We start from the raw sequence: 66242 nt of genomic DNA, 5'->3' as shown, positions 1-66242 counted from the left end.
TGCCACACTGTTACTCAGGCAACCCTGTTTGGGCAGAGTTGCCCTGCCCCTTGTGGAGGGGGAATGGGCTCAGTGAAAACCAGTTTTGGGGGGCTTTTGTTCTCTGGTGGCTTTCCCTGGTGGCTTTCTGCATCTCTTCCGCGAGTCAGAGCAGAAGAGACCATTTCCAACCCTCTGCCTCAGAGCAGAGAGATCGCAGTCTGTTTTTCAGTGAGCTCTCCAGGCCACATTACCTCTGTTTCTGTCTGTGCTGCTATAAATTGCAGCGTTCTGGGTTGTGTGCCCCTCAGCAGAGCTCCCAGTGCTTGCCTCCAGGTGGGGGCACAGGGGCACATCTCTGCCTTTTGTGCTTCTAAAACCGCCAGCCACCCCCAGTTCACACACGCAGCCCCACCGCTCCAGGTTTCAGTCCAGGGGGCTGCCCTAAAGTCCTTTCCCTGCCGCTACTGGTCTGCGAGTTTGTGCCCGGTCCCCAGCGTGGGAGGCTATCAATCATTGGCAGTGTAGGATCCCCATGGCTCCCTCCCCCTTCCGTTTATCTTCCGATATGTGCCCACAGAATCATGGCTCCCCGCTTCATACCTCAAAACCAACCGCCTGTGATAGTCTGTAGAGTTCCAGATCTATCTTCTTACACCTCAGGCTGATGTTGTGGGTGTTCAGAGTGGTCTGTTAGATATCCAGCTCAATTCCAGGGACTGGTTGGAATAGGGTCCTCTACTTCCCCACCATCTTTTTCTCTCGAGTGGAGCTCATATGAATCTTTTAAATGAAGTCCTTAGAGAAGTTTCTTTGATTGACCCTATTGGAAATATCTCAGAGATCTGGCATATCTCCAAGTGGTTTCTCCTAGTATAACATTGGCTTCTTTTCACCTGGCTCTGGAAAGTAATCAAGAGTTCATATGTGGAAGGTAGGCTAAAGCTGTCACCTGCACAAAACCACCCTCTGCAAAACCAAACTCTCAGGGCAGCAAAAACTGCCTCAGACTTGACCCAGAGGCAGGACCGCTCCTGAGATGAATGTTCTTAATGCACAGCTCTGATTTTTTCCCTCCTGTTCAAAAACCTTTATTGTATCTGTATACCCCATATAAGTGAACTAAAACTCCTTCGTGTGCATTCCAAGACATTCACAGTTCATCTCTCTTACATCATCTATTGCCCTCAGCTCCTCGTTCTCATCTGACTTCATATAAGAACTGTCTGGGGAGCTTATAAGACTACTGATACTTGGGGCTCATCCTAAACCAATTCAATCGGAATCTCTGGGTTGGGGTTGGCATATGTATGTGTAAGGGCTCCCCAGGTGATTCTAATGTGCAACTGGGATTGAGAACTTCTCTAAGCCAATTGCACGATTTTTTTGTTTTCTAAATTTGAGCCACATATCTTGTTTCTCCTACTAACCTTTTTAAAAAAGGTATAATTAACACCCAATAAATTAAAGAAATTTTAAGTGCTCAGATTTATGCATTTTTTGAAAATTCTAGACATCCATCTAACTACTACCCAAAATTTATTGCCCTAGAATGTTCTTTTGTGCTCTTTTCTAATTAGTTTTCCTGCCTCCCAGAAACCACTTTTGGATTTCTAACAATATAGTTTTGCTCGTTCTTGGACTTCACATAATTACAACCATATAATGTGTACTATGTTTTATCTGGTTTCTTTCTTTTCAAAATTGTCTATTGGATTTATGTATGTTATTTTATATACAGTAATTGGTTCTTATTTTATTGCTGAGTAGTATTCCACTGTATGAATATACCACAATTTGTTTATTCATTCCTTGATGAGTGGACACTGGATTGTTTTGATATATTCACCATTTGAAGCCCTACCAATCATTCAAGGCCTGGTTCAAATTCTAACTTTGTCATGAAAACTGTCCTCATTCCCTGGTTACAAGTGAAGTGATTTCTATTTTCACTGAACTCCCATAGCATTTTGTGCTGCCTGAAACAGTGCAGAATATATGAGTCAGAGCTGGGTTTAAAACATGTCTTTATCACAAACTAGTTGATCTTAGATAACTCAGCATATTTGTTTTCTATTCCTGCAGTAACAAATTGCCACTAATGTGGTGACTTAAAACAACAGAAATGTATTTATTGTTTTACAGTTCTGGAAGGCAGAAGTGTGGCCTGAGTGTCACTGGGCTGAGATCAAGGTGCTGGTGGGGTTTCATTCTTTTCTGTAGCCTCTGGGAAAGAATCTATTCCCTTGCCTTTCCAGCCTCTAGAGGATGCCCATATTCCTTGGCTTATGGCCACCCCTTCCTCCATCTGCAAAACTAGCAATGGCAAGTTGAGTTCTTCTCACATCATATCACTTTGACTTTTACTCTGACTCTCTCTTCTACTTTTAAGGACCCTCTTGATTACATTGGGCCCACTGAGACAATCCAGGATAATTTCCCCATTTTAAGGCAAACTGATTAGCAACCTTAATTCCTTCTATACCCCTTAATACTTTGCCATGTAACATAATATGTTCATGGGTACATTCTGAGATTATGATGTGGACATCTTGGGGAGGGAAGCATTATTTTGCCTACTACACTTACTTAAGTCCTGTGTTTCAGTTTCTTCACCTTGAAACTGAGAGGTGCGCCTGGGTGGCTCAGTCAGTGAAGAGTCCAACTTCTTTTTTTACGATTTTATTTATTTATTTGACAGAGAGAGACACAGCGAGAGAGGGAACACCAGCAGGGGGAGTGGGCAGAGGGAGAAGCAGGCTTCCCGCTAAGCAGGGAGCCTGATGTGGGGCTCAATCCCAGGCCTCTGGGATCATGACCTGAGCCGAAGGCAGATGCTCCACCGACTGAGCCATCCAGGCATCCCTAAGTGTCCAACTCTTGATTTCAGTTCAGGTCATGACCTCAGGGTCCTGGGATCGAGCCCTGTGTCTGGCTCTGCACTCAGTGTGGAGTCTGTTTGTCTGTCTCCCTCTGCTTCTCCCTGCACTCACTCTTTCAATTAAATAAATAAATTCTTTTTTTAAAAAAAGAAAATGAGAAGAATTCTACCTACTTCATAGGATTGTAGTGAGGTTTAAGCTAAATGAGCTCATATATCTAAATTGCCTAGCACAGTTTCTAGAAAAGCTAGACAGTATCATTCATTCAATAAATACTGATCTCCTGCTTGGTGCTAGGCACCATTGTTGGTGCTGGTGATACAGTAAGAACTGAAACAGACCAAGGATCTACTTGATGTTGTTAGCATTCCAATTGGAGGATACAGGTAATCAACAATTGAGCAAGCAAATGGATAGAATTTCATAAGGTGGTAAGTATTGTGGAGGAAAATGAAGCAGAGTACAGAGATAGTGATGGATGTTATTTTCTGTCACGTGGTTATAGATAGCCTCTCTGGAAGGTGCTAGTTGAGCAAAGTCCTGAAGGAGGTGAGGGAGCGCGCCACAGAGATATCTGAAGGATGGACATGACAGGCAGACGAAACAGCAAGTACAAAGACCCAGGAGTGGAGCATGCCATCCCAGTGGGCTGGAGTGGAGTGAGAAAGGTAGGAAGCGAGATCAAAGAGATAGTATGAACTATTATGATTTTTCAACTTTTTACTCCTTTTCAACTCTTTGTAAGGGGTGTGAGTCTTATACAGTCTTATATGCCTCTCAGCTTTGCACAATGGCCAACCCGTGGTAGCTGCTCAAGGCAACTTTGTTATGTCCACTGATCTTTGTAATACTTACCGTCTATGTGATATTTAAATAAATCGCTTGGTGCCCATATCCCTTTATTAACCTAAATCATCTTTAGTCATCCATTATAGAATGAAAATGTTCTTCCACCCTACTCTACCATCCCTGTCTTCCATTTTGGTGAACGGTTTTATATAGGAAAGACTATCTTGTGTATCCTTCTGTAAATGGCTTAGAGATCGTCTAAGGATGATTGGGTACACTTAAGTTTCTTGCCAAAGAGCGGCTTTGGGCAATGTTATTTGCTTAACCTTTCCACAGGGGGCCTGGTGAGAAGAGAATATTAATCAGCTTTTTTCTGTCCTCAGAGTTAGACGTGCTGGACCGTGACATTACCTCACTAGTTACCTTGTTCTCTGAAGTGGCCCAGGAAGCCAGGAGCATTTCAGAGATCCAGACAGGTTTGGAAGTGCTGAAAATTTTAAATTCACATCAATCCTGCTAGAGGTATCTGTACATAGAGTTGTTAGATAGAATACAAGATTCCCAGTTAAATTTGAATTTTATATAAACAAAGAATAATTTTTAGTGTAATATATACCAAAGATTGCATCAAACATACTTATACGAACAGTCTATCTCAAATTTTATCTGAGATTTATCTGAAATGACCTGTTTGTCAGAAATTCTAACTTAACTGGGTGTTCTGCATTTTTATGTGCTAAATCTTGCAACCCTGTCTGTAACCTGAAGTCCTGAGAAGCCTCCTTAATCTGTCACTACTTCAGTTCCAATCTTGAAAGAGTTGCCAATATTCACTGTTTCTATTTCTTCCAGTCCCATCCTCTTTTAAACCAGTTCTCCTCAGGCTTTTGTTGTCACCATGAACTGAAATTCTTCTTGTCAATATTCCTAGTAAACTCCACATTCTAAATCCAATGATCATTTCTCAGCCTTCATCTAACTTGACCATCAGCAGGATTTGCTCAGTTGATTACTCCCTCCTCTTTGGAACACTATATTACCTTGGCTTCTAGGACACTCTTTTCTCCTACTTCATTGTCTTTATTGGTCTTTCCTCATCTACCCTACCTCTCAACACTGAAGGGACATGATACCTCTCAATGGCTCAGTCCTCCTTTTCTATCTCCTCTGTTCTCTCTCTCCTGATGATCTCCTCTCATGTTATAGCTTGAAATCTCGTTTATCTGTCAACAGCTCCTGAATTTATCTCTATCCCAGACTTCTCTACGTAACTCCAAACTCAAATGTCCAATGGCCAACTCCAGGCCTCCAACTTTTTCTAAAAAAAATTTTTATTTATTTGTCAGAGAGAGAGAGAAAGAACAAGCAGAGGGAGAAGCAGACTCCCCACTGCATCCGACTCCTTGCTCAGCAGGGAGACTGCTTCTCCCTCTGCTTGTGCTCACTCTCTCTGTTTCTCTTTCTCTCTCTGACAAATAAATAAATAAAATCTTAAAAAAATAATGTTTCTTTGAGGAAGTGGCTACACAGATGCATTCTATTTTAACGAGTTTTGACAAGCGTTGAGATTGTTGTGTTGCATTCAGGCCTTATTTAAATGGAAGCCTGTTGTTACAATGTGCAGAACTGTTGCTCTTGGTTATTTACAAATTTCCTGTCTGTTTCTAGAAAGCAAATATTTGATGTTTACTTTCTGCCTAAGGCAATATACTAAAGGTGAAAATATGCAAATAGGGATATCTAGTGATTCCAAAGAAGGAATCTTGAGAAGCCAACTCTGTTTGGGGCTACAGTGTGCCCGTTTCTTCCTTCGTACGGGATGCAGCATAAGACCTCAGTGCAATTTGAGGTATTCTGTGAGAAAAATGTAGAGAGGCTTGTGTATCAGCCAGGATTTCAGCAAGAGATGCGACATACACGCAACTTGGATTCTAAGTAAAATGTAATGAAGGAACTCTTCATAGGGGTGTGAGCAAGTTCAAGGGAACCAAGAAGAAATGGTGAGATCCTTAGAGACGAGCAACAGGGGGACACTCTCATCCTTAGGCCAAGGAGAGCTGGGATCTGTGGAAGGGGACGGGGAGTAACATGCAGGGGCCAGGGTCACAAAGGAACATGGCCACCGCTGGTGCAACCCCAATGGGCAGAGAAGGGGTTTTCATGGATTTGGGAAGGTGGGACAGAAGGAGAATAACCAATACATTTATAAATTGTTTCTTCTTTGGGGCGGTGGTTTTTCACAGTCCGGGCAGCCTTGCAATGAGAAGTATGTATGAGTTAACATTGTAGTCAGTCTTAACTGGTGATTTGAAAGTTCACTAACTGTCTTTCCTACAGTTCTGAACACAGGAGTCTTTCAGTCCAAGCTACTTTGCTGCTGAGTGTGGTAAATATGGTCTCTTTGGTCAGGTTTCCCAGGAAGCATGTCCACTGTATACTTGTCACCCAAAGCCGGGCTGTCCGAGTCAAGTCAGGTGTGTGTGTGTGTGTGTGCGTGTGTGTGTGTTTGCTGAGATATAAAACCCTCAGATTTTTATAGATCTCACAACAGCTCTTCTTTTCCCTTCAACAGAAAGTAGTTCAGCCTCACACCTGTCAGAATGGCTAAAATCCACAACGTAAGGGGCAGGAGGCGGCAGGTGTTGGCGAGGATGTGGAGAGGGGGGAGCTCTCTTGCACTGTTGGTGGGAGTGCAGACCAGTGCAGCTACTCTGGAGAACCGTATGGAGCTTCCTCAGAAAGTTAAAAATGGAGCTGCCCTACGGTCCAGCGGTTGCACTGCTGGCTATTTACCCAAAGAGTACAAAAATACCAATTTGGGGGGATCCATGCACCCCGAAGTTTATGGCAGCAGTGTCTACAGTGGCCGGATTGTGGAGGCAGCTCAGGTGTCCAGCGACTGATGAATGGATGGAGAAGATGTGGTGTACACACATCTTGGAATATCACTCGGCCGTGGAAAGGAATGAGATCTTGCCATTCATTGCGACATGTATGGAGCCTGGGAGTATTGTGCTGGGTGAAGTGGGTCAGCCAGAGGGAAACAGGAGCCATGTGATTTCACTCATGTGTGGAATTTAAGAAACAAAACAGGTGAGCAAGGGGAAAGAAAAGAGAGAGGCAGGCCAAGAAACAGACTCTTGACTATAGAGAGCGGGCTCAGGGTTGCAGGAGGAAGGGTGGGTGGGGGGATAGGTGGGATAGGTGATGGGAGTAGAAGGCACTTGCTGTGATGAGCACCAGGTGATGTATGGAAGTGTTGAATCACCCTATTGCACACCTGAAACTCACATGACACTGTATGCTAACTGACCAGAATTTAAATAAAAACTTAAAAAAAGGGGCGCCTGGGTGGCTCAGTCATTAAGCGTCTGCCTTCGGCTCAGGTCATGATCCCAGGGTCCTGGGATCAAGCCCCACATCGGGCTCCCTGCTCAGCGGGAGGCCTGCTTCTCCCTCTCCCACTCCCCTTGCTTGTGTTCCCTCTCTCGCTGTGTCTCTCTCTGTCAAATAAATAAAATCTTAAAAAAAAAAAGAATAAAAATTAAAAAAAAACAACGGTGCGAACAGCAGTAAATTGGTTGAATGACCTTAAAACAAATCATTTCCCCCCTCTGTAACTAGGTTTCCTCATCTGCAAAATAAGAGGGTTGAGCCAGTGATCTAAAAGTTCTCTTAGAGCTCTAATATTTTTGCTTTTGAGAAGAGTCATTTCCAGCATCAAGGCTAGTTCTGCAGTTTTCCTACATCCTGGATGGCTCTTTGCTCTCTAGCAAAAATAAGTAAAAAGGAAGGGGGAAGATATTTATACCATCTCCTTTCCTTTCCTTCAATCATCAATCCAACATTTTGGTAAGTCAGCACTTACTAAGATATTTAAAAATTGTACAGACATTCAAATGTTGATGCCATACAAAAAGATTAGCAAAGGGTTGATTTTACCATGTTATCTATTTATTTATTTAAAGATTTTATTTATTTATCTGAGAGAAAGAGAGAGAGAGAGTGAGAGCAGGGAGGGAGCAGCAGACTCCCCGCTGAGCGGGGAGCCCAACACGACGCTCGATTCCAGGATCCCGTGATCATGACCTGAGACGAAGGCAGATGCTTCACCGACTGAGCCCCCCAGGTGCCCCACCTTTTTAAATTTTTTTTTTTTAACTGGCTGCTTATTTTACAGGAGTATTGATTTGGATTATTTGATAAAGGTGGGAATGGCTTCATCCTATAAGACCAGATATCATGAATTATTACTTGAAAATAGGTTCTACTTGTGCTTGAAGATGATTGTTCTTCTGTAAATTGGATTTACATAATGATCTTGGTTGAGAAGTACACTGAACAGTGAGCACTGACTTTAAAAAGTTGAAAAAGACAGTCACGTAAATAAGATGTGCACTAACTTTTGTAGTGCCAGAGGAAAAAACCAGGACCAGGAATGGAAACACAAAGAGATGAGCACACTAACCATTGTCCTAGAGACTTATGGTTGCTATTAAGGGTAAGGTCTCTCTGGCATAAACGCCAGCAAGTTTAAATAACTATCCAGTGCATCATACCCCAAGTGCTTTCTGCTAATTCTATGCCACCACCCTCAGATCAAAAGGTGTAGACTGAGAGTGTGACTCAATTGTTTCATAACTAAAAAGTACCTACTCTGATCCTAATTAGTCATCTCTAAACTAGGACTCGAGCCTGCCTTTTTCACCTTGCATGACAAGATACACAGTCATATGGAGAAGATATTTACATGGACATTTTGGTGACCATGCAAATAAATGATGTCATTAATAATATAGATCCTTTTTACTCCAGGCAGTGTTCAAGGATGAGAAGTTCTATTTGTTTATGTGTATTAAAATTAAAGGGAAGATCTTGTTGTAGGAAAAGACATTCTTTTTTTCTGAGCCTCCTCCAAGAAAAAGTAGAAAATCCTTTCTCAATTCTTTCTTTTTTCTTTCTTCCTTTCTTTTCTTTCTTTCTCTTCTTTCTTTCTTTTCTTTACTTTCTTTTTTCTTTCTTTTCTTTCTTTCTTTCTTTCTTTCTTTCTTTCTTTCTTTCTTTCTTTCTTTCTTTCTTTCTTTCTTTCTTCTCCTTCTTCTTCAACAGCCTCTTCACTCCAGAGAAACTAAAGGAACTGTCATTCACTGAATGTCAGCTCTATAAAAATGCGGTAGTACGAGCTGCTCATTTTCTCCTCTTAACAATCCTCTAATGTTAATATATTCCTATTTTATTCGTGAAGAAACTCAGGGTTACAGCAAGGACTAATTTGCCTAAGATTACATAGCTGGTAATTGGTATATGAATCTAGTGTTTCTGACTTCATTTGCCTTGCTCTTGTGATGATCAATTTCGGTTTTCCTGAAACCACATTCAATTGTTTAATAAAGTGTTTTCCCAGGTTATCTTTAATTTTAGCACTGTAGTGTTTAGATTTTTCACTTCCTAAACCCTATGTCCTTTGAGTAGATATGTCTTCAGCCAGGGCCAGTAGGGGCAAATTCAAGATAGTATTAAGGAACTTCTGCTACCAGGAAAATCTGGATTCTGATTCTTGGCAGTTGATCCTTACAAAGCTGCTGCTGAATTCAAGTGAAACCAAAAAGACAATGGTACTTAGTACTTTGGGAAACAGATACAAGTTAAATATGCACAAGAGTGTTCAGTGCAATGCTATTTATGATGGCAAAATTTTGAAAACAACTTCCATGAGAGTGCATCGATATATAACACTCTTGTGCATATTTAACTTGTATCTGTTTCCCAAAGTACTATTCCCATGGGCATCATGAGGGCTTATTTTATTTTATTCTATTTATTTATTTTTTAAAATTGTATTTATTTATTTGAGAGAGAGAGAGAGAATGAGCAGGGGAAAGGACAGAAGGAGAAACAGACTCAGGGAGCCCGACGTGGGGCTCGATCCCAGGACCCTGGGATCCTGACCTGAGCCCAAGGCAGATGCTTGACAATGGCTGCCAATAGCACGATATTGGCACCAAATGAGAGAAATAGAGTAATGAGGCAGAGAGTTCAGAAACCAACCTACACATATATAATTATTTGGTTTCCCTGTAGCACAGCAGGGAAAGATGACCTTTTCAATAAGTGGTGCTGGATTCATGGTCTACTGGGTAGCAAAGAGGAATAAAGGAATCTCCCCTCTGTATTACACCATAAACACATCAATTCCAGACGGACTATCGATCTAAATGGGAAAGATAAAATGATAAAGCTTCCAGAAAAAACACACAGGAGAATATTTTACTGACTTTGGGCAAAGATGTCTTAAACAGAACACAAAAACACGATTACTAAAAGACAATGCTATAAAATTGGATATTAAATTAAGAACACGTGTTACTCAAAAAGCATCATTAAGAGGGTGAAAAAACAGGCTGCAGATCGAGAGAAGATATTCACAACACACATAACCAACCAAGTTGGTGTAACCAGAATGTCTAAAGAATTTCTACACATCAATAAAGATAAGCAACCCAGTAGGCAAAAGGGCTAAACAGATTGCAACGTAAATGCACATCCACGTGAGTGGCTAAAATGAAAACGATAGGTAATAACAAGTTTTGGCGAGGATGTAAAGCAGCTGGGATGCCCATGAACTGCTGGTGGGATTGCAAACTGACAAAACCACTTTGGAAAACGGTTTGACATTCTATACTAAAGCTGTATCCAGCAATTCTGCTTTTAATTAGATATGAGAGAAATGTGAACATAAATGTACCAAAGACATGTACAAGAAGATTCTTAGCAGTAGCGTTCATAATAGCCAAGATTTGGAAACATCCCAATGTTCATCAAGGATAGAATGAATAAATACCTTGTTGTATATTCACACAATGGACTTCTGTACAATAATAAGGGAGAGTGATTACTGCCATATGCAACCACTTGGAGGAATCTTATAAATATAACAAGACACAAAGGAAGCTAGATACAAAAACAAGTGCATAGCTACCATTCCACTTATACAAAGATCATATACAAAGAAACATAAAAGTAGTTGGAAGGTGAAAGAAGTCAGGATAGTGTTTTGCTTTTGGCATGGCTAGTGTGGCTGGAAGGAAGCACAAAGCACAGGGAAGCCAGTAATAGTTTATTTCTTGACTGAATGATGATTACATGAGGCATGTTCGCTTCGTGAAATCGTCCAACTATATACTTAAAATTTGTTCATTTCTTTATAAGTATGTTGTACATATATATAGTACTTCTATTATATGTACATATATATGTATATACCTATTCACATGTAAGATAATAGGTAAGGAAAAACACTTGTTAAAAATATATCAAGTGATCCTTTGTTTAAAATACACATCTCTGGTTTTAGGCAGGATGGCGGAAGAGTAGGGACCTCATTTCATCTGGTCTCTTGAATTTAGCTAGATAACTATCAAATCATTCTAAAATACACATCTCCATAGGAAAATGTTTGAAATTATTTATGTACCAAAACACTACATTTTTGGCCAGTGGGATCATTGATGATTTTGATTCTATGCTTTGGACTTGTATTTCTTGGAGGTGGAAGTAATGTAGAAAGAAACATATGGGCATCATGAGGGCTTAGTCCAAATCTGGAGTAAACCAAAAAGATCTATATCACGCCTTGAAGTTGAACAGATTTAAACCAGGCTGGCAAGAAGGGCGAATGCTAGAGAAATATCTCAGATTTTCCTTAGTTGTAATCATTACATCGATCAGCAAGAGCTGCTGGGTTTCAAGGTCTGTGCAGGAGCCCGTTGTTTAAGGCTTACTGTAGATATACTCTGACAGTACGACACTATTCTTTCTTGAAGCACTGAGGTGCTTGGCTGAGTTAATAAAGACGCTGAAACATAAGGGCGATTTAGGGAGGCTGGGACAAAACCGGAACATTTTTCCCATTTTTCTCATGGCCCTCAAGGGATCTTGGACTTGGTGCCTTGAAGAAAGAGAACTTTTTTTTAAAAAAATTTTTATTTATTTGACAGAGAGAGACACAGCGAGAGAGGGAACACAAGCAGGGGGAGGGGGAGAGGGAGAAGTGGACTTCCCGCTGAGCAGGGAGCCGCAAGTGGGGCTCGATCCCAGGACCCCAGGACCATGACCTGAGCCGAAGGCAGACACTTAAGGACAGAGCCACCCAGGTGCCCCGAAGAAAGAGAACTTTTGACGGCTCAATTTCTATGCACATGGAAATCAATGTCCTTCTTTATCTACCTTTCGAGTGCATAACCACCTATTCTGTAATTGAACCTTCAATATTAAATTTGTTGTGATTTCAGGGGGAGGTACCTGAACTTGGACTTCCATGTTTTTGGTTCAGTTGGTGGATTTTTCTTAGTGATACAGAAGAGGTCAAAGTTTTGGCCTCCTAATTGTATGTTTTGTCACAAGCCAATTCAATCACACATGAACCAAACAAGTCTAACATGATTTTTTTGGCCAAAATCCAGCCAACCTGTCTCTTACTTTATAAGTTTTGAATAATCCTTGTAGTGGTTCCAGAGTGGCTGGAGCTGTCTAGTTCCGGGTGCATGCGTGCAGACGAATTCCAGGTCCTGTGGGCAGCTACAGTGGCTCTCACCATTGTCCTAGCTTAGTTTTTGATAACCATGCTTGGATTTAAAATTCAGGGAATCGCTTTCCTGTTACAAATAAGAAAGCTAAATTCCATATAGACTGGAAGATTGGGGCACCTGGGTGGCTCAGTCGTTAAGCGTCTGCCTTCGGCTCAGGTCATGATCCCAGGGTCCTGGGATCGAGCCCCGCATCAGGCTCCCTGCTCGGCGGGAAGCCTGCTTCTCCCTCTCCCACTCCCCCTGCTTGTGTTCCCTCTCTCGCTGTGTCTCTCTCTCTCAAATAAATAAATAAAATCTTTAAAAAAAAAATCTAGACTGGAAGATTATTAGAAAGACTGTTCAGGAAAGTTTTTATGGATTAGCTCAGACAAATAGATATAGTACCACTTTACTTTTTGTATTTCCAAAATCAAAACATCAAGGTGGAAAAAAACTAGCCAAACAACTTTCCAACTTTCCAACTTTCCACAAAGGGAGTTACCTTTTTGAGGTGCTTTTCTTTTTGTCCCCTGATGCACACTTTATTTACATTCTATTATTGAATCATCACAACAACCCAGTGAAACAAGTGCTCTAGTATTGTCTCCATTTTACAAATGAGGAAACTGAGAGACAAAACATTTAAGAAACTTGTCCAAACTCACTCAGCCAGGAAGTGGCAGGGCTGGAATTCACAGAAAGATCCATTTTATTCTCCACACTAAATTCTTAACCATTCCAGTCTATTTCCCATAAATAGGTGCTATCTCATCGTGCAAATAATACCTTCCTTGATTCTTCTTTAAAACGATCCAGTAGGGGTGAGGTTAACATTGTATCTATTTATATATCCCTTACCCTCTTAACTGCTTCTGCCAACCTCAAAGATATTCCTCTCAAAAGCCACTTCTGTCTTCTTTACACTAACCTCAAACTTCGAGTGGAAGCAAGAAGCCCAGCATCAACCTCAGTGCAAAGAAATTATGAACACTTCACTGAGAGCAGTAGTTCTCAGGTGTGGGAGATTCTGTCCACGGCTCTTCTTCCCCAGGCACATTTGACAGGGTCTAAAGACATTTTTGATGGTCACAACATGGGTGGGGGCTTGCTTCTGGCATCTACCAGATAGAGGCCAGGGATGCTGCTGAACACGTTCCGATGAGCAGGAATGCCTCCCAACAAAGGAGAATCATCTGGCCCCAAATGTCAACAGTGTTGCGGTTGAGAAACTCTGACTTGGAGAGTGATAATCACAAAGCGCCTTATAAGGCTTGTTGCATGAGCTTATCTGGGACAATACTGGTTCTGTGACTAGGCTGCTATCTTGTAAATTCCAACAGCTTGAATGTACTCAACATGGCTCCAGTGGATACAAAGAATTGTCTCGACGACTGTTTCCCAAACGTTTATAGGATTCTCATGCAAGTGGTTAATCATTTACTCAAAGAAACAAGAAATGGACCTTTGTAAAGCAAGCCACTCCTTTTAAGGGAAGAGGAGGGAGGGAGATGCTCTGAATGGAGTTGATTCATACATTAGATTAGTTCTGATCTCTTATTTAGTAACTCAATCCTTGACATAAAGAGAGTCAAATTCTATCCCCAGATATTTGTGTGGGACTCTTAGACGTCAGCAAGAGTTACAATAAGGGTGTCTGAGGATACATGTCCTCTCCCAGTAGTGTAAAATAAGAAAGTGAACATCTACAGATAGACTAATAGATAACATTAAAATTGGAGCCACTGAGTTTGTCATTTCATTGTACAGTGGCTTTAACGTCATGTACTTGACATAGCTGTGTTGTGCTGTCGGGTGGTTGTATTTAGACTGCTAATGTGCTCTGCAATCGCTTATCGACTCATCTTCAGAATACTCCTGTGGTCGTAATAGTTCATGGTAGAAGGTTCTGGCTGGAAATGGAACCAAATGTCGTATGAGATATTTGGGGAGGATGAAGATTATTGATCATAAGAGGTGATACCTCTGTTTCAACTTAACCTCTCCGAACTTCGTGTGGTGAAGTGGAGAGAGCTCCAGCCATGGTGTCAGACAGACCTGGGTCTCATCTGTCACTCTGCCATTTCCTAGTGGTTGGAGGAGAGTTAATGAGCTTCTCGAAGCCTCAGTTTCCTCATCAGTAAAACAGCCTACCGCGAACGTCACCTGAGAGCCTTGTGATGATTAAAAGAGACTGTGCATGGGAGATGAGAAGCACACACTCCCTGGCAAATGTTACCCCTCAAAGAAATGTTAGTCTTCTCCCATGTAACTTTTACAGGGACTGACCAAAGTGAATGGACCTTAATACACAAAATATTAGGGAATTGCATTTTAAGTTTATGTGGTGGACTCTTTGGCCATCTGAGATCACACTGGCAGCTGGTAAAGATTTTCACATGGATGTTGTTCCTGTAGTTTTTACTACATTCTGGTGAGATTTCAGAGGTAAGTGGAATTTGCAGAAAAATGTAACTAAGAGATATCAGATAATGAAACCACTAATTGGACTTCACGGCCATATCAGAAAGTCATTATCTATAAAGATCTATGGAGATCCATAGAGAATCTTGTTTCTAGGTAGTAAGTTGCAGTAAACGTGGATGCAAATAAATAAGACCCTTGTGTATCTGGGACTGGGTCAGGGTTCCCAAAGTATACTGAAAATACCAGCCCAAGGTTTTCATGTACCAAGAAGTACCAAAGTTCTCTGATATACTTCTGGGGGTAATGTGAATCGGCACAATTTTGGATGATAATTTGGAAATACGTCTTCAAGCTTAAAGCAATCATTCTTTCTGATTTCTCATGACACTTCTAGGAATCTAGAAGTCTAAAAAAAATCTATCTTGAGGAAATAATCCTTAACAACTTATAGACACGGATGCTTATCTAAACATCATTTATAGCAATGAAAACTTGAAAAATTATAAATCACCAAGAACAGGTCAAATAAATTGCCAAACCCAGATGATAGGAGGCTATGGAGCCATTTTAAGAGATGTTCACATAAAACATGCTCAAAATATAATGCTAGGTGCAGCAAATGGGATCCAAAACTTTTTTTTTTACAATATCAAACTGATTTGATTTTATGTGCACATACATATATACACATATATATGTAAAGCAAATGATGAAGTAATAGTGGTTATACCTGGATGGAGGTATTACGGATAATTTTTGCTTTACTTTATACTTTTCTTATTCCATGATTTTTTAAACAAAAATATTACTTTTATAATCAGCAGGTAAAATAAATACTATATGCTATCCCATTTTGGAGCACTTAAGATGCAGTTTTACCTCAGCCCTGAGCAGTCGGCCTGCTGGTCTGTCAGGGAAGAAGACGGCCAAATGTGTGAGCTGTCCAGCCTTGGAGAAAAATCTAGAACAACAGCCTCTTTAAGGGCCTAATTAACAAGTAAGCCGTGTCACGCTAATTTAAATAATAAGACTGTGTACCTGCAATTTACCTAATCTATGTATAGTTTATATCCTGAAATTGCCACGCTCTGTAAGTAGTTCTGCACTTCAACTGGCTGACTGAGCCTGTGTGAACAGTAGACATGGGGCAGAGGATGAAGCCAAGGGAGAAGGAAAGAGGAAAGACTGGGGGCCATAGGGCATGGAGTTCAGAGAAGAACCACCCTCCCTGCTGCTAACCAGGCATTACCTTGGATGATGTCAGCAGAAATAGCCAGGAGGGACCTGTCTATTTTGGGTTCGTAGCCCTATTTCCTAATACTCATAATTACTGCAAAGTTGGGAGGAAGTATAGAAAACATTGTCAAGACTTCTATTTCTTTTCTTTTTAAAAACTCGTAGACCAACTTTAAGGACAGGAAGCAGAAGGATGGAGGTTTAGACTAGAATTCAAAGAGATTCCCAGGCTCAGAGTGACATATAACACTCTCTCTCCATCCTGGGACATCAGAAAGCAGAGGACCATCTGAATTGACTGTGTTTTTTTGTTTTGTTTTGTTTTTGTTTTTGTTCTTCTTTAGAAAAAAAATTCCTGTAGTTTGCTTGGACGGCCATCCTGGGCCAAGAACATGAGGGGAAGGGAGGAATCTGCAGGATTACTCTGGGAATGTGCTTTGGGTACTCAGGCATAGTCCCTAAATACCGACTGGTATGTTCCTAAGTTGCCTTGAATTTATTGTTGCTTCCATTTCTCTGTCCCTTTTCGTTTTTTTGCCTCTGCATTAGGTAGGAGAAGATAAAAAGCAAAGATGGATTATGAAATAAACTCAGAGAGTGTAGTTTTCCTCTGATTATAAAAAATACACATGATAATTTGGAATATAAATTATTAATACTCTCACTGCCTCGAGAAATCTCCCTCTAATATTTTAGCATAATTTTTCCAATCTTTTTCCAATCTCTCTAGGTATATGTTCACATTTTTAAATGTCATTATTCTACAACAGATATTTTCTTGCTTGAATAACATAAAATTTACTTAAACATTCACGAATGCTTAGTTACTCAGTGTGTTATTAGTTGTTCTCAATTATGCTAAATTTTTGTTTACATCTTCTTTTCCTTAGGCTCCATTGCTAGAATTAAGAAATACCAGGTCAAAGGATATGAACATTCTTCAAATTTTTGACACATGTTGCCACATTGCTTTTCCAGAAGTTAATACAAATGTACAGTCCTATCAACTATGCAGATGGATGTGAATCTGGATTTTCAAACCACAAGAAATAACATAAATATTATCATAAATTCTATGCTGAATGAGAGCCAAAGAAATAAAGATGAACACGATTTCGGTCATTCTTCAGCCTTATTTCATGGGCGGAGACTGCTGGTTTGCTCGAATTTACTTTGAGATTTCCTTGGGTTGAATAAGGGTGCGAGATGATGAAGACTGGATACAAAATAAACCTTGAAATAATTCTAAAGGCACTTTGGAAAACACTCAAGTGGTTCTGTTCTTGATGCTAACTCTGCAGGCTCCCCTCCATAGAATCCAGATTCGAGATCTCTATGCTCAGGCTCAGCAAGCAGTAACTATTGATTGAGCCCATTGTGCTCCAAGCCTCCTTCAAAGCACTGGGGATCCCCTGGTGAACAAGACAAGGTCTCTCTGTGAACTTTGCAGCCTGGTAATTCTACTGAATGGAGTCGACCGTTTCTTCTACTCTCCCTCCCCAACGCAAAATCTTTTGCTCTAGTCAGACTTGTATTTGAGTTGCTTTATGCTCATTCTTGCCCGATTACAGTTAATCTTGTCCCATAGGCACTAATCCTTACAGTCAAGGCTAATCCTAAATCCCCTCTGAAACTCTCCCCAGTGACTCCTTTCATCCAAGCACTCACATCTGTATTCACAATTGATTCTTCATTGTCTTTTTCGACTCCTCTGAGAAGGACTGCAAGCTCATTATGCATAGCTTCCCCACAGCACCTAGTGTAGTGTATGTACCAAGTACCCCCTTCTTTTCCAGAACTTGGCTTTCATCAGTGGGATGAGATTCTGAATAAGGCTGCTCTGTCTTGGACCAACCCTGCCCAAGGAGATTTCATAACAGAGGTCCTCAGGGTCTCCAAGTCAGTCTAACTGCAAATATAGGGCCGAGCCCCTGAGGTCGGTGTTAGAGTGGGACTCAACCCGTAGCATGGGCCTGGGAATCAGGAAACCAGAGTTTGTTTCTGGATCTGCCACTCACACAGGGGACCTTTGAAAACACATCTTGAGGGAATCATATGCTTCTTGTGTTTTAGATTCTTTTGTAAGATGGACACAATGATATATTTGCTACCTATTTTATAGTATTGTTAGGAGAATCGTATGAGGCGTTAGATGTAAAAAGCTCTATGTGTGAAGTGTTATCGTTCTCCTCTTTTTCTTTAGATTTCTTTTTCATTGGGGCACCTGGATGGCTCAGTCGGTGAAGTGTCTGCCTTCAGCTTAGGTCATGATCCCAGGGTCCTGGTATCGAGCCCTGCATCGGGCTCCTTGCTCAGCGGGAAGCCTCCTTCTCCCTCTGCCCCTCACCCCTCATTCTCTCTCTCTCTCTCTCTGTCTGTCAAATAAATAAAATCTTTAAAAAGTAGATTTCTCTTTCATTGAGATATCATCGACATATAACGCTATGTTTCACACATGCAACATAATGATTTCATATTTGTAGAGATTGTGAAATGGTTCCCGCCATAGGTCCTCTTTCTTCTTAAAGAGGAAGAGGAGGAGTGTTCCAATGACAAGTTAAGAGTAGAGAGGACTCCAAGATAACTACTGGCCAGAAATTGCAGGTTTGGTAAAAAGAGGACCCCGACCTGTTGTTTTTTTCTTTCCACCTCTGCTTATCTAGTGGACCATCTGATCTGTCCCTCACGTTGCTTCGAGCAACAGGAGAAAATAATTGAAGAGAGATGGCAGGGCAGAGACAAGGAGCTGCGGAACTGCCTGAACTCTCAGTTTGGCATGTGAAGTACGTATCTGTTTCCCACTGGTCAAGCCGATGCCACCGAAAGCAGCCGGGCTGGAGTCATCTTGCCAGGATGCTCCCCAAGAGGGCCGCCAGCGGGTGAAGGTTTTCCCTGGAGTCAGAGGCTCCAAAGTGCACTACAGACGTCAGCTTGGAAGAGGTTGCAACTGGAGGTCAGAGGAGAGTGCAAGGAGGAGCCACACGTCCAGAAGACGGTTCCAGAAGACGTCAGACGCACCTGGGATTTGGATACCTGCCTGGCAGAGCACACGGATGGCCAGGCTTTCATCGTCAAAGAAGCAGTGACAGCTGAATGCAGATTATACCAGGAGCTCGCCCCATCTGCAGAGCTGCAGAGGAGAAAGGGACTCTGTAAAGAGAGGGGAGGATTAAGAGCCAGTTGGATTTCCTTACCGCTCCAAGTCCCTGAAGCTGAAGTCTGGTTGTTACTGAGGGGGACAAAAAAGGTAAGAGGAAATGGGCAGTGAATTGGAGTTTTAAAATGAGGTGGACTAGGTTGGACTTTTTCATACCTAAAGGTGATCAGAAAACAGTGTTATATGCCTGAGGTGTTGGAGATCTTTTCCTCATGTGTCCTTCACTTGTTTTCTTTGAGGCATAATTAGCATATAACCTATTAGTTTCAGGCTTACAGTATAACACCTCGATATTTGTATATGTTCCCAAGTGATGACCGCATAAGGCTGGTTAATATCTGTCAACATACATAGTTTAAAAGGTTTTTTTCTTGTGACAAGAACTTTGAAGATTTATTCCCTTAGCAGCTTTCAAATATGCAATGCAGTATGATTAACTATAGTCACCATGCTACATATTACATCCCCATGAATTCTCAATTTTATAACTGGACATTTGTATCTTTTGATCCCCTTCACCATTTTTGCCTCTCCTCTCCATGCCCCCCTTCTAGCAGCCACCAATCTGTTCTCTGTATCTATGAGCTTTCAAGATGCCATATATAAGTGAGTTCATGATGTTTTATACAGGATTTGTTTTTCTCTACCTGACTTATTTCACTTAGCATAATGTCTTCATGACCCATCCATGTCCATTTGTAGCAAATGGCATGATTTTATTCTTTTCGTGGCTGAATAATATTCCATTGCACATATATACACCACATTTTCTTTTTTTAAGATTTATTTATTTATTTGAGAGAGAGGGGGAGAGCGCGTGCATGCAGGGGAAGGGGTAGAAGGAGAGGGAGAAAGAATCTCAAACAGACTCCTTGCTGAGTATGGAGCCTGACATGGGGCTCGATCTCACAACCCTGAGATCATGACCTGAGCAGAAACCAGGAGTCAGAAGCTTAACTGACTGGGCCACCCAGGCGCCCCAATACTACATTTTCTTTATCCATCTATCCATCAATGAACACTTACATTGATTCCAAATCTTGGCTATTGTAAATAATGCCACAATGAACATGGGGGTACAGATATCTTTTTGAGCTAGTGTTTTCAATGTCTTTGGATAAATACCCAGGAGTGAAATTGCTGGATCATATGGCAGTTCCATTTTTATTTTTATTTTTTGAGGAAACTCCATACTGTTTTCCAAAGTAGCACCAATTTACATTTCCACCAAGAGTGTACAGAGTTCCCTTTCTCCACATCCTTACCAACACTTATTTCTTGTCTTTTTGAGGATTGCCATTCTAACAGGTGTGAGGTGATATCTTGTTGTGGTTTCGATTTGCACTTCCCTGAGTAGTGATGCTGAGCATCTAATCATGTGTCTGTTGGCCATCTGTAGGTCTTCTGTGGAAAGATGTCTATTTAGATATTCTGCCCATTTTTAAATTGGATTGTTTGTCTGTGGTTGGTTGGTTGGTTATTGAGTTGTATCAGTTCTTTATATATTTTGGATATTAACCCCTTAACAGTTGTATGGTTTGCAAATATCTTCTCCCAGTTGGTAGGTTGCCTTTTCGTTTTGTTGATGGTTTCCTTTGCTGTGCATGAGCTTTTTATTTTTTTATTCTATTTTATTTTTAAAGATTTTATTTATTTATTTGACAGAGGGAGACACAGTGAGAGAGGGAACACAAGCAGGGGGAGTGGGCGAGGAAGAAGCAGGCTCCTGCTGAGCAGGGAGCCTGACGTGGGACTCGATCCTAGGACCCTGGGATCATGACCTGAGCTGAAGGCAGATGCTTAACTGACTGAGCCACTGAGGTGCCCCTGTGCATGAGCTTTTTAGTCTCATGTGGTCCCACCTGTTTATTTTTACTTTTGTTTCTTTTGCTTTTTGATGTCATTGGATATTTAAAATATCATTACCAAGACCGACATCAAGGAGCTTACCACTTATATTTTCTTCTCAGGTTTTCTGGTTGCAGGTCTTACATCCAAGCCTTCAATCTATTTTGAGTTAATTTTTGTATATGGTATAAGAGTTTAATTCTTTTGCACGTCGTTGTCCAGTTTTCTCAACACCATTTACTGAAAGGACTGTCCTTTCCCCATTGTATATTCTTGCCTCCTTTGTCATAAATCAATTGACCATTTATGCATGGGTTTATTTCTGGACTCTTTATTCTGTTCTATTGATCTTTGCATCTATTTTGATACCAATACCACACTATTTCGATTACTATAGCTTGGTAATATGGTTTGAAATCAGGGATTATGGTGCCTCCAGCTTTGTTTTTCATTCTCAAGATTACTTTGGCAATTCAGGGTCTTCTGTGGTTCCCTGTGAATTTTAGGATTGTTTGTTCTATTTCTGTGAAAATATGCCATGGGAATTTTGACAGGGTTTGCATCGAATCTGTAGATTGCTTTGGGTAGCATGGACATTTTAACAATGTCCATTCTTCCAATCCATAAACACGAAATATCTTTCCATTTATTTGTATCTTCTTCAATTTCTTTTATCAATGTCTTATAGCCGTCAGTGTACAGAATTTTTATGTCCCTGATTAAATTTATCCCTAGGTATTTTATTCTTTTTGATGTAATTGTAGCTGGGAATTTTTTTCTTAATTTCTTTTTCTGATAGTTTGTCATGAGTATATAGAAATGTAACAGATTTTTGTATATTGATTTTTTTATCCTGCAACTTTACTGAATTATTTTTTTAGTTCTAACAATTCTGGGGGCTGGGGAGTCTTTGGGTTTTTTCTTAATATATAATATTGTGTCATCTGTAAATAGTGTCAGTGTTACTCCTGAGGTGTTTTTAAGGTTCAGGAAATGGAGGTTCAACACGTCATGGTTAAAGGTAGTAATCAGAAAAAAAGTTACATGTGTACACAACACTGTTCAATAAACTGGATATCAATATGATTATTTTTTCCTTTCTAAAGGACATGCTCGTCAGAATAGGTAATAGGATTTAGTATCTATATCATCAGGAAATGTTGCCATTTCTCTAGCCCCACGTGTATATATATATATATATATATATATATATATATATATTTTGCATCACGAAGTTATGCAACAGCAACCTGAGTGTTTTTCTGTTAACTATTTAGAAAAATAAGACTAATACCCATTGCACCTATTTTGCTTGGTATGCCTCATTGAAATGAGCAATTCTAATTGGTAGAATGATTTAACAGAAAGATATTATGTAAGAGGTAGTGTTTACATTTTTCCTGCACTTTTCAATAATATTTCTCAGTAAGTCTTAATCATATAGCTCCCTTCATTTCTAGACACAAAAGATCTAAACAAATGAGTCAATCTGTAACTGAGGCATTAGCTGGGGTTGTGTAATTACAAAACAAGTGCATCACCACTCCTAAGCCTGAAAACAACAGTATCCCAATAACCCTGGGTCTTGGGAAGCCTGAAATTCTGACCCCCTGTGACTGGTTGCTGCACCCCATTGCTGTTAATAACCATTAGAAAACAAGTTATAGTGCTGGACTCCATTGTATTCATAAGCCCTTCCTCCCATGGTATTGACAGAGGTCTTGGTCCTGGTCTCATAAACTGATCTCAGATTGTAGGAAGCCTGTGGAACTGATCCAATTGGCTTATACACTGAGTCACCCCTCTTCTCTTCAGTGGTCTCCCGAAAGAGATCCCCAGCTTGGAGAAGTGAGATACCTGGAAGGTGTTAAGGTGTTGTCTGCTCAGGCTGGTGATGAATACTGATTAACCTGTGTTTGTGTTTTAGAGAGAGACTGATTGAGAAAGGAGGAAAAAAAGAGGGAGAAAGTCAAGAATGGGAATATAATTTGTATGAAGGATTGGGTTAGGCATGATAAGGGGTAAAGGAAAGTGTCATAGAAGTAAACAGCAGGGGGCGCCTGGGTGGCTCAGTTGGTTGAGCGACTGCCTTCGGCTCAGGTCATGATCCTGGAGTCCCAGGATCGAGTCCCGCATCGGGCTCCCTGCTCAGCAGGGGGTCTGCTTCTCCCTCTGACCCTCTTCCCGCTCGTGCTCTCTGTCTCTCATTCTCTCTCTCTCAAATAAATAAATAAAATCTTTAAAAAAAAAAAAAAGAAGAAGAAGTAAACAGCAGGAGGGTGGAATGTTGGGAAGAGGGAAAGAAATTTTAGAATAATCCAGAAAGGCTGAGGTGAGGCGGAGAAACCCCACAGTACGATCACTGGGAAAAGCTCAGATTTTGTTAACAGAACTGGGTTTGGATGTCTGCCCCTGAATTTTCCAGACCTATGACCTCTGGACAAGTTATTTTGCCCCTCTGTGCCTGTTTATTAATCTATAAAAATGGGGATAATAATAGTACCTATTTGGTAGAGTTGTTGTAAGGATTGAAAAGAACGTACATAAAGTACATGGCATATGGCAGCTACTCAAAGGGTAGCTGATACTATTACTGTCGTGGTGGTTATTGCTATTATTCTTAGAGGCAGTAACATTATTGTTGTTAGTGATGGTATTGTTTGATGGTAATAAAACACAAATCAATTGCCATGACATTCATCAATAAAAGAAAGTGCATAGATGAAGAAGGTCTCAGCTAGCCCTCCAGATGTCAGGTTTTAGCCAAAAAAGCTAGAACATCGCTGTGTTGGTGAAGGAGGAAAAGAATTGCATTACATGGCTCACATATTAGGCATTCTACCGCACTTCACTTTTACATTAAAGGACCTCAGCCAAGCAAGAAAAGAATGAATGCTGTATTTTATACACATGATCCGTGTTGTTCATCGTACTTCCTTTTCCAGTTCTTGAGAAGATGTAGCAACTCCCAATTTGATCTTTCTTAATTAGAATAAGATATTGAAAATTTTTGCACATGAACACAGTATTAACATAACTATTTTAAATTGATTTTATCTTCTCAAAGGATTTTAGGATGTAGATTTCAGTTAGGTCCCATAATGAAATGATTTTTTTTTAAATGCTTGCTTTTATTTAAGAAGTTAACAAAAGCAATGATTCTGTGTCTCATACGAAGTGAATGATTTCCTTAGGTGGGAAAGCAAAAATTGGGCACCTGGATCTCTAAAGGGCCTGAATGTCTAAAAGTTAGTTCTGATATAGTTCTGATACAGTTTATTATTATAAAAGCAAACTGAGAATAAGCATGACTTACGGCAATGCTTTCCAAAGGAGAAATACCAGTGTATCAAGAGTGAAGCCTAAATATTTCTCTCCTTTAATGCACCATTACAATAGTATCAGATAAGTAGGTCAAATTCAAATGTTTATTCATTGTTGCTGACAATTTAAAGAGTACCTGTAGTGGCAACAGAGCCAGTGTTCCAGGGTGATGGAAAGAATGAATATTGATGTAGTGAAGAAAGGCCACATATGTCCTAGGAGAGAAAATTCTTGATTTGTTTATTCACACACACAGAATAAATAAAGAAATAAAGATTTAAAAAATTCACATTAGCTCTATTGCCTGGTTTGATTCAGGTATCTCTTATATTAAGGATTGGTTTGGTTAGGGGCGTCTGGGTGACTCATTCAGTTAAGCATCTGCCTTCAGCTCTGGTCCTGATCCCAGGGTCCTGGGATCGAGCCCCGTGTCTGGCTCCCTGCTCAGCGGGTGGTCTGCTTCTCCCTCTCCCTCTGCCCCTCCCCCTGCTCATGCACTCTCTCTCTCTTTCTCTGTTGGGTGCTGGCTTGCTCTCTCTCAAATAAATAAATAAATAAATAAATAAATAAATATCTTTTTTTAAAAAAAGGGTTGGTTTGGTTAAAGATATTTAAAAAAAAAAAAGCTGCATTGTGTGGGATTTGGTCCCACAGGCTCCAAGTCCTATATGTATGTTACAGAAAGAGCATTGCATGTCTTTCTTTGCTTCTAAGATCTAGCTACTGAAATCCACCCTCACCCTGAACACTACTGATTAGCCTCACTATGAATCAACTGAATCCGAATCTCTTGATGGTGACCCTTGCAAACTGATAGTGTGAGACTCAGCTGGGAAGGCATCATGAATGTCTAAGTCGTGACGTCTTCAAGGAGGCAATGCAGAAAAGCTTATTCAATCTTCCCAAAGATGAGATTAAAAGGTTTCGTTTCTGTGGACTGTTCTACTGGATACAGAGGATCAAATGATGCCTAATTATTCCATGTCATCATTCCTGCTGATGGAGTGCCAAGTCCTCTGAGGCAGGAATTCCACAGATAACGCATTTTCTAATGCCTTGTGCTCATGTTCTTATTATACTAAGGTGGTTTGGGAGCACAGACTGGAGAGTCAGATAGTCTGGGTTCAAATATTAGACCTGTCACTTACTAGTTGTGTAACTTCGGGCAAGTCACTTAGCTTCTCGGGGCCTCTGTTTCTTTGTTTGTAAAATGGGTGTTCCTACCTCAAAGTGGTTCTATGAGAATCAAATGCGATCAGAAATGCGGCTCACTTAACACAGTACCTGGCCCAGTATTTCTCTTCTTTTCCTATTACTCGCCCGCTTCCTTCCATCTCCCTTCTCTTCTTTCCACAAACCTATTCTATTCCACGTGGCCTTTAAAATCGGTATGGTAGTGCTAGACAGAATGCAGATTGGAAAATCACTTTGGAATAGTGTTTGGCAACATCTGTTAAAGCTAAATAGGGTATACCCTGTGATCCAGAGCATCCATACTAGGTCTATGCCTAACAGAAATACACACAGAAGACCTTGTTACAGGAAAGTTTGGAGCCACGTTCTTCAAGATAGCCCCAATCTGGAAACAGCCCAAATGTCCATCAGTAAAACAGATCAATAAATTGTGGTATAGTCATACATTGGAATACCATGTAGAATGACAGCAGATGAACCATAGGTCTATGCTACAGTATGGGTGGATCTCCAGAACATAATGTTGAACCCAAAGAAGTGAGACATAGAAATGTACATGCAATAATATCCATTTATATGAAGTTCAAAAACTGCCCCAACGAATTTATGGTGTTAAAAATTCAAGATTGTGGTTAACCTTGAAGACAGTAAGGAGGGGTCTTCTGAGGTTCTGGCACTATTGTTTCTTGAACTTAAAACTAGATGCATGGGAGTGCTATATTTGTGCAAATTCATCAAGCTGTACACCTATGATTTGTACACTTAATACTTAAGAAAAGCTGTATGGTATGCCACAGTGAATGTAAAAATTATGGAATTTGGGGCACCTGGGTGGCTCAGTCGGTTGGGCGACCAACTCTTGACTTCAGCTCAGGTCTTAATCTCAGGATTTTGAGTTGGAGCCCTGAGTCAGGCTCCATGCTGGGTGTGGAGTCTACTTAAAAAAAAAAAATTACGAAATTTGACAGATTAACTTTTTCTGTTAGAAAGCACCCACATGAAATTAATCACCAAGAGCTATCGTTTTCTTTCCAGTTTCTCTGGCATGGTACCCTCGAGTATTCTGTAAGAAAGGAGTGTGTATTTTCTCTGTCTCTTCACTAGTTGCTCCAGCTAGACAATCATTACCTCTTCTGCTGGCAGCAAGGACATCTATGCAATCTGTCTTTCCTAAGTCTTGCTTCCTAGAACTGAAAGACACTTTTTTAAAGAAATAATTTATTAATTACTTATTAATTTGTTTTGACTACAGACAGAGTCTAATTTTTTAATCAAGTGTTTAATGTCTGAAGCTATAGACTTTAAATGGTGTTTTTAAGATTTATTTATTTATTTTAGAGAGAGAGAGAGAGTGAGAGCATGGTGGGGAGGGCCAAAGGGAGAGGGAGAGAGAGTCTTAAGTAGACTCTGCACAGAGCCCAATGCGGGGCTCAATGTCACCACCCTGAAATCACCACCTGAGCCAAAACCAAGAGTCTTACGCTTAACAGACTGCGCCACCCAGGCGCCCCTGAAACTATAGACCTAAAAGAGATAATTCATATATACACATTTACTATGATAAAATTTAAAAAATACATGTTTATTTCTTTTTCCTGTTGATAGACTAGTAGGGTTCCTTTTCTTAAGGCTTTCAGCTGGGGAAGTTTAATGGGGTTCTTCCGGGAGAGGGTTACAGAATGGTGTGGTTGCTCAATAAGACATTGGGTTTTTGAGATTGTTCAAAGACCTTCTGATTAGTGCAAACTTTTCACATCCAAATAGCTGGAAGAAAGCTTTAGGTAATGAGTGTCCTTTATTTTTAGTGACTAAAAATATCAAAGGGACTTCCATGAATAATGACATAAATTGATTCTTGGTACTAAGGGCAAAGAACGTGGGATATAACTATTGGATCGGTTCTTAACTTTTTTTCCTGGCCAAATCACAGTTAATAAGATGATCTTTAGTTGCTGGTGACTTACTAAATAAATCTTTAAATTGCTGTCAGTGCTTTTTTTTTTTTTTTACAGCTAAGCAGATTCATGGCTGTGGTGTGGGTGTCCTGGAAGAGCTGACCCATAGTTAAAAGTCCAGCATTGCACAACTCGGTGCATGGAGATCGTTAATTATAATTCTGAGGTATTTTTGCACAACTGAAGTAGAGTGTACCATGTGTCATTCCCAAGGTAACAATCACTTTACTATTGCCTACTAGACCATGGCTTAGGCCTAGATTTTCAGGCACATAAATGGCCACACTTTCTCTCTCTAACCTTATTTCTTATTATCCTATCAGTTAGCAGACTCTTCTCATATTTTCCCACATCATGCTCATTCATACCCCTGTGACTGGGTTTATGTAGTTCCCTCTCTCTTATGCCCACTCAAATTCTTTTTTTTTTTTTTAAAGATTTTATTTATTTATTTGACAGAGAGAGAGAGCACAAGCAGGGGAAGTGGGAGAGGGAGAAGCAGACTCCCCGCCAAGCAGGGAGCCCAATGTGGGGCTTGATCCCAAGACCCTGAGGTCATGACCTGAGTGGAAAGCAGACACTTAACCGACTGCACCATCCAGGCGCCGTTACCCACTCAACTTCTTTTTCATTTTTTAAAAAAGATTTTATTTATTTATTTGAGAGAGACAGAGTGAGAGAGAGATCATGAGCGGGGGGAAGGGTAGAGGGAGAAACAGACTCCCCACTGAGCAGGGAGCCTGATGCGGGGCTCGATCCCAGGACCCTGAGATCATGACCTGAGCTGAAGGCAGACACTTAACCGACTGAGCCACCCAGGTGCCCACCCACTCAACTTCTATACTTCTTTCGAGTCTCAAATAAATAAAAAAAATCCACGAACGCAATTTGTCAGTTACTAAGTCAGAACCCAAAGAGAAGGAAATGCAGTCCTGGTATTTTATGATTTCTTGGGGATGGATAGTAGACCAGTTGTCCTTGCCCTTTCTGGACCATGGGGTTATTAGATGGCCTCTCTGAGTCAAATTTCCTAATAAGCATTTATTGAATGCCTGTCTGTGTCAGGTTTTGTGCAAGGTGTTGGGAATACAGGAATGATTAGGACTGTTATCCTGCCCTCCCTCGGAGAACTGGCAGTCTAGAGGACCGTAAGCAAATAATTTCACACGATGTAATGTGAGTATGGGGCAGCATAGAACTATAGAGGAGAGACATCCAAACAGTGTGTAATAATCGAGGTGCAACCACTGGAAAGACCTGAGGAGGTGACACCTAAGCAGAGTCTTAGAGCATGAGTAGTAGTTAGCCAAATGAGGAGGGTGAGAATTTCCAGAAGAAATAGCATGAGCAAAGGCACAGAGGTGAGAAACGGCAGGTAGGTGCCTGCACAGGAAACGACAGGCAAGCTTAGGAGTTTGAGGCAGAGAATGGCAAGAGATGCATGACAATGGGAAAATATCCCTCAAACAAATAATATTTTCTCTCAAATACCTTCTATTTTAAATATTATGTCCCTGATGCTCTAAGCTCTCAAGTTGTCAGACGCTTCTCTACTGCGTAACAGGCCGGGAGAATTGCTAGTTGTTTCCTCTGCATGCTCCCTACCCCTGCCTTGATATCCCCATAATCTATCTGTCCCTAAGACTCCTATTCTCTTTCTATTCCCACAGTCACCATCTGTTTCCAGCGCCCCTTGGTGGGTCCCTTTAATTTCTATGAGATGTTGATAGTTGGGGCAAATGCGACTAGATGTGTTTTTCAGCTCATCTTTTTACAAAGAGGGTTATACGTCCCTTTGCCTCTCCTTTCTTCTATGTCTGAGACAGGCTAATAATTCCTTCATTTTAGCCTTTAGGTCACACCTAGTTGTGTGTATATAATACTAGCAGGCACATGCACACACACACACACACGTGTACGCACAAAGCCGGATGAAATTCATTAATGCTTTCTCATGACTACTTTCCCACTTCCCTCCTGAGCTTTTCTCTGCTTTACCTGTCCAGACTCCTCGGGGTGTATTTCTTCTGCAAGTGAGAAATTCGTGTTGGTGGATGGAGACAAAAGGAGCTGCACACAGGCTACAGAATTCGACTCTCTGCTGGTTCCTCTGTGTGCCCTGATTCCTACTGTGTTTCAGAAAGCAACCACCATCTTTGACCTGAGTCAGGTTAAATCCTTTGAGCTTTCTGAGGAAAAGGTGCTACATTGGTAAACAGCATTATAGTAATTCTTTCCTCCCTGGCCAACCTGGAAGGCTTCCTCATAGTTTACTTTCCATAGTTACTTTGCAAGAGCAAAGTGGAGTCCTTTGTTAGGGTTAAAATTTCCCATAAACCCACTTGATAATTTGTTTTTGTTTGCCCTCTTTGAAATGCTACACAAAGCAATCCCTATAAAGGGCAACGCTGTCCCGAAGGCTGAGAAAGGTCCCTGAGACAGCGGCTCAAAGTTGCTCTTTTCAGGCAGAGCCAGCTGAGTAATCTTATCTCAGTGGCTGCCTTTCAAGGTGCCCAATTCAGGCGCTTTCCCTCTGGGAGCAGCGTTCGCCCCAGGGGATCACGTGCTTTCGAGTGAGGGGCAAAACTTTGAGACCTCCCAGGGCCCAGGACGATATGGTCTGTTCAGAAGAATCTTGGGGAACGGAACGGGCCCCACAGACCGTGCCCTTCACACCCCCACCCCAGCGCCAGTGGAAATCAGCACTTGGCGTCAGGACAGAGACCAGATTAAGAGAGGAGGTTAGGAGGAAGCAGGGAACCCGGCAAAGGAGGCGAGATTGCGAAGGCACCTGCACGGCTCTGAGTCAAAGGCAGTCAGTCACTTTGGCTCAGGCTGCTGGGCTCGTGAACAGCCCAGCCCTTTCCCGGGGCCAGGGCAGGGGATTGCTCCATGCCAGCTTACCTGGGGAAAAACCAGAGCCTCACTTCGGTCCCTTCCGGTAACTGACACGACAGGGCGCCCTGAAGGGGGAGGGGAGAGCTCCCTCCATAAATGGTCCCACCCCTGGGCAAGGTGGCTCACTCAGGCAGGTAGCAACGGGGGAGTGTGCACCTGCCACCAGTCGAGCTCAGCCAGACTGCGAGACGAGTCGGAGCGAGCTGAGGGAGTGAGTCAACCATGGACAAGTTCAAGTGCCCGAGCTTCTTCAAGTGCGGAGGGAAGGAGGTAGGGGTCTGGAAACCGTGGGAGGTGTGGGGGCCTGGGAAGGGAACACTTCAGGGGAGGCCGGCTCAGGTTTTGCCTTCGGCGGCTGTTCCTTGTTCTCCATATTTTTCTTCTGTTGCCTTCAAGTGTGCCTGAGATGTCCCCATAGGATAGAGGGAAAAGGGAACAACTCTTACTGGGGCAGCCAGAAGACTTAGGATGGATCACCTCAACCTCCGCCTTGGGTGTGCCCACAAAATCCTGGTCTTTGTCCCTCTCCAGACCGTGTCCATATGCTGGAGGGAAATGAGAAAATACATTGTCCTTATCTGACCTGAGGAACCCTCCATACCCCAGAGCAGCTAACAGGTTGGGAGAGAACCCCTTCCCTCTGAGGTGGAGAGAGAGCTACTCCACCTGGTGGGACAGGAGAATTTGTCTCTGAATATTATTCTGTGGCTTCCAGCCGGGGATAGGGAGAGAAGTTAAACTTGCCTTAATTCCAAACATCCCAAACTATCAGCCTATAGGAAAAGGAGTCTATAAACTCTTTTTGTTTGTTTGTTTTGGTAGAAGCTATATTGGAGCCTTCTTCTCAAAGATCTCCTGCAATCTCAAGAGTGTTGATTTTACCTAATTCATCTTTAAGACTTTTGTATTTTTGAAGTCTTATTTGTGCACCTTCATTTGTCCTTCATGCTGGGTACCACATGTAATCCTTCTAGCAAAATTTGGATGATCTCACCCAAAGAAGTAGTAAATATTCCCACCTGAAGAGGTTTTTGGTTTTGTTTTGGTTTGGTTGTTTTTTTTTTTTTTTTTCCATTTCAAGGGGTAAATGTTGTAAAGTAAAAGCGGCCATTAGCAGAAATCCCCTCAACCTTTGGAAAGTGTTTCCCTTGGCTAAGGCTTTCAGGGTTCATTCTCCCCCCACCTCTCTTTCTCTCTCTCTCTCTCTCTCATGTGTGTGTGTGTGTGTGTGTGTGTGTGTGAAATTATGCTTCTGTGGATTTTTAATAGTAGAAAGACAAACTCGTGATATTTTCTCTTCTCCAGAAAGTGACGGCTTCATCTGAGAATTTCCATGTTGGTGAAACTGATGAGAATCAGGACCGTGGTAACTGGTCCAAAAAATCGGATTATCTTCTATCTATGGTTGGATATGCAGTGGGATTAGGGAATGTGTGGAGATTCCCCTATTTGACCTACAACAATGGCGGAGGTACTCCCCCCCCCCCCCGCCGCCCCAGCTCAACTTCTTTCCCTTCCAGTTTAAATGGTGTGCTGTATGGCCTCTGAAGCTATTTTAAGAACTGAGGAAAGGTATATGACAGTTTGGGTTAGTGGGGGGATGGGAAACAAGCATACCGCATCCATCATTAGACTGAGTTGCTAGCCCAAGTTAGGAAGCTGGCTTTGCAAAATCCTCAGGTATAAACTTGATAAAAGTTGTACATTTAGCACTTTTGAGTCTCTGGTTTAGGATCCAATGTAATCTTCCACTATGACTTGCTCTTCTTCATTTATACACGTTCATGTGATAATCTGTTCAGACTCAAGTTGTGTTTGGCTTAATTTATGACTGAATCTAAGCAAGAGGCTGGGGATTCTCTTTCTAATATGAAGCTGAAATACATTGGTTGCTTAAGTAGCGTAAGGCATTACATTTTGGAAATACAAGTGTGGAAGGAGATGATTAAGAATTAAAGGTTTAGTATTTTAAGCTGCAATATCAAATTGGATTGACCATGTAGAGGATCCTTCTAGAATGCAACAGACTTTAGTTCAAGACTAGGTGTTTAATTTCTGCAAAATGATACTGTTTATACCTCAGAGATCATTAAGGAAGACTCAATTAGAACAAGGAGAAAAAAAAATAACTCTGAGGTGACACGCAAAGGGAAACAAAATGAATTGCACAATTCTCTAGTAGTGTCGAAACAACTTTTCACTTACACCATATTTTATTTACTTGTAATTACAGGTTCTATTAGAAGTGTAGAGGTGACATGCCCTTAGATTTCATAATTGGGAACCAGTGAAACTGTGCCACTATAATTATTTTTCTTGGTATAATAGGATTTTGTGTGGTGATGTTTCAATCTTACAGTCCTTGTTAATTGGTTGCATTAGAACATTCATACTGGCCTGTGGAGACTTAAGAGAGAAGCTCTGTTTATCAAACACTTTAAGTGTTGGTGGCAATAAATTCTCCTCTCTGGAGCCTACATTGTTTAGTCATGGGCTGGGTCTAAGTTTGAACTGGAAAATGAGTTAGGAATCAACAATCCTTTGAGTGTTTAAGTCCTAAGGTCTAGTGTAACGAAGAGCATTCAGACTTCTTTCCAGCCTCTAGTGCTCAGTTTCAGAAAAACCCCAGGTTCAGAAATTCCCCGTGTCTTACCATCGTACATCAGTCCAGTGGTGGCCATAAACTTCCAGGAACTATATTAAACTAGGTTTAATAGAGAATTTGAAATGTAGCTCCCCCCAAAATGCTATTACCTCTCTCACCTTTTCCTCTAAAAATTAATATATCACATCAGTTCTCAGTTTTTAAAGATTGTATCATTTGGGTAATGCATGATCTAGGCTCTTTGGATTGCTTCTTTCTCTCCTGTCCAAGTGTAGGAGAGGAACATGAAACTCAGATTTGCCAAGTGTTAATAGATCAGATTTTTAAATATGGTTAGGTTTGGAAAACTATGGCTAAAATCTGGAATCATTTTTATCTATAGATTCTTTTTACCAGTTTATAAAAGAGAAGTATCATACAACCAAAGGGTCTAAGACGGCAGTATCAACAATTTGGGACCAGGATATTATATTAGCAATTTACCAATTATGGTTGTTAATAAAAACAATAATATAATGGGTAAAAAACTATATATGTCACTCAGGAAAATAATCTTTTTTTTTGAAAAAAAAAAACAAAACAAAACAAGCCAACTATTTATAATGGGCTATTAAGATTTACCTTACTGTTGTATTGAGACAGGGATAGTCTCTATCACTTTTCTTCATATTTATCACTGGTAAGACTAAAACTTCTATTAGTCATAGTAGTGATGGTATGTACATTGCAACATCTATGAAAACATATTTGTCCCTATGTTCTAGTGACTAGTGACTTGTACATAACAAGTATTTTATTGTCTTATTATTTTTAATGGAATATATTTTGAGGGTTGGGAAAAATGTTATTCCCAGGTATGCCGTTACAATATCATAGTATGAAAAATACATGAGGGAAGCAGTGCCACATGGGTCAATGAAATGTATGTAATCCAAAAGCCCATTTTTTAATCTACTGATCCCGGTTTCTTATTAAACTTTGTTAAGACTTCTAGAGTACTTGATCAATAAATTTAATATTCTGTCCCTGCTTCTACCTACAATCTGGCCAAAGTTCGAATGAGCAATTTATTATGTCCCAGAAGTGGGTGGAAAAAAATCAGAAAGGGATCTGGATAATCTAAATGTATGAGCATTAGTCCTTCCTTTTAAAATAAAGAGCTAACTTTTTTTGATAGAGAAAGAGCACTCTCACATGTGTGAGTGCTGGTGTGGGGGAGGGGCAGAGGGACAGAGAGAATCTCAAGCAGACTCCATGCAGAGGGTGGAGCCCGACACTGATCCCACAGCCCTGAGATCATGACCTGAGCTGAAATTAAGAGTCGGACACTTAACTGAGCCACCCAGGCGCTCCAGAAAGTTAACTTTGAGTGTGCCTCAAAACTTCAGAATCTTTTAACCAAACCAAGAACATTCTTATTAACATTGAAGAAAGACCCTTACGACTATTTGGAGAATAATCCACTTAGCTGCAGTAACTTCCACTCTGAACCACATGTAGCGTTTGCACCCGAAGTCTTAAAAAAATAGACTATTTGGAAAGGAGAAAGGAGGGAAACTAACTTTGAACACATACTGTGTGCCTGCCATTTTGCCAAGTGTTTTCACAGAGGCTCTATCATTGAACGCTTACCACAGACTGATGAGCTGGTATTGCTCTCCCCATTTATGAGGAACCCAAGGTCCCGAGAGGTTAGGTAAATTGGCCCAGGTTACATAACTAGTAAATGGTGGAGTCAGGATATAAACCTAGGTGTATCTGGCTCCAGAGCCTGTGATCATTCACCTCCTCTGGATTGCTTTTTTATGGGTTATCGTTTTTAATAACCACAGCAACCTCTTTAGGTCATACTAGAATCCCATTTCACAGATGAGGAAACCAAGGTTTAGAGAATCAACTACTTTCTCACAGAAACTGGTAAATCTGGGGCCTAAACCTTGTACTCTGACTCCACTATATCAGAATGCTTCCAAAATGTTATGCTGGTTATCAACGTGCCATCAACGTTTGGGGACATAATAGTACTTTGCTTCTCTTTTGCATTTTCTAGGTGCCTTCTTGATACCTTATGCGATCATGCTGGCGCTGGCTGGTTTACCTCTGTTCTTCCTGGAGTGTTCACTGGGACAGTTTGCTAGCTTAGGTCCAGTTTCAGTTTGGAGGCTTCTCCCATTGTTTCAAGGTTAGTGTTCACATGTTTTTCCTCCTGTGCCTACTGGTCTCTTGGGGTCTAGAGCTGTCCGCACTAGGGGGCGGGAAAATGTTTCATATTTGGACATGTTAAAGGCAAAGACGCAGATGTTGTTTTGCTGAATATTTGCCAGAGAATTGAAAGACCAAATGGTAATTTGTATTTCTGTTTCTCTCGGGCTGAAGATACAGAAGGGGTTAGGGAGGATACTGGAGGGGGTCGTTATTGTCTTATATTCACCTTTTACAATCCTGTGGCACATAGTTATAGTCCTGTTATGCATTAACTTTGTGGCTCTGGCTTTTTTCTCCTTCACGTGCAGTCTTTTGTCTTCTCGCCTTTGCGTATCTTTGACAACGCCTCATTCAGAAAAGTGGAAGGGCAGGTCGCTATGTTTTCTGGGATACTCCCTAATAGAATAGGACACTGGTGAAGTTTTTCAGAGTGCCTTGATTGTTATTAAACATCAAACAGCCTTCCTGTCTGAAGATTACATATCCTTTTGGTGTGTGCTAGTGGTTGCAAACTATTTGTAAAAGCTTCAATACAACATCAAATATAAATTTAGAGTGAGGCGAATAGAACATTGTGAGGGAATATGAAGGAAGCCACCTCAAAAGCGAGTCTTGAGCGTATGGGTTATATTCAGTATGCTAAACCGCATCTTGAAACGATGGAGTTCAAGAAATTTTGGAAGTTTAAATTCGGATTGTTACTGGATTATTGACTTTTCTTTACATGCGCTGCTAGAAATCCTGTATATTAACTCCGAGCCTTTATCTTCTACTTGCCAAAATATTGGTTTATAGATGAAGATGTAAGTAGTGGTCAGTGGGTCAATAGGATATGAGCTTTGTTTGTTTGTTTTTAAGAACAGGACCCACTCTGACAAGAACTTTCAGACATAATAAGAGAGTGATGGCCATGAGCGATTCTTTACGTGAACTTGATGGATCCACACAGGTCTTCTGCCCTTGGTCTTAGTACCATTTTCTAATTAACTAAAAAAATGGTTTCAGAAGGTCAATCATCAAAATAATTTTAAATTTTGGAAGAAAGCTATTTAGACAGTAGTCCTTCCTCCCCACTCCCCTGCCCCCCACCCCCCAAAAAAGAAAAGACAATGTTTGAACCTGCCTTCTCATTTTCAAATAGATTTTGTGAAAATTGAGATGCAGCTTTTTTTATGAATTAGCAAAAGAAATTGCACTTGTTTGTTTTTGATTTTAATTGTTCTCTTTTCCAGGTGTGGGAATTACAATGGTCCTGATATCCATTTTCGTGACAATCTATTATAATGTCATAATTGCCTATAGTCTTTACTACATGTTTGCTTCTTTTCAAAGTGAACTACCATGGAAAAATTGCTCATATTGGGCAGATGAGAACTGTAGCAGATCGCCTATAGGTAAACTTCATTTATTTACCTAAAAATATTGTGAACGAAGCATCATTCTTTTATTTTTTTCTAATAAGCTTAAAGGGTTACATGATTTTCTAACCAATTTAGGGGCAATTTAAAGTGAGCCACGGGTGGGGCGCCTGGCTGGCTCAGTCTATAGAGCATGTGACTCTTGATCTCGGGGTTGTGAGTGCGAGACCCACGTTGATTACTTAAAAATCAAATCTTAAAGTGAGCCCAGGGTTATTGATGAAAGCAGGGTAACTTTGGCTAACTTTGAAAACTGATTAATGCAGTATGTTAATTTCTGAGGGCCGCCAGTAAAGCCAAGCCCTCCTTAGGAGTAGGCAGGAGAGAAGGAAGAAAGTGGGAAAGTGGTAGAGACAAGCACTATCCATGATAGATAGTACTACTGTGTTTCAGGAGCCAGTGAGTATCATCCACATAGTAAGTTGCTGATCTTTGGAATCAAGTAGTATTGATATTATAGACTATTACCACTGGGATTGTCTATGTATATTAGAGAATAAAGTAATAAAGCTTTAATGCTTCTTAGGAATTTAAAGGTGTCATTTATCTATATAGGTTAAATAAGTCCACATACTAACAATTCCTTAGAGCACTAAGTCCTGTCCGAAATGATTGTTACTTTATAGCGGTTATTATTATACATATAATCATAGTTTAAAAGGGCAGATATTTACTCACCCCCAGGTTGGTAGTAGAGAAGATTTAAGATGCTGAATGTGCATGGCTTATTCCATTTGCAAGATTTCTCCTCTGCCCTCACCAAGTAACAATCTAAATGGTTTAATTATTTTACCATTAAAACTTTTTTTCAGGAAGGGCGCCTGGATGGCTCAGTCTGTTGAGCAGCCGACTCTTGGTTTCGGCTCAGGTCATGATCTCAGGGTCCTGGGATCCAGCCCTGCATCAGACTCCACGTTCAGTGGGGAGTCTGCTTCTCTCTTTCTCCCCATCTGCGACTCCGCTCACATGCTCTCTCTCTCTAAAATGAGTAAATAAGTCTTTAAAAAAAACACACTTTTTTTTTTTCCAGGAAAGTACTTGTCTAAAACTAAGTACGTGTCTCTGTGTGTATTCTTTTTTTATAATTTTTAGTTACTCATTGTAATATCAGTACACTTTCGGGGGAGAGCATCCGAGTGAATAAAAGCTTGGTAGACATCAACCCTTTAAACTGCATCAATGGAAGTGAAATTTATCAGCCAGGGCAGCTTCCCAGTGAACAATATTGGAAGTAAGTATGCTAGATGATCTACTTCTTTTTGGTTTTTTTAATTATATTATGTTAATCACCATACATTACATCATTAGTTTCTGATGTAGTGTTCCATGATTCATTGTTTGCGTATAACACCCAGTGCTCCATTCAGTACGTGCCCTCTTTAATACCCATCACCAGGCTAACCCATCCCCCCACCCCCTCCCCTCTAGAACCCTCAGTTTGTTCCTCAGAGTCCATAGTCTTTCATGGTTCATAGATGATCTACTTCTTAAACAGATGTTATTTAAAAGTTTTTGTAAATAACAATAAAATATTAATCAGCTTGTTTCTTACCTCATATAGGTAGAAAAAAAAGGGAAATCAGAGCAAATTATACTTGATAGGACTCAAATGCTTATCTAGCCTGTGTGGGGAGTAGTAACCTGAAAGATCAGCTTCTAGTCAACAAATTGTCATTTGTAAATTGCTTATCAAATGAGAGCAATACTGTCAGTAATGATCTGTTCAGTGTTTATTATATATAAGTTAGGGCATTGCTCTGAAGAATAAATACTCAAATTTTAGACTATAATGAGCAAATTTGAATAATAAACTGTTGGGTGATGAGTAATATTGGGGGCAAAATTGCCATTTAAAGCTGTAATTCTTCATTATCCATTTTGCTTATAATTGTCATTATATGATAAAAATAGATATTCAGGGTTATATTTATTTGTATTAACTTTAATTGATCACTCTTTACTCTCCTGACTTATACCTACATTTTACCCTTACCAAACTGCCTTGATTATTGCTGTAATGAGCTCTTCCTCATCTACATGTTCATGCTCTGTGGGACCCTTTCAAAAACTGGGTCTTAAAATGTTCCCAAACACCAAGCTAAGAATTAAAATCTTAGATCCATGCATTCCTTAATAGAAATCACTGATTTTTACAGAAAGCCTTTGAAAAAGTCATAAAAATTGGAATCATTTAGGTTTGATGCTAACTATAAGTATGATGAATAATTTAATTTTAGATGTTTTCTTCATCTTTTTACCTTGAGAAAAATACTGTAACAAATAAAAGAAATAATCTGATAAGGTTTTTTTTTTTTTTTTTACATAAAAGATCTTTGAAATATTAGGGGGCAAATCATAGCTAAAGGAATTAGTAGATTTTTTATTCTGGGGTTTGGAACTTTGGATTGGCTACAGTTAACCCTAAAGTTCAGAGCCTAGCTTTTTACTGAACTGTTTTTGCCCCTCTGTACAATAGTATCAATAAAAGGCTCACATGGGTGTGCCTGGGTGGCTCAGTCGGTTAAGCGTCTGCCTTTGGCTCAGGTCATGATCCTGGAGTCCCGGGATCGAGTCCCGCATCGGGCTCCCTGCTCGGCGGGGAGTCTGCTTCTCCCTCTGACCCTCCCCTCTCTCGTGCTCTCTCTCTCATTCTCTCTCTCTCAAATAAATAAATAAAATCTTTAAAAAAGTAAAAGGCTCCCATGACATTGATGTATTAGTAAGATAGAATACTCATGAAACATCTCCCTGGATGATAGATATTACAAAATTCAATGTATGAAGACAAGTGATTCTGTGTTCATAAAAAAGGCTTGTGTGTTTTCAGTAAAGTGGCACTCCAGCGGTCAAGTGGAATGGATGAGACTGGAGTAATTGTGTGGTATTTAGCACTTTGTCTTCTTCTGGCTTGGCTCATAGTTGGAGCAGCGCTATTTAAAGGAATCAAGTCTTCTGGCAAGGTAATTTGGAAAACACATTAGATGGTGATGTAACTCTTTTCCAATTTCATTGCAGTTCAATGTCAAGCATAATCAAATGCATGTTTTTTTCTATAATGGGAACATTCGAATGTGTGAAAAGCTTTCTAAGTAGGCAGCCTAGCTGTAGGAAAATACATAAGATCCCTGCTATTGGTACAAATACAACAAAACAAGCAAAACTAGTACTAGGGTTGTGCAATTACAGCTGACCCTTGAACAACGTGGGGGTGAGGGGTGCCAAACCCCCCCTTGCATTTGTAAATCCAGCTATAACTTTTGACTCCCCCACAACTTAACTACTAACAGCCTGATGTTGACCAGAAACCTTACTGATAACCTGAAGTCAATTAACACCCATTTTAGTATGTTATATATATTATATACCTTATTCTTACAATAAAGTAAGCTAGAGGGGCACCTGGGTGGCTGAGTTGGTTGGGCGTCTGCCTTTGGCTAGGGTCGTGGTCCCAGGGTCCCGGGATGGAGCCCCACGTCAGGCTCCCTGCTTGGTTGGGAACCTGCTTCTCTCTCTGCAGCTCTCCCCTGCTCATGCTCACTCTGTATCTCAAATAACTACTAACTAACTAACTAAATAAATAAATAAAATCTTTAAAGTAACCTAAAGAAAAGAAAATGTTATGAAGAAAATCATTGGAGGACATCCATTTACAGTACTGTATTTATTGAAAGAAAAAATCCTCATCTAAGTGGATCCACACAGTTCAAACCTGTGTTGTTCAAAGGTCAGCTGTATCAGAAGTTGGACCCTGCTAGCTAATATAGCATTCGGAGACTTGAGTGTATATTTTAAAATTGTGTGTCCTCTTACATAAGTAAGCATCTTGGATGGAATTATATATTGCAATGTTTGGTTTGGCAAGTCTAGATCCTCGTTATATAAGGTTAGTGTAGGGATTCCTTTAATGGGAGAGAGAAAAAAATCAAATATGCAGTTGTTCTCTTAAAGCTGGCCAGAATTGACTCAGAACCGTCTTTTTCAGTGAAGAGTCCTCTTCTGAAAAACATTATACTTTCCCCCTTTCTTGTTTTGTTTTTTAAACTTTCCCGAGAGCATCATGGCAATTTCAGGGAACAACATGAAATTTTCTCCATGAACAGTTGTAATGGTACCCAGAAAAGTGAATATTTATGGTAACTACTAGACTGAAATCTCCTTAAAGATGGAAGACTGGGGTAACTGTGGATACTACCTTTGTATTCCTGGTATAATATCTAGCGCATTCAGTTCATGCTAAATTATGATGAGACATTCTGTTAGATCACAAAAATACTGTGAACCTCACAAAGTCAGTGGAAACTTTCCAAAATAATGTTTCAGTTGCACATTTTTGAAACCCATGGTTCCTTTTTGACGTTAATATTGAAATAATCCATTGAAGGCCATTTGCCTAGGCGATTAATTTTTATTGGTCTCTGGATGACTTTAAATTGTCTCCTTGGGCATATTATCAAACACAGGACATCTATGGATCAAAGAAATTGTCCACATTAATGAAAAGCCGGCCTCAAAGGCAATCTGCTCATCTGGAACCATGTGTTATCCAGGATACAAGTACACTGCTTTGTGTGCTATCAAACTCTCTTACTGGTATCTCTAAGGATAATAATACCAAGTGTTCGGTATTCACTTTAATCAGCTTTTAGGGGATTTGGACATCTACTAGGAGATTATTTTCCTTCTCCTTGGGGACTGAATATATACTAACTATTGCAAGTATACAAGCATTTCCCTTTCTACCTCAATGCAGTAATTTACCAAGAAGTGATATTCAGTCCCTTCAGACATGTACAGACATATTTAGGAAAGCACTCTACCTAGATTCCAAGTTACCCCTGCTGATGTACTGTGTATTTACAACGTGAACCCAGGAAATACTGCTTCATACATCAGAGTGTTTTGAAAATGGATCATCTGAGAGTGGGGAGAAGAGAAAGAGAAAATTATGCCATTTTTGGTATTGGTATCACCAGGTTTATTAATAACTTATGAAATCTTTAATACTTTATTTTACTAATGTCAACCGGCTAATAACTTTGTGCATATACAGTTACATAACAGGACTTAAAAATTTAACTTATCCACCACTGGTTGTTTTTCTTGGTAGGTGGTATATTTTACAGCTCTTTTCCCCTATGCTGTCCTGCTCATCCTGCTAGTCCGAGGGGCGACTCTGGAGGGTGCATTGAAAGGCATTTCATACTATATTGGAGCACAGTCAAATTTTACAAAACTTAAGGAAGCTGAGGTAAGACTTCATTTGGATTTCAAATTATCTGAGGAGGTAAACCTTAAAAGCAAACACTGAAAATCTTTGGTTGCATATGAGTGTCATAATGTAGTGGCTTGCAAAAGAACATGGAGTTAAATTTATTAGTGTTTCTGTCCACTAGGAAGTCCAATGTAGCCATTTAACATGACACTAGTGCTTTCCTTTTGGAAGTGAGATAATCATTTTTAGTAGTAAGGCTTTAAAAGTCGTATTATTCATATAACTGATTCTATTTGACCAAAAGGATTTGGGGCCTATTAATCTGAGAAAGAACCTTTCATGTTTGGATACCTACCTACAAGTTGATGAGTAGGACGGTGAGACTTCTTGGATAAACTCATAGATTTCAAGATTACAGGTGAAAGTCTAATGGTCTAATATACATTTTAATTGTCTTCAAAAGTTAATATCCCCAAGTTAAGATCAAAGTGTACCTAATGGATTATGAAGTTAAACCACAAATTTGAAATGAAGCATTCCATAAATGAAACTGTTATTTGTCAACATAAATGTGTGCCATGAATATGAATTGGGTAACCCTCTTTTAACTAGTCTTTCGCCAGATAATGGCTGGGTATATCATGGATACATAAAATCTTTTACACTTTTGACTGCAGAGAGCATACAGATTAAGTGTACTCTATATAGGATGCATCTATTCACACAGCCTAAGAATGGTTTCACTTTGTCAGTAATCACATCACATTCTTGGCACACATTAAGCTTCTGGCCAGCTAAAACACCAAGTCTTATGTTGAAGTCAAGAAACACTATGTTACTATAATCTTCCATAGTAGCAGTGCTATCCAAAATGGATATTCGTTTGTTTGCTATGGTGTTCTTTGAGGAACTGATGCTAATTTCCAGCAATTTGCTATTTTCTAAATACTTACAATCTGGATATTTACTTTTTTAAGATTTTATTTATTTAGAGAGAGAGCGCATGTATGGGGAGGGGCAGAAGGAGAAGGAGAGAGAGAATCTCAAGCAGGCTCCCCGCTGAGTGTAGAGCCTGACGCGGCCCTCGATCTCATGACCCTGAGATCATGACCTGAGCCAAAATCAAGAGTCAGACGCTTAACCCACTGAGCCACCCAGGCACCCCACAGTCTGGGTATTTAATTATTTGTTGTAGAATTTTTCTGGTAAGCAAGTCAAATTTATCACTTTTTAGTCATGACAATCCTTCCTTTACCTTTTTTGAAAATTGAGATGTCAGTGTCTGGCCTTTGGTTTCCTGTACCCAAATAATTTTCACTCAGCAATTAACCCGCAACAGACTTAAATTATTTTAGAACTATGAACTTTTATTATTTTAGTCTTGGAGATTAATATAGTTTGATGTGTCCACAGGCCATTTGTTCATTTGTTCATTTATCTTGGGCCTCACATCTTTTAACCTTGTTTGTTAATATCTTTCCAACTCGAAGACCATTTTTGATGATGAATAAGAAACAAATAAAATGGAAGTTGGGAATCATCATCTTCTCTCTGTTAGGTTGTTAAACAAGATAAAATATTAATTAATGCACTTTCAAAATGGTAAACTGTTATATAAATATGAGCACACAATTATTTCAATTATTGCTGTTATATTATACTCTACTATTATGGATGCAACATTTTCCCTAAGAAGAGGACCCTCCATTTTCTTTAAACTTCTTAACTTTGAGCACAGGTGAAAAGCCCCTTTGATATTCTTTAAGTGACTTTTCCAAGCCTCAGATCACCTGAGCTTTATAGTTCCTGAAAAAATTATATGATTATTTTATATTGGTCTGTTTCAACGTCTCTATTACCTTTAAAATATCAGACCTAAACCTAAAGCTCCCTTTGAAACATACAATTTAATCCTCCCTCCTCTTCACTCCAATAAATACAGTACCCCCACTGGTACTGTATTACTGCTGGTAATGAGAATTTTTTCTTAGACCTTTTTTTATTTCTCACAATCCATTTTCTGAGCATGGGATCATAAATATATATATTTTTCCTTTTCTTTGAATATCTGAACTTTGTTGCAACCTCTAGGAGAGCAGAGAACCATACAAATTTATAGCTAGAAGGGTCTTCTGGTCTTCAATGATTATTTTACTAACTCCTTCATTTTACAGTGATGAAACTGAAACCCAGAAAGATTCACATTTAGTTAAATTTACACAGCCAGTTTGTGCATCTTGAATTAAGATTTTCTAATCCCTAAATTACTAATTTTGTATATAGCTATGAGATTGATAGATACGGAGATTAGAACTATGTTTGGAATTTTGCTTCACTTTATTTGCAAGCTAGGTACACATCATGGTCTGCAGTAGCATTTTGATAGAACCCAGACCTGCTACACCAATTTCCAGCTCCCCCTAACTCACATATGAATACAAAATGTATCAGGTAAAAGCAGCTGAGACATCAACATAAGCATGTTGTTCATCTCTTAATATGTACAGGTGCCTAAAAAATAAGAGCATTTTATTTGTAATGATTTTGTTATAAATGAAATAACATCTATCTATCTATCCATCCACTCACTTTGCTTTCTACTGGCTGCAATTATAATGTAATAATAATCTAACATCAAGCTGTATTCTGAAGACCTAGTAAATTTTATTCCCCAATGACTTTTATATCTATTGAAATTGGAAATAGATTACATACCTTTCAAAGGGGGAAATTATAATTTTTAATTTCCATAAAAGAAACCGAGTATCAATTTATGATTATTTTCCATAGTAACAATAATAGCTACCATTGAGCATCCTAATTGCTTTACATATGCTCTTATTCAATTCTCACATCATTCCTAGTACACTTATATCATCATCATCATCTTCATCATCTCCATTTTACAGATGAACGAACAGACTTAAAAATGTTAAATAAATTGAAGTCAAGGAGAGTAAGAGGTATTGGATATAAATTTCATTCTTTTTGACTCCAGAGTTAGAGCTCTTTGTCGCCATGTTATATTGCCTGCTTTTCACTGAGCAGTCCTGTTTTTCAATGGACTAAAAAAAAAAAAAACCACTTTTGCCCAAATCTTTGCCAATCTATTTGAAATCTATACAATTAGGTTTTTTCTTTTGTAATGTTCTATCTACAGAATTTCACTGTTAACATGGATTTGCTTAGTTTCTGAGATTATTGTCCTTTAGCAAAGATATAGGAGGGGTAAATTGTAAAAGGCAGACTAGTAAAAGGGTAGGATTAGATGGAATGAGTGGGAGGCTGCTTAAAGAGTTGAGGTTGGCTACGCGAGGCTCTAATCGAACAAACACAGGATGAGGGAACTGGTGATCTAAGGGATTATAAATATATCATTATTCTTCAAAAATTGCCTAGTACTGTCCTTGTTAAGAATGGATATGTATCTATTGTCCCCAAATTGATATGTGGAGTCAGTAGAATTTTAATCAGATTGACAGCACAGTTTTCCTTAGTTGTTGAGAACGGATTGTAAACTTTACACGCAAGAGAAAAAGGCAAAAAACAAAACAAAACAAAAAAAACCCCTGTTTTTGAAGAAGGAACACTTGTCCTACCAGATATGAAACGATATTATAATACTATAGGAATTAAAATAATGTGGTGTTAGCGTAGATATAGACTTACAGACCAGTGGGACAGAATAGTCTCAGAAATAGGTTCATGAACATTTGGAACTTGATATGTGGCAGAGGTGGCCATGCAGATCAATGGGGAAAGGATGGACTATCTAATTGATATAACTGACATCCAAATGATTATCTTTAGATAACTGATACTCCATTTAGAAAAGAAAATGAATTGGACTTTCCACTTTAATATGTACTGTATCAATTTTTCAGGCTAATTGAAAACAATATGAACAAAGCTTTAAATCTTTTAGAAGAAAATGTAGGACAGTATCTATGATCTTTGGCTAAAGATTTCTTTTTAAGTCAGAGAAATCAAGGACAATACATAAAAGCAAAGATGGGCACCTTTAGTTACATTAAAACAACAATAAAATCTTTGGCTCAAAAGAATAAGCCACAAATTGGGAGGAAAAAATAACATATATAATAGACAAAGGATTAGAATCCAGCATACATAAAGAATTTCTAGAGATCAAAGAAGACAAATAACCCAAACAAGAAATTGGCAAAAGACCTGAACAGGAATTTCACAGGGAAAAAAACTTGTGGAATATGAAGACATAAAAACATATTAAACCTTATAAATAATTAGGGTAATGAAAACTCTCATTTGACAGCCACCAGATTGGAGAATATTAAAAATTCTGACCAATACTGGCAAGAACGTGAAGGAATGGGAGCTCTCACACCTAGCTGGTGAGAGTCCAAAGCGGTAAAATAATATGGCACTATTTCATAAAAGAGAAGATGCATATACTCTTTGACATCACCGTTCCTCAACTCGGTATGAGGAGACATGCACAGGAATACTTATAGCTACAACATTTTTAATAGCAGAATATTGAACCACCTCAGTGTCCCTCAATAGGATAGAGGATGATCTGTGGTATATACAGTGGGGCAATACAGCAGTGAAAAAAAAAGTTCAAAACTACATATATTTAACTAAGCCATATGAATTTGTCTATATTTTTTCAGTTTTGACACAAAATTAAAATTTCATATGGTTCAAATTGATAGCGGATAACTCTCATACAATACTGAATGAAAAAAGGCAAGTTGTATAGGTTTACATGCATTTAGAAAACTTTTCTATCAACTCAATAACATGAAAAGCTAAATACCATATTGCTTGGGTTTACATGTTTCTAGGGTAAAATCTAAAGAAAAATGAGGAAATGAGAAACCCAGAAGTCAGGATAGCAGTTACCACTGGAGGGTGAAGGGTGATCTAATCAGAAAGGGGCCCTGGGAGGTTTCCAAAGACTGGTAACATTTCATTTTTTAAGCTGAGCAGTGGGTTTGGTGTTCTGGTGTTTACTTCATTATTATTCATATTTATTCATTTGTATATATGAAATCTTTTGTAGAAGTAAAGTTTAAAGTGTATGTTTTTAAAGATGAAATTATCTTCTCTTATAGGTTTGGAAGGATGCTGCCACTCAAATATTTTACTCCCTTTCAGTGGCTTGGGGTGGCTTAGTTGCTCTATCATCTTACAATAAGTTCAATAACAACTGCTTCTTAGATGCTATTTTAGTTTGTCTGATAAACTGCTTCACTAGTGTGTTCGCTGGATTTGCTATTTTTTCTATCTTGGGACACATGGCTCATATATCCGGAAAGGAAGTTGCTCAAGTCGTAAAATCAGGTATGTGATGCTATACATTAATAACTTCACTTAATTCGGTGTAGCTCATTTAAGAAACACTAATATATTTTATAGCAATTTACTTAAAGCACTCAAGCAATGTTTAGGGTGTTGCATTTTCTTTCTCATTGCATCTTATATAATTTGATTACTTTAATGATGTAATAATTCTTAGACGGTCTGAGAAAATAGGACTATATTAGGGAATAATTGTTTAAGAAAATAATTTTCTGAATTTTGTCCAGTCCTTAATATGAACTGTTTACTGTACAAGTATCAGGCATCATGGATGCCTTTACATGTGTTATCTTCATTTAATTTATACACATATACATGTGTGTATTCATATATCTATGACTGTATGAGAGTATATGTGTGTGTGTATTCTTCCATGTACAAGTGCAGCCTTGGGTCTGAATTTTTAAAACACATTAATATCATATAGATAGAAACCCAGGTAACTTTGAGTGTCCAGCTATGTCCAGCTTTAAAGGAATCTGATTAATGAACTTCCTAACTTTAAAGACATTAGCTAGGGATGCTTAATTATCTGGTTAAGATTCTTAGGAAAAGAATTCCAGGGTTCTTAGTAGTAGGAATCCCTCATTAAATTTTTATTTATGGCCAATATCATTTGATGGAGAGACCAATGCAGGAAAATAGAATGTTAGGACTAGAAGGGACTTTATAGATAATCTAGTGTCCAGCTCCTCATTTACAGAGAAGTGGACTGATGCACAGAAATGTTATGTCTTGCAGAAGATTAAATCATTAGGAAGTGACAGAGTCTAGGCTAGAAGCTAATCCTCCTGAATCCTAGGTCAGTCCTCTGGGAGTCTGGAGAAACTTAAAATACTTCAAACAACTAAGTATCACATAATATAATTGAAAAAAAAAATTAAAAGCACCTCTAACGATAATATACATCAAATAGAAAATAAGGTTCAGCTTCTAGTTTTGTTACATACAATTTTGCAAGTGTCCTTATACTAATTAAAATGGCTCTACAGCTAGTGACCCTGGGTGAACATCTGGAGAGACAGCTGAAGACTAAAAATGTAGTTCCATAAGCATAGCTCTCTTGATAGTGTAATTCTTCTAGAATTTCTAGGCTAAGATAACTTAATTTAGGTTTCTGGAGTTTAAGACAGTTGTTATTCTTCATGAATCTCTAAAAAATGAAATAGGTTAAACAAAATCGTTAAACAGTTAAGATTTCTTATGTGAGAAATGTACCATTTACAAAATTCATCTCACTAGCTTAGTTCACATCACATGCTCACATTATCACTTCATTGAACAACCAAGGCAAATATTCTTAAAAGTGGCAAGTGAAATAGTTGCCCGAGAATGTATATCATGGATTGAGTCGGCAAATCAAAATGACATTTTTCCAGTATCTCATTTTGAAAATGTCCAAATGTGTGAACTTTTTGGCAACTAATTTAAATGAAATGTCATACATTTTTCTTAGGTTTTGATTTGGCATTCATTGCTTATCCAGAAGCGTTAGCCCAACTCCCAGGTGGCCCATTTTGGTCCATATTATTTTTCTTCATGCTTTTGACTTTGGGTCTTGACTCTCAGTTTGCATCCATTGGTAAGTAATACTCCCAGTGTTACCATATCCCTCTTATATCCTTTTCTTACCCTTGTTTTCCCCATTAGCTTTTACTCTTAGAATCTGAAAATTCTTTTTAACTTGATTTTAAATACAGAAAAGTACAAAGTACTCATGTAGTAGATACCCAAAAGGAACAGACATTAATATCTTATATTTGCTTCAGAAATGAAATTGAAGTCTCCTCTTTTTCTCTCCCATATACAATTCACATTTCTTCCTTCCTAGAACTAACTGTCCCCATGGATTATGTGTTACTCAGTCCATGTCTGTATACGTTATATATGTATCCATAAATAACATATAAATGTTGTCACATAAACGTGAAGTTTCATAACATACATATCATTCTGACAGTTGCTTTTTTTACATGTATTGTGAATCTGTGTTGATACATATTCATATGGATCGACTTAATTCACAATCTGTTGCCATAATGATGGGCAGTTGGATTATTTCCGAATTCTGACAAATCACACACGCTACTGCAATGACTGTTCTTGCACGTGGCCCTAGGGTACACACCTAGACATTCTGAAACATTATTCATCAGATCACTCTTACATAACACACTTTAATAGTTGACTATGTACAGGGGCGCCTGGGTGGCTCAGATGGTTAAGCGTCTGCCTTCGGCTCAGGTCATGGTCCCAGGGTCCTGGGATCGAGTCCCACATCGGGCTCCCTGCTCCTTGGGAGCCTGCTTCTCCCTCTGCCTCTCTCTCTCTCTGTCTCTCATGAATAAATAAATAAAATCTTTAGAAAAAAAAATAGTTGACTATGTACAGCATAAAGTCTGGCTTCCTTTAGTTGTCTTTCAAAGCCCTTGAAAATTTCAAACCTGTATCTTAATTCTTTCACCCCTACATCCTTCTGCTTTCAGCCAGTACTCTGTTTCATGAACACATTTATTTCTTAAACCTAGAAGGCCTTTTTGTCTCCATGCCATTTATTCAAATATTCACCTTATTTAAAAGTTCTCTTAGAATTCTTCCTTTCCCATAACGCTCTTTCAAACTACGTCAGCCCTCAGGGATCTGTTACCTTGTAGTTACTAGCGATGAAAAACCTTGTAAAACAGACTAAAAACAACAAAGAAAGAGAGCTGCATTTGGTTTTTATCCAAACCAACAAGTGGTGACTGCCAAGAGAAAGGACCCTATGGATTTTTAAAAGCAAGGGGTAGGCACAGGGTGTGATATGCAACTGATGAATCCCTGAACTCTACCTCTGAAACTAATAATACATTATATGTTATTTAATTGAATTTAAAGAAGATAAAATTTAAAAAGAAATAAAAAATAAAGCACTTCATGTAGGGAAAAATAAATAAGTAAATAAAAGCAAGGAGTAGGACCCAGAGTATATTTTCAGCATATATTTGTAAATTTGATTAATAGAAGTTGAATTCTTTGATTAAAATTATTGGCAAATGAGTTGACATATGACATGCCATTTTTTTCCCCTTCTGAAGAAACAATTACAACAACGATTCAAGATTTATTTCCCAAAGTGATGAAGAAAATGAGGGTTCCTATAACTTTGGGTTGCTGCTTGGTTTTGTTTCTCCTTGGTCTCGTCTGTGTGACTCAGGTATTACTATAGTATTTTTTCATAGACAAATCATTAGTTGGAACATGCTTTATAATCTAAAGGAGGAAAACAAAGGTTTAAGAGGATGTTTAAGGACAAGTCCAAGTCTGATTCAGCTCAAGGTTTTCTGAGTTTGAGCCCAGAGTTTTTCCCAGTATAGCACAATTTCGATAGTTAAGTATATTGTGAAGAGGGGTGGTGACCCAATATTGGACAATTTCTCCAATTACAATAAAGTTATAAACGTTCAACACATACTAGCCTTTGGATAGCTACCACACAGCACACAGCCACTGCATGTCATTTTGATAATCAGCTACTCTAAATGCTTCTTTTTTCCCAGTGACTCAGTATAGGATGAAAGGTGCATCCTTTTTGAGATATTTAAGGCCACATTTGTGTTTACATTTGAAAATATTCCTTTTTCACATCTTAGTACAGGTGAAACCAAGGAGCACATGTTAAAATCAAATGAATAGATTTGATTTAAAGACTTCATCAATCCTAAAAATAATTAAAAATATACTTAGATGTAATTGGGTATTTTTTTTTTTTTTTTGGTAGGCTGGAATTTACTGGGTTCATCTGATTGACCATTTCTGTGCTGGATGGGGCATCTTAATTGCAGCTATACTGGAAATAATAGGAATCATCTGGATTTATGGTAAATAGTAACTATAGAATTATCTACACATTTTATTAAAATAACTTAGTGTGATTCTTTTTCATTACGTTTACTAAAATTGTAAAGTATAATAATACTGGAAAAAAGGTGTATACTTCATTGCTATAGAATAAGAAAATGTTTAGACAGAAAGATAATTTGGGGCCATAATTATTAATGGAGGAAAATGTGAGCAAGGACTGAATGTACTCTTTTTTTTTTTTCATAAGGTGGGAACAGATTCATTGAAGATATAGAAATGATGATTGGAGCAAAAAGGTGGATATTCTGGCTATGGTGGAGAGCCTGCTGGTTTGTCATTACACCTGTTCTTCTGATTGTAAGTAATTAATATGCCATGAATTTGGTATATATTTGACCATTTCTAAGATAAACTTGAAGAATAATTCATATTGGAGACAATAAGGCAAACTAAGGTCATAAATTAATGACCGTCAACTTTTGCTTTATGACTGCAAGTTGCCTCAATTAAAATGCCTTCGCAGTATTGTTTTTGAGGCTATAGGTTTAAACATTTACCATCTGAGAAAATGAACAGGCTCCTATAGACTTAAAGGTCCTACGTACTTAAAAATTATCAATCGAATAAAAATAAATCATTCATCTGCTGGTTCCCTAAAAAATATGGTGAGTCATCTACAATGTTCCTAAAGTCTCTGCTAAGACCCAGACATGGACTGTAAGGATTGTGATCTAAATATATTAATTGCTAAGAAACAACACTCAGATTTTAATGCACATTTTTTTCTTCATGGGAGGGGTTTACTATCTGAAATTACTAAAAGAAACCACTGTCAACAGAGGCAATCGTTTATGTTAAATTCAACAATTGGTGCTATTTAGGAACTGAGGGAAAGCAAAAGATACCCTACTGGAGAGACCCGGCATATAGACATATCGTTAAATAACAGTTCAGGGCAGTCAATGACAAAATAAACACTTAACAGGATGGAGAATTACTGCAATGGTGGAGGTGGGGCAGGGGCAAAGCTTCACAGAGGATGTGTTTTGGTTCTCATTGCCTCCAGGCTTCAAAGCTTTTCCTAGGAAAGGGCATTAAATAATTTGATCCAGAATTTGCTTCACATCTGAAGCATTGTGGTTGTTTTAGAGGGTGTTAAGTTTTACTTTTTTCACATTTTATAAGGTCAGTTTCAAGTAGGGAGCAATTTGGGACTGGATGTACTGAATTAAAATATTTTGGTTGTTCTGTATTCTAGCTAAATGATTTAGACAGTGGTACTAAATATTGTTTTCCTCTTCTGACAATTCTCCATAATAAAATAAACCCTTTATCAATTCAGAAGGTCTCACCAGACTTTTTAGCCAGCTAGTTTTTATTGATTACATAGCTTTGACAACTGGATTTAATTTAAAATGCAAAAGTATTATATATTAAATGATATACATTATTGTCTGTTTTGTATAAAGTGATGTGAAGTCATGGATACTCCAGTATTCCTCACCCATTCTCTTGTAGTTATGGAAAAAAATTATGATAATTGGGAAATACATTTAAACTACTGTAATTAAGTAGAATTCATCTATTAAATTGATTATTAATTAATCTATTAAACTTTACCTATTTGATATTCTTACATTCCATTTCCTCACTGATTTTAGTAAAACATAGACAGCTAAATAATTTAGAGAAACTACTAGGTGACTCTGGTTTTTGTTTTGTTTGCTTTACGGATTTCTAAATAATTAGTTTTAATGCTGCAACATGTCTAGTAGGTTTTTTAAAAAGTTTTTTTTTTTTTAACTTGGCTTTTAAGTGTTTTTCTTGTTAAGATTCAGAGTTCACTGTTTCACCCAAACATACATTGAGCTTGTTTTTCTCTCAGAGAGGCTGGAAGTGAAGTGTGCTTTAGCAAATACATACCAGTAGCTTGTGAATGTGTCTGTGTTTTGGGTGTGGAGTAAGGGATGCTCCGTGCAGTGAGAAATAATAGAAACAACTGCTAAGCAAGGAGCAAAGCATGTTCACTAAAGGGTACTTTACATTCTCCTTGAATGAATTGATATGCTGGCTAGCTTATAGCATGGAATAAAACCATACTATTATTAAGTGAAACTTAAAAGTTCAGTCATGGAAATGTTCAGATATTGTTTTATTTTCGATCTGAAATATTTCACGATAAAGTAGTTTATTGAAAAACATCTTGGACCAGCATTTGTATCTCTTATAAATATACGGAGGTGCTCATTTTGGAAGAATCTATTCAAAGCCAAATACAAGTTATTTAGATTAGTTCATTTAGTATTATCTTCTGGCTAGTTACGGGATTATCTTAGTTGCTTGAATGTATCTTCATTTTAATTGTTTTTTTTTTTTTAAAGATTTTATTTATTTGCGAGAGAGAGAATGAGAGACAGAGAGCACGAGAGGGAGGAGAGTCAGAGGGAGAAGCAGACTCCCCGCTGAGCAGGGAGCCCGATGCGGGACTTGATCCCGGGACTCCAGGATCATGACCTGAGCCGAAGGCAGTCGCTTAACCGACTGAGCCACCCAGGCGCCCTAATTGCTTTTGATAAATTATTTCTAAGGATAGGGATCAAATTCCTAACAATTAGTGCAATTGAAATCATCAGTGCAATAAAGTCTAACCTTTAGCATTGTCTCTTCATACTTTACTTTCACAGGCAATTTTGATCTGGTCACTCGTGAAATTTCATAGGCCTAATTATGCCGAAATTCCATACCCTGACTGGGGAGTTGCTCTAGGCTGGTGTATGATTATTTTCTGCATTATTTGGATTCCAATTATGGCCGTCATAAAAATAATTCAAGCTGAAGGAAATATCTTTCAAGTAAGCACATTTATATTATTTATACTTTTTTATAGAAAGCACTTATCAAAATGAAGATTACTCATATGGTGGTAATATGAGATTATGAACCTTTAGGCTACTTCTACACCTGATACAATCATCTGATTACTATGTGCATAGCATAGCTTTATACCATATATGTATTTGTGTGTCTCGTACTAGACTCTAAGCTCCTTTAGGGAGAGTCTTATGTTGCTTGCTGCTATATCCTCAGGCCCTATGAGCGTGCTGAGCACATAGAAGTAATGTTTATACTTGTACTGAGTTTCCCTGAAGATGACACAAAGCAAAGGACCTTTTTGCTTTAGATCTATAATCTTTAAATACATTGTCTGGTTATAATACCTGCCCTCATAATGTGTTTAGACTGGAAAAAGCCTGGTAAATTATTTCAAACCCCATCTAGACCCTGAGTGATCCCTCTTGCATAGAGGTGTAGGCAGATGGAGTTGATTATGACATCTCACTAGGACAATGACTAAGACAAATCTCAGGAGTCAGATTTTAAATAATTTCCCAAGCCCACCCCGATCAATGGTTTGACCCTGGAGCTCCCTTTGTTCGGTTCTTGAAACCTCCCAAGTATACACTGGTTTAAATCCTCACCTAAAAAAAAAAAAAAAAAAAAATCCTCACCTAACCCTCCTTCTAAGGGCAGGATAGAAATGTCAGATAATTCAATGAAAATACATGGATTGATTCTGTTGTTCAAATGGGCTCATACACTTTCTTTTAAAATCATTTACATACTCAGTTATTTTGGTTTCATAGTTGGTGTAATTCTAGTAACAGTTAAATCTGAGTATCATTTTTTTAGTATACTATATTAAGAATTTTGATGATCACTTTTTTTACTTTTCTATGGTTCTTATTTCATTTTGGCTAGCAAAGAAACTTAATAATACGGTTTGATATTTGCTTGTTTACAGATTTTAACACTTATGGTCTAAAACAAGCTTTTTTTTTTTTTTTTCCTTTTCAGCGCATTGTAAGCTGCTGCAGACCAGCTTCTAACTGGGGTCCATACCTGGAACGACATCGTGGGGAGAGATATAAAGATATGGTAGATCCTAAAAAAGAGACTGACCATGAAATACCTACTGTTAGTGGCAGCAGAAAACCAGAATGAGATTTAATTTTTTAAAATACGTGGCCATACAATGTGATTATTTTAGAACAGAGGAAAATTTTATATTTTATGTTAACGGAGTAGAAAAATGTATATACTATGTTCATGATGGTATAAGTTTTTCCCATTTAAGCAGGAGTGTAATATAATGTGAATCTACTAATATTTAACAATGTGATTATATTTCTTTTTAGATTATCTACCTGTATAACACATACATAGCTGTCTCTATGTCACAGTAATACTTTTGTAAATATTACCATATTTTTCTAATATACCAAAGACTTTATTTTGAGCCAGTTATTTAGAAAATTGTTATATTTTCTATTATACAAGTTTAAAAATATTATTTGCCTATATTTTCTTAGTATATAATCTTTCTTTTCCATAAAGCTGGGGAAAATAAATCAGTATATTTAAAAGAAAGTGTTAAAATTGAAGGCCTCATTTAACTAGAAATGCTACACATACATGAAAAAATGGACTGTGTCTATGAGCACTGTAGTTTCATACTTTTAATCCAAATATATCTAAAATTTTCATGTATTTATGGGTCTCTTTTTCTATGTGAAATTAGTGGTTATGTTTACTTACAAATAGTGAAATAAGACAGAAAAATAAGGAGTCTATGGCCAGTAAGTGATAAATCTAGAAAATGGAATCCAGAAGCTTCAAGTACTTCTCTCCCTATATAATGTCTTCCTAGGTTATACTTGGAAGAAAATATCTCCCACCTGATTTCTACTGTGTTTCACAAAATTAAGAGTTGTTCATTATACTCTCTGAAATCTAGGTTTATTTTCAAATAGAACATGGGACAAAATGCTAAGGAGGAAATGGCTTCAATCAAATCTAAGATCTTATGATTGTAATATATCATTAATAGATCAAGTAAAATGATTTTTGTCTTATTTGAGTAAGTTACTACTTACAGGTGATAACTTATTTATACACTTAAAGGAGATAAACTTGTCAAGAATGAGGGAAGGCAAATTAGAAAGTCCTATGTCCCAGTTTCCTTAAAAAAAAGATAATGAAAACATATCATTAATAGGCTTATACACTGATATTATTGACCACTGGTTTAAACATCACAGCCTAGGATAGTGAACATTGCCTAAATATGCAAGAAACTTCTCAGCTGTTCTTAAGGTCCTTAACCTTTCAGGTTATGTTCTATGAAACCGACATTATACATAATATACATAATATCTTTCTATGTGAATGTGTACTTGCATTTTCTAGGGACAGAGTCTAGAGTTTTCATAAGAATACCAAAGGGATCTATGACTCAAAAAAGCTTAAGAACCACATATACTACTACTTCTGGCTTTTTGTTCTCAGCAAGTGAGGAATAAAAGGAATCATTTTAAGCCTTAATTTCTGATACATTTTTTTTTAAAGATTTTATTTATTTATTTGAGACAGAGAGAATGAGAGAGACAGAGAGCACATGAGAGGGAGGAGGGTCAGAGGGAGAAGCAGACTCCCCGCTGAGCAGGGAGCCCGATGCGGGACTCGATCCAGGGACTCCAGGATCATGACCTGAGCCGAAGGCAGTCGCTTAACCAACTGAGCCACCCAGGCGCCCTTCTGATACATTTTCGATTCCTTTTCCTCTTCCTTTTGATTGAAGATTAAAGGAGTAAGGGATTAAGGTATTTAATTTATACTGGTAATTTATTTTGGGGAGAAGGGGCATGAAAAACAGATAGGCCTATAATTGAACAATTTCAGTGAGCTATGTACATATATATAAAATGACCTTGTGTTAGATATTCTGAAGATTTTGAGGGTAAGTCAAATGTCATTAGTGAACTTCAACAGATTAATTCCTCAGTTACACTGGATTTTTATAAAATACTTGAAATAGACGGCTGACTAGAGTTAAGAAACACTTTCTCTTCATTTTAATCCATATTACATGCATTCTATCATTATATTTTGGTGCTATCTGAGGTGCCAATTTTCTTTTTTCTTTTTGTTTTTTTAAAGATTTTATTTATTTATTTGAGAGAGAGCACATGAGAGGGGTTAGGGTCAGAGGGAGAAGCAGACTCCTTGCCAAGCAGGGAGCCCGATGCGGGACTCGATCCAGGGACTCCAGGATCATGACCTGAGCCGAAGGCAGTCGCTTAACCAACTGAGCCACCCAGGTGCCCTGAGGTGTCAATTTTCCACCAAATAGAAAAACGCATGCCATTTTCTATAGGTGATTCTTGTAATTCAGGGAAGATTTAGGCACATTTCTAATGAAATAACATCAAATTGATGGAGGAGAGGGTGATGGGGAAGAAATCCCCTTCAAGAGCTGACTACAAAGAGTAAAGAGTTTGTGTGATTATCTTCACAAGTGTCTAAAGCAAGATCTTAACAGTGCCTGGCATATTTTAGGGTGCTCAATGATAGCTCTTATTACGGATTTGACAGTAGTAAGAGAGAATTCTGTATAATAGAAAGAGTTCCATCAAATCCCATTTCTTTAATGCAAAAAGACATTTGCATATTGTATACCAAAACTGTTTTTCACAGGTGAGTGAAATTGAAATCACTATATCTCAACTATATTCTTTTTGCTGTAGTTTATTTTCTAACGCAAAATTGAGGAACCATTTCTTTCTCTACTGTACTTTCATTCCTTCCCCAGTAAAACATATATATATATATACATACATATATTTATATGTTTATAAACTTGTCAAACTTGTATATATAAAATATATAAATGTATAAATATATAAAACATGTAATCAATTCTTAAAATGTCAGTAAAAGCAAATTGATAAACATCTGGTTTTTGTACCTGACTTGGCATCCCCTCCCCTTTTAAACAATTCATTTGGTATAAACACATATAATCAAATGAATTCACTCAAAGTGCCTTTAATGATTGCCTCCACTGTCATTACATTCTCTAAGCCTGTCAGATTTCCAGTTAACTAATGCACCATTTAAACCCTTGGTAACTAGGAAATGTTCCACTTCAGCCAGCTTGTATTCCACGATCCTGAGGTTTGCCAATATTCGCTTCTGCATGGTTATGATGTGTGGGGAATTAATTAAGATATCCTGAGAGAGGCTGTTGACTGAAAGACTCTTATCAGTATTGCTCTTAGTTGACCCAGTAGAAGAGGTTGGTCTTACTAGTGCAAGAGAAGTCGAATTTGATGACATTTCACCAACGCTGCTCTGTAAGGGAAGGAAATTATACACATGTAGTTTATTGAGTTTAACAATTTCCAAATACAGTTGACCTTTGAACAAGGTGTGGGGGGGTTAAAGGCATCGATTCTCTGTGCAGTCAAAAACCCATGTATAACTTCTGACTCTCCCAAAACTTAACTACTAATAGCCTACTCTTGACCAGAAGCCTTACAGAAAACACTTGATTAACACACATCTTATATATGTATTATATACTGTATTTTTACAATAAAGCTAGAGAAAAGAAAATGTTATTAAGAAAATAATAAGGAAGAGAAAATACATTTGCTGTACTGTATCAAAAAAAGAGAGAAAGTAAAGACCCATGGAGTTCAAACCTATGTTGTTCAAGGGTCTACTGTACTGCCAACTAACATGCTTAGTCTCGGTTACCAAAATAAACTGATTGTCCTCCCCTAAGAATTAGAGATTGAAAATCAACAATGTTGATTTTGGAAATACGCTCTTCCCAAACACTGAAAAAAAAAAAAAAAAAATGAAAGTAGCCTTTAAATATCAAAATGTCATATCTTTGGCTTACATTTCTTAGACAGAAAAGTAGGTCTATACCTGGACCCTGATCCTTATCTAAAAGGATCACTAAAGATCTAAAGTCACTTGCAGCTTTCAATATCACCGGGAAACCCACATTTTGACCTGAATTATTTGTGAAAGCCCAAATACCTGCCATACAGATGACTGAAACCAGGGGAGAAAGAGGCAAACAAACCTAAGGAGTAGTAGAAACTAGAGAAGAGAGAGAAGGTACAGATTCCTAAAACAGGAGGTGGTGGAGCGGGCACTTTCAGCTCTACTTTTCAAGTGGGTGAAAAGCTGACCACATACTCAGTGACTTGGGGCCTTTTACAGCAGACCACAGCTGCCCAGTCATTGGTCGGTAAGAAAGAAGCATTGGGGGTAAACATCTGGGGCTCTTGCAAGAGAAGAGAAATGAAATAACCTTCTCTTACTCTTATTTTACTATTTTAGTATCGTTCTGCTCCCCCAGACACACACCTCCCATCCATGAACCACCTCACTTCATCTAATTCCAATTTCTCTTACACACTGTACCTGTAAGTGGCTTTTCCAGAAGACAAACAGAAAAGCAAACAGAATACCGCTCAGAAGAAGCAACAGCATGCTCATGTTTCCTCTTCCGCCTCTTTCTCTCGGGCACGGAGGCACTCGGCTGGCAGTTGGGAAGCAGGGGGACACTAGTCACCCGGACTAGGGAAGTCGCGGGCCAAGATGACAAGCATCCCACACTGCCTGGTGCAGCTGGAAGACGGGTCCGCTTTCGGCTTTATATACTGCAAAGGGCGTGTGACGTCACAATCGAGCACCTACGTGAGGGCGCTATGTCACAATCTGATGACGTAAGACCCAGAAGCAGGCGGCGTGACATCGGCCTACTTGGTTGCGGCGTCGGGTCGTTAGAGAGGGAGGTGAGAGACACCCGGGGCGGTCGGGATTTCCAGGAAGCTGAAACACTGTAGAAATAGACTCTAAATTCATCGGCTAAATACGAGATTTTAAAAGTGCTCGTCCCTCCTTTTTTTCTTAAGTTATCTTTGTCCTTGCTGCAACCACTCCATTATTCATTTCAAAAACAAGTTCAGAAACAAGATGGAAATGTACTGTGAAAAGTAGTTACCCACAAACTGTGTGAGTCTTTGCCAGAAACCTCCTCCACAGTCCCATTGCTGTTTTAGGATTCACTTTAACCCTATTCACATTGGGCTAATTATATACATTTGTGTCACTGTACAGCTTAAAAAGTAATTCCAGAGACATTCTCCCACATAATTCTCACAATACTTTTGTGCTATAGGTATTTTTAATACCGTGTCTACTTTCAGAAATGCAGAAACAGGTCAGGTATTAAGTAAACTCATTTGAAACTAGCAGCAAAAGCAGGACTCGAATCCACAGAGTTGAGTCCTGAGATAAACTCCCCCATCCCCATCCTCAGGACCTCTACCTGTACTTGCGGACTTGTGAGCATCGAGTATTTCATATTTTCCACTCAAGGAATTGAACAGTATATTTGGATTAATATTAATGAGAGGTAAAAGATACAGGAATCATTGTACTCAACAGGAAATGTTCGAGAAATTTGGATAGATGTCCAAGATGACACTGAACTAAAAATTCAGAACTAAAAGCAATGGCCAGGGTAATCTCAACATGAGTGGCAAACTACAACCCCTAACTGCTTGGGGAAATGACTCACATCTTCATATAAATAGGAAAGAAAGGAATTATTTATAAATTTTGCACATCAAACTTATTTCCCAATGATGAGTTCAAAGCTTAAAGATTTCTTTATTCAACAAGTATGTAATAAACACTCATGTAAAGGGTGTTTACACTGTGATATATTCTGGGGATATGATTATGAGTGAAAATAAGGTCTCTTCACCTGGAATGTGCACTGTGGTGTGAGAGATGGACATTAATCAAACACCCACAGAAATGAATGTAAAAGTGCTAATGAGATAAGTGGTAGCAAGAAGTACATGGTGGCACAGGAGCTTCTCATAGGATATGGGATATAAAGGAGAATGACGCTCCTGGCGTTATGGCTTATTCAACTAGATGGATAGGAAATAACCATGTGTAGGATTAGTAATCATGAATTTGGTGTTGGACATGTTGAGTTTGAGGTGACATTGAGACATGAAGTAGTTGAGCTCAGGGAGATAATTGAAGACATAAATTTGTGAGGCATCTGCATATACATGATAATTGAAGCTCTAGGTATGGAAGAAATTCCCTCATGTCAGTTTAGGACATACAAACAAAGAATAGAGCATGGAAGGATTTCAATATTTACTGGCTGGGTAATAACACTTCCTCTGGTATGTTATTGTGGTTATGTTGACATCTAACTTTCTTGCTTTGTCAAATAAAATGGAGTGCAGCCCAGTATCATTGTCTCTAAAAAAAGCATTTTGAATTTTGATCTTACTGGTATCCAAGGGAACACTTCAAAGACCTTTGAAAATATTCTCATCAAGCACATTAGACTACTCTTGCTAACCATTGATTTTTTCATTTATTTTTTTTATTACAGTATAATATTCAAAACATAGAATTAACATTTTAAACAATTTTAAGGGCACACTTCTGTGGCTTTAAGTACACTCACAGGGTTGTGCAACCCATCACCACCATCCATGTCCAAAACTTTTTCATCTTCCCCAACTGAAAATCTATACTCATTAAACACTAAATTCCTATTCTCCCCTCCACTCGGCCCCTAGAAACTACCATTTTTCTTTCTGTTTTTACAGATTTAGATAGAATAGTTACCTCATAGGAGTAGAATGACACAATATTTGTCATGTTGTGACTGGCTTATTTCATGTAACATAATGTCTTCAAGTTTCATCCATACTGCAGCATGTGTAGGAATTTTATTCCTTTTTAGGGCTGGATAATATTTCACAGTATATATATACCACATTTTTTTACCCATTTATCCATTGATGGACACTATGTTGCTTCTACCTTTTGGTTATTGTAAATAATGCTGCTATGAACATGGGTTATTTGTATGTTTTAGATAACAGTCCTTTATAAGATATGTCTTTTGCAAATGTTTGCCCCCAGTCTGTGGCTTGTGTTTTTACTTTCTGGACAAAGTCTTTCACAGAGCAGAAATGTTTAATTTTAAGGAAATCCAGCTTATCAATGCTTTCTTTCATGAGTAGGTCCTTTGGTGTTATGTCTAAAAGTTATCACCAAACCCAGGGTCATCTAGATCTCTTCAAATTAACAACTCTTAGTTTGGGGTTTTTTTCCCCCCTATTGTTTTGATATTCTCTATTTCCTTTATTTCTGCTCTAACATCTATTATTTTCATCTTTCTGCTAACATTGAATTTAGTTTGTTCTTTTTCTAGTTCTGTTATTGTTCCTAAAAATAGCTGAATGCATGTTTCTCTCAAGTTCACGTGAAAACATTCTTCAGGATAGACTGTATGTTAGGCCACAAAACAAGTCTTTTTTTAAAGATTTTATTTATTTATTCATGAGAGACAGAGAGTCAGAGGCAGAGGGAGAAGCAGGCTCCCCGCGGAGCAGGGAGCCCGATGCGGGGCTTGATCCCAGGACCCTAGGATCACGATCTGAGCCAAAGGCAGATGCTTAACCAACCGAGCCACCCACGTGCTCAAAACAAGCCTAATAAATGTAAAAATATTGAATCATACAAAGTATCTTTTCCAGTCACAATGGATGAAACTGGAAATCAACAGCAGAAGGAAAACTGGTCAATTCACAAATCTGTGGCAATTAAACAACACACTTTTTTCTTTTTTTTTTTTTTAAAGATTTTATTTATTTATTCATGAGAGATAGAGAGAGAGAGGCAGAGGCAGAGGCAGAGGGAGAAGCAGGCTCCCCGCGGAACAAGGAGCCCGATGTGGGACTCGATCCCAGGACCCTGGGATCATGACCTGAGCTGAAGCAGACGCTTAACCGACTGAGCCACCCAGGCGTCCCATAAACAACACACTTTTAAACAACCAATGGGTCAAAGAAGAAATTAAAAAGGAAATTAGAAACTATCTTGATGCAAATGCAAATGAAAATACAATACACTAAAACTTATGGGATGCAACAAAATCAGTGCTGAGCAGGAAATTGATAGGTTTAAATGCTTTCTTTTAAAAAAAGGACTTAAATCAACAACTTAGGTGCACCTGTGTGGCTCAGTCGGTTAAGCGTCTGCCCTTGGCTCAGGTCATGATCCCAGGGTCCTGGGACTGAGCCCCGTGTTGTGTTCCCTGCTCAGCGGGGAGCCTGCTTCGCCCTCTCCCGCTGCCCCTCCCCCTCAACCCGTATTCTCGCTTGCTCTGCTCTCTCTCAAATAAATAAATAAATAAATAATCTTTAAAAAAATCAACAACTTAACTTTACACTCCCTTTTGATTACTATGTGCATGAAATATCTTTTTCCATCTTTTTACTGTCAATCTCTGCATGTTATACCTAAAATTACTCCCTTTTACACAACATACACTTGGGTTCTGCTTTTATTCCATTCTGCCAATATATGTCTTTTGATTGGGCTGTTTAATCTGTTTGCATGTGAAGTAATTACTGGTGGGGAAGCATTTGCTTTTATCACTTTATTTATTTTTTGGTTTTTGTACCTCTTTTAGTGTTTTTGTCCTTCCTTTTCTCCATGACTGCTTACTGCCTTTATCTTTAGTTCGGTTTTTTGTAGTGATGCATTTTGATTGTTTTCTTATTTCCTTTTGTGTGTATTCGATAGATATTTTATTGTGGTTATCATAGGGGTTCCATATAACATCCTAAAGTTATGATTATCTGTCTTAATTGATACCAAATTAACTTCAATTACATGCATAAACTTCACTCTTTTACAATTCTGCTTCCTGCTTCCACTTTGTTATTGATGTCACAAATTATATCTTTTATATATTGGATACCCACTTACATAGATTTATAATTATTTTTATGATTTTGTCTCTCTAAATCCTGTAGAAAATAGCAAGTGGAGTTACAAACCAAAATCGCTATAATACTGTGTTTTTGTTTTTGTTTTTTACATTTGCCCATGCATTTGCTTTTACTAGAAGTCTTTATATTTTCATATGGCTTTGAGTTACTCTCTAGTGTCCTTTTTCTTTAAGATTTTATTTATTTATTTGAGAGAGAGAGAATGCGAGCACAAGCAGGGGGAGAGGCAGAGGGAGAGAGAAAGGGAGAAGCAGACTCTCTGCTGAGCAGGGAGCCCATGCGGGGCTCGATACCAGGACCCTGGGATCATGACCTGAGCCGAAGGCAGACGCTTAACTGACTGAGCCACCCAGGCGCCCCTCCTTTTAGTATTTCTTTTAGCATTACTTATTAATATTATTTTTTTTTGAGGGGGGAGGGGCAGAGAGAAAGGGAGAGAGAGAATCTCAAGCAGGTGCCACACCGAGCGTGGAGCCTGACATGGGGCTTGATCCCATGACCCTGAGAGCATGACCTGAGTGGAAATCAAGAGTCAAGAGTTGGACACTTAACCGACTGAGCCACCCAGGTGCCCCTCTTTAGCATTTCTATTTGTAATGAACTCTTCCCGATTTTGTTTGTCTGGAAATGTTTTAATTTCTCCCTTATTATTGACAGACGTATTTGCTGGATGTAGAATTCTCAGCTGACAGTTTATTTCTTTCTCACTGCCTTCTGGCCTGCAAGGTCTCTGCTGGGAAATCCACCCATAATCTTATTGGGATTTCTTGTACATGATGTGTCATTTTTCTCTTGCTATTTTCACTATTCCTTCTTTGGCTTTCAGTAGTTTAATTATAATGGTGTCAGGGTAGGACTCTTTAGATATATCTTAAGTGGAATTGTTAAGATTCTTGGGTTTGTATATTCATATATTACCTTAAATTTGAGAAATTTTCTGTCATTATTTCTTCAAATAAATTGTCTTCGCCTTTCTCTCTCTCTCTTCTGGGATTCCCCTAATGTGTGTATTGGTTCACTCCATTGTGTCCCATGAGTCCTTTAGGCTTTGTTCACTTTTCATCAGTCTTTTTTTCTTTTTACTTCTCAGACTCAATAATTTCTAATGTCCTTGCAATGACGTCGATGGAACTAGAGGGTATTATGCTAAGCGAAATAAGTCAATCAGAGAAAGACAAGTATCATATGATCTCACTGATTTGTGGAATTTGAGAAACAAGACCGAGGATCATAGGGGAAGGGAGGAAAAAATGAAACAAGATGAAACCAGAGAAGGAGACAAACCATAAGAGACTCTTAATCTCAGGAAACAAACTGAGGGTTGCTGGAGTGGAGGGGGGTGGGAGGGGTGGGGTGGCTAGGTGATGGACACTGGGGAGGGTATGTGCTATGGTGAGAGCTGTGAATTGTGTAAGACTGATGAATCACAGACCTGTACCCCTGAAACAAATAATACATTATATGTTAATAATTAAAAAAATAATTTCTAATGTCTTTAACTTTGATCCTTTTTTCTCCCTGTTTGAGTCTTCTTTTGAATCCCCCTCTAGTAAATTTTTCAATTCAGTTATTGTGTTTTACAGCTCCAGAATCTGATACTTTATTATTTCTATCTTTGTTGATATTCTCATTTTGTTTATATATCTTTTTCCTGAATTCCTGTAGTTTTTGTCCATGCTCCCCTTTAGCTCTTTGAGCATATTTAAGATAGTTCTTTTAAAATGTTTGTGTAGTAAGTCTGATGCATATGTTCTTTAGGAATGATTACTGGAGATTTATTTTTTCCTTTGAATGGGCCACGTTTTCTTGTTTCTTTGTATGCTTTTTGATACCTTGCTGAGAATTGGGCATTTGGAAAAATGCCCACCTTTTCTAGTCTTTAAAGACTGACATAGAAGACCTTCACTATTTAGAGGGACCCTGAGCCTTGGGATCAGCCCTGGGTCTTCTCTGGGTGTGTGTTTTTTTGTGAGTCTGTGTGTGTGCTTTTTAAATTTTTATTTCCCAGGGGCTTTTAAATGTCTCATTTCCCCAAAAGTCTCATGCAAGCTTCTTGGGGCCTTAGAAGTTCTATTGTATTCCTCTACTTAGAATCTCTGGCTCGCAGGCCTGCACCCCCCTATAGTGTTTGCATGCCAAGATACTCTCCATTGTCTCGCATGACTTCCAGACTGAGATCCAAAAGTTTCTGCTGTTCCTCAAGTGAGCTTTTAGTCAGGCAAGACATAAACCAGTCACTCCAACAGCCCAAGGACAGACCAAGTCCTTGTAAACAAGTTTCACTCTGCTCCTGCCCAATGGATGTAACCAGGAATTGGGCTGCTATTTTTCCAGCATGCGCCCATCAGGGAGGGGTGAGGCAAAAGTGAGCAAAAAGGCTGCAAAATTTCCCACTAGTTTTCATGTGTTTTTTTTTTTTTTTCTTGATTGGGCAATCAGTTGGTTGCTATAGATCTTTCATTGGTTTACAGAGTTCCTATAAAGTTAAATTTAGTCAATCTGTAGTTGTTTGATATCACCAGGGGGAAAAGAGGGCCTGGGGCCTGGGGTTTTCTTGTTCCACCATCTTGTTGATATCAGCCACTAACAACTGACTTTTAAAATACTACAACTGGGGCATCTGGGTGGCTCAGTTGGTTGAGCAACTGCCTTCGGCTCAGAT

General features: G+C 38.7%; 2 protein-coding genes across 2 annotated transcripts; one reads left to right on the top strand and one right to left on the bottom strand.

Annotated features, from left to right (window-relative positions):
* The first annotated feature begins 30112 nt into the window (after positions 1-30112).
* Positions 30113-55427, top strand: SLC6A14 (solute carrier family 6 member 14). Its single transcript, XM_081808363.1, has 14 exons — positions 30113-30523; positions 31559-31724; positions 34909-35040; positions 36296-36457; positions 37574-37712; positions 39309-39441; positions 41589-41729; positions 46790-47018; positions 48493-48618; positions 50114-50232; positions 50797-50896; positions 51127-51236; positions 53564-53731; positions 54735-55427. Exons 1-14 carry the CDS (start codon positions 30476-30478, stop codon positions 54879-54881), a joined length of 1920 nt encoding a protein of 639 aa, XP_081664489.1. The 5' UTR covers positions 30113-30475; the 3' UTR covers positions 54882-55427.
* Positions 55428-57530: 2103 nt separating this feature from the next.
* Positions 57531-59387, bottom strand: CT83 (cancer/testis antigen 83). Its single transcript, XM_006752161.3, has 2 exons — positions 59160-59387; positions 57531-58070 (listed from the first exon to the last, which is right to left on the bottom strand). Exons 1-2 carry the CDS (start codon positions 59232-59234, stop codon positions 57765-57767), a joined length of 381 nt encoding a protein of 126 aa, XP_006752224.1. The 5' UTR covers positions 59235-59387; the 3' UTR covers positions 57531-57764.
* Between the last annotated feature and the right edge of the window lie 6855 nt (positions 59388-66242).

Source organism: Leptonychotes weddellii, chromosome X, assembly GCF_054177405.1.
Source record: "Leptonychotes weddellii isolate Sample4059 chromosome X, ASM5417740v2, whole genome shotgun sequence".
In the NCBI taxonomy this organism is placed as follows: domain Eukaryota; kingdom Metazoa; phylum Chordata; class Mammalia; order Carnivora; family Phocidae; genus Leptonychotes; species Leptonychotes weddellii.
Note: the sequence above shows the minus strand (reverse complement) of the source record. Positions and strands in the feature narration are given on the sequence as shown.

Bases quoted from the DNA above. Each gene is read 5' to 3' on its own strand.
- CT83 (XM_006752161.3), bottom strand. From the start codon at position 59,234: ATGAGCATGCTGTTGCTTCTTCTGAGCGGTATTCTGTTTGCTTTTCTG. The intron at 58,071-59,159 runs GTACAGTGTGTA...CTTCCCTTACAG, and splicing joins TCTGGAAAAGCCACTTACAG to AGCAGCGTTGGTGAAATGTC.
- SLC6A14 (XM_081808363.1), top strand. From the start codon at position 30,476: ATGGACAAGTTCAAGTGCCCGAGCTTCTTCAAGTGCGGAGGGAAGGAG. The intron at 39,442-41,588 runs GTAATTTGGAAA...TTTTCTTGGTAG, and splicing joins GAATCAAGTCTTCTGGCAAG to GTGGTATATTTTACAGCTCT. The intron at 47,019-48,492 runs GTATGTGATGCT...CATTTTTCTTAG, and splicing joins TGCTCAAGTCGTAAAATCAG to GTTTTGATTTGGCATTCATT.